Below are 62,556 nucleotides of genomic sequence, written 5' to 3' on the forward strand. Positions count from 1 at the left end.
AGTTTGTCACAAGATATCAGGAGCCTGTAATAGGTGTGGCAAAGTGGGCCACATGGTTAAAGACTATCCCTCTGCTCCACAAGCTAGTAGTAAAGCTACACTAAGCGTAGCGGCATCAACTGTTACACCAAAGCCGAACCCCAAAGCTACCGGGAAAGAGCCTATGAGGCAGGGCCGAGTGTTCGCCCTAGTACCGGGAGACATCCAGAATACCAAGACCGTTGTGTCAGGTAATCTCTCTATTTGTACTCAGAATGCTTATGTACTGATTGATTCGGGGTCTACGCATTCTTATGTGTTGCATGCTTTTTCACGTAAATTGAATAGACCCTTAGAACCTATGAACTATTTGTTAGCTGTATCCTCACCCGTTGGGGGATCTATGACCTGTGCATACATGTACCTTGCTTGTGAAATTAGTGTTGGAGATGCACATCTGTTTATCGATTTATTGCCATTGAACATTGATCATTTTGATGTAATATTGGGGATGGACTGGTTAACGAAATATCATGCCACCATAGACTGTGTAACGAAACAAGTAGTTTTCCGTCCACCTGGTCTACCTGAATTTGTGTTTAATGGGGTTGGAGTAGTACCTCCCCCGTATCTGATTTCATTTGTGAAAGCTGTAAAACTGATTAGAAAGGGCTGTAAGGGATATCTGTGTTCTGTATTGACTGTGTCTACTGCTGATAATGCTAATGCGAACTGTATTCCTATAGTCAGAGAATTTCCAGACGTTTTTCCAGATAATCTTCCAGGAGATTTGACTGATAGGGAGATTGAATTTACTGTTGATGTGGTTCCTGGAACACAGCCAGTATCTAAAGCTCCTTACCGAATGGCTCCAACTGAACTGAAAGAATTGAAGGTGCAATTACAAGAACTGTTAGACAAAAAGTTCATCAGACCTAGTACCGCACCGTGGGGTGCACCTGTTTTGTTTGTAAAGAAGAAAGATGGCTCACCGAGACTGTGCATTGACTATCGTGAACTGAATAAGGTAACTGTAAAGAATAAATACCCATTACCGCGTATTGATGACCTGTTTGATCAGTTACAGGGTGCTAAAGTATTTTCGAAGATTTATCTCAGATCCGGATACCATCAATTGAAAGTTAAATCAGATGACATTGATAAAACTGCTTTTAGAACGAGGTATGGACATTACGAATTTTTAGTTATGCCTTTCGGAGTCACGAACGCACCAGCTGCATTTATGGACCTTATGAATAGAATTTTTAAACCATACCTTGACAATTTTATTGTTGTATTTATTGATGACATATTGATTTACTCCAAGAGTATAGAAGAACATGAACATCATCTGAGACTTGCCCTACAAACCTTAAGAGAACAGAAATTGTATGCTAAACTGTCTAAATGTGAATTTTGGCTTGACCATGTTATGTTTTTGGGGCATGTTGTTAGCAAAGATGGAATTTCTGTTGATCCGCAGAAAATCGAAGCTGTAGTGAACTGGCCTAGACCAACCAACGTGACTGAAGTCCGAAGCTTTTTGGGATTGGCTGGATATTACAGAAGATTTGTTAGGGACTTCTCCAAAATTGCCCTACCATTGACTCAACTGACTCAGAAAGGAATATCATTTGACTAGACTGACCAAAGGGAATCTGCTTTCCAAGAATTGAAAACTCGATTAGTGACTGCACCGATTCTTACCCTACCTTCAGGTACGGATGGTTATACTGTATTTAGTGATGCTTCTCATAAGGGTTTGGGATGTGTTTTAATGCAAAATGGGAAAGTAATTGCCTATGCTTCCCGACAACTGAGACCGCACGAAAAGAACTACCCGACCCATGATCTGGAACTTGCTGCAGTAGTATTTGCACTAAAAATCTGGCGTCACTATCTGTACGGGGTGACATGTGAAGTATACACCGACCACAAGAGTTTGAAATATTTCTTCACACAGAAAGAGCTGAACATGAGACAGCGGAGATGGCTAGAACTGACAAAAGACTATGACCTGTAGATATTGTATCATCCCGGAAAAGCCAATACTGTTGCCGATGCATTGAGCCGGAAATCGATTGGAAACTTAGCATGTTTGCTTACAGGACAGAAAGAGTTGCTTAGTGACCTTGAAACATCTGAAATTGAAATTGTTTTGCGAGAACAAGGTGGAACCTTAGCTGCTATTTCTGCTCAACCGGCACTGATTGAAGAGATCAAAGAGAAATAGTAACTAGATGACTTCTTGAAAAAGATCATCGAAGAAGGAGAATCTAAACCGAGACCGGGATTCAAATTTGAGAATAATGTACTGAAATTTCAAGAAAGACTGTGTGTACCGAATGATACTGAACTTAAGAGAAGGGTTCTGCAAGAGGGCCACAACTCAAGATTTTCTATCCATCCGGGGAATATGAAAATGTACCAAGACCTGAAACTGAATTTCTGGTGGCCGGGAATGAAGAAAGAAATTGTTGATTTTGTATCGAAATGTCTTCATTGTCAACAAGTGAAAGTCGAACATCAACGACCCGCAGGTTTATTGCAACCCTTACCAATACCGGAGTGGAAATGGGAACATATTACCATGGATTTTATCGTTGGACTACCTCGCTCCAGTAAAGGTATGGACTCAATTTGAGTTATTGTTGATAGACTGACTAAATCTGCTCACTTCTTACCTGTTAAGACAATTTATAATGCGGACAAACTGGCTATACTCTACATTGACGAAATTGTTAGACTGCATGGAGTACCTGTGTCCATTGTTTCTGACAGGGATTCGAAGTTTACATCAAGGTTTTGGCAAAGCCTACAGACTGCACTGGGTACTGAATTGAAATTGAGTAGTGCCTATCATCCTCAGACAGATGGCCAGTCAGAAAGGACCATCCAGACTCTAGAGGATTTACTGAGAATGTGTATCCTTGATTTTCAGGGAAACTGGGAAAGCCATTTGCCATTAGCTGAATTTGCTTACAACAACAGCTATCACTCGAGTATTGGCATGGCGCCTTTTGAGGCATTGTATGGCAGAAAATGTAGATCTCCGATTTGCTGGGCAGAAGTTGGAGACGGGCCTTTACTTGGGCCCGAGATTGTATATGAAATGACTGAGAAAGTGAAACTGATACAACAGAGACTGAAAACTGCGCAGAGCAGACAGAAGAGTTATGCTGATGTCAGAAGACGAGACAGAGAGTATGACGTGGGTGATCACGTATTTGTGAAAGTGACACCAATGAAAGGCCAGACTCGTTTTGGAGTCAAGGGCAAATTAGCACCGAGATACGTCGGGCCATATGAGATTATTGAGAAAATCAATTCGGTGGCGTATCAAGTTGCGCTTCCTCCTGAAATGGAGCATATGCATAACGTCTTCCACATTTCTATGTTGAGAGACTACCTTCGGGATCCTTTCCATGTGATAGAGCCTACTCGTGTAGTGCTGAGTGATGACTACACTTACGAGGAACGACCTATACAGATTGTAAACAGACGGATCAAGAAACTGAGAAACAAAGAAATCCCGCTGGTAAAAGTTGACTGGCAGAACCATGGTGGTATGTATGCCACTTGGGAAAGGGAAGATGACATGGCTAAAAGATATCCTGAACTGTTTCCACTGAATCCTGTTTTCTTCCAGAACGAAGGTAACTCGAGTTTAGAGGACTAAACTCTTTATAAGGAGGGGAGACTGTAATAACCCTCACCACTGCTTACCGATAAACACTGATTACCGTTAAACTGAACTGATTATGACTGATAATTGAACCGATTAAAGTACTGAACTGACTGACTGAAAACTGGAACTGAATTGACTGAGTGTGTATGTTAATTTGTATTCTATCTGTTTGATTGACTATTTGATCTGTTCATGTTTTATGTTTAAACTGTTAATTGAAGGCCTTATCGACGGCCGAACTGGGAATTGATTAATGTTTTATGACCCTCTTAATTAATGTGATTTTATGGCATATTTATCTGAAAACTGATTAGGTATGATTAAAATAGTTTAAAATAAGCTAATTAAAGAGTTAGGCTTAATTGCCATATTGCCATCCTAGTGGGTCACTTACTTAATGCTTTGAGGGCTCATTCTTATGCATTACAAACATTTGCTCAGCCATTTCTCTTGAGTGTATAGCTGACCATGAGAGGGAGAGAGTGAGAGAATTTGGATTTCATCTTGAATTGCTTGGAACTTGGAGAATTGCTTGCTAATTGAAGTGTAGATTGCTAATTTGAGCTCCTAGATCTTGAATACAACACTAAGGTAGGAAACTCATCTTCTTATTGATGTCATTGAGCTAGTTCTTGCATGATTCATGCTTCATTGTAGAACTAAGTCATGTTTCGGTTCATTGTTGTTGAATTGAAGTTCAATCTTTGCATGCATGTGAGTATTGTTGGATTTTGAGTTGAGTTCATGGCAAATTGTTGCTTGCATGTGTATATATTGAAATTTTGAGGTTGTAGTTCATAATTCCTCACATGCATGTCCATGTTTTGAGAGTAGTCCATGGAATCATCTTGTTATAAAAAGAATTGGCTCCTTAGAGCATCAAATTGAAGCTTTAAATTGGTTTGAATTCATGCATGTTTGCATGTTCATATTGTTCTTGAAATTGGTTTGAAATTGGGTTTCAATTAAATACCCTTGGGCTTTGATTTCTCAAATTTGAACTTTGAATCATGTTATTCCATGTGTTTACAAGTGTTTTTCCAGAAATTAGCCCAAGAGGATCGGTTTTGAGTTGTTAACAATCTGGTTTTGGCTTGGAGGTGCAATCTGGAATTTCCAGATTTCGCACTTCTGCTCGAGCGGGGGAAGTTCCGCTCGAGCGTGGAATCCGAGCATCCAGTATCTTGCACTGTTCTACAGTCCGCTCGAGCGGAGGATTGGACGCTCGAGCGGAGTCATGTGTCTCAAGCTCGAGCGGGCGTCGAGCGTCCGTCCAGCGGAGATTTCACCCATCCAGTACTTTTACAGTACGCTCGAGCGAGGGATTTGACGCTCGAGCGTGTACCTTTGTTGCATGTCCGCTCGAGCGGGGAAACCTGAGCCCGAGCGGGACTCTGTTTTTTTGAAATCCTGAAACTGTTTTCTGATCACATTTTTGCATCCTCATCCCATCCTAGGCATTCTTAGGCCTAGTTTAAGGCATCTTATTGAGGATATAGATGTAGAACACACCGAGGAAAATTAGGGATTAAGGTATTATCTTTCCCAGCTGTGTAGCTTAGTGTGTTTAATCTGTTAACTGTGTAGGGTTGGCGACTGGGGAGGCACGCTCTAGCATACTGTAGCCCAAACTCTGTGAGTAACGATTGTGTAAAGATATGTTCAAAAATGATTATTTTCTGAACAACTGAACTGTACTGTTTCTGAATTGAATACTGTTAATTGAATGAATGTATGTCCTATATTCTGAACTGTATTGTGGCATCCTTAGCACCTACTGTTTACTGTTTACTGTTTACTGTTACAGTTACAGTTACAGAGATCTCTGTCGGTTCCCTTGTTGGAACCACTACTGTTTACTGATTGATGGCCATCACTACTGTTCGGTCTTTTAAGACCTACTGTTTACTGTACTGTTATGCTAATGGATGTACCACATATGACTGTACTGACTGAACGACTGAAGGACTGAAATACTGATTTAATGAACTGTTTTCATTACTGTAAGGACATTCATTCTTAACCCCTTTACGCATTATGTTATTCATTGGGCTTTAGCTCACTGTTTATATATATATATATATATGTAGGTGCTCAGCCACCAGATTGGAGCTAGGAGCGTGGGTTAGACTCCAGTTTGTCAAGCCAGCCTTTGTGCCTCACTGCGAGGTTCCGAGTTGCCATGCTATGGCTTTGGGGTGTCTTGTTTTTCCCCTGTCTGTCTCCATACTGTTTGGATTACTGTATAGACTGTCAGCTACTAACTGTACTGTTATCAAGGGATTGGGTCCCTGTACTGTGTGACTGTAAATTTTGTATAGACTGTACTGTTTGTATGTATGAATGCATGAAAAATCTTTTTGGCATACTGACTGTCACAGCTCAATGGACACTATTTACTTACTGTATTGGCTTCCGCCAGGCCCTGTACTCTGTTTTACTGTATTACTGTTCTGCAGGCCTTCGGTAATCTCGGATTACTGGCCGGTTACGGTGCTAAACCCATAGGGCCGGGTTTGGGTCGTGACACACCTCTAGCAAAGAGACATCTGTCTTGCACAAATTAAAGTGGCAAATTCCATTTTTTGTAACTATACTTTGACCTCCATACTTCATAATAATTATATTTTTACCCCAAACACATAAAATTATAAAATAAATTCTATATCTTTCTAAGTAGGATTAAATAATATTAATACCAAATTAAAAGTAATTAAACTTCTGAGTCGTTACATTTGCAATTAATTTTTTGTTTTTGAATAGTTAGCATAATGGTGCCGTGGCGATCAAGCACTACCAGCGGCAACGTCTGTGGCTGTTGTTGTAGTTTAGGTTATGATGTGTTTAGAGAAAATAGGTGAAAAGAATATGGAGTATATGAAGATGGAAAAAATTGAAGCCAAAGGGTATTATAGTAATTTTATCACAACAAAATTTGTTTCACTGTAACTACACAATTAGGGGTGCAAACTTGGCCCCGCCCGACCCATGTCCGGCCTTGCGGGCTCCTGTCAAAATTCAGGTAGGGCCGACCCACGGGCCAAAAAATTAAGCCCAGGTCCAAGGGTATTCGGGCCTAGGGTGGGCAGGCCTGGTGGGCCTAGGCCTGACCATTTTTTTTATTTTTTTAAATTTTTTCTACCAGAAGTCTATTACTTTCCACTAAAAAAGACATTAGGCTTTAGCACAGGCCAGGCTTTGAGTGAGTTTTAAGCAGGCCGATAGGCTGGGCCACAGGTCCGGCTCGGGCTTCAAAATGATGGCCCAAGCCCAGGCCGCAGGGCTCGGGCCCTTTTTTGATTCAAATATGAGATTAAAAAAAAAATTTAAAGTGTTTAAAAATATATTTTTTAATTTATTATCAAAAAAAATGTGTAAGAAATAAAGAGAATGAAAAGAAATTTTAAAATTTTTTTGTATGATTTTTAAAATTTTTAGCTACTTTTTAACTTGATAGTCTTAAAAATAATTTCCTCGTAAAACTCTCCTACGTTATTAATTTAAGGAAAAATATCATATCAGTGAAATTTTAATAAGAAATTTTATATATATTAATAATTAAAATTATAAAATTATTAATAAATATTTTTTTTTTCTGACACTCACTATAGTATAATTACCTCTTAATTTAATTTAAACCACTACAAAAGTAAAGCCATCTAGGGCTCTGGACTATTAATAATTACACTTGGGTTATGTTTTTGAATTCAGGTAGGAATTTAAAAACGAAAAAGAAAATGTAGTGAATTGTAAGTAAAATATAATTATATTGTAGGAAAATGAGATGTAATAGAGATGACTAACTGATAATTAAACATATAAATGAAAGAAAAAATTATCTTAAATATTTTAAAAGAGTGTCACATATGTCATTGGGTTTGAAAATTAAATCTAACTTTTTGAGTTAAAATCACACTACTTTATATTTTATTCAATAACCCAAATATTGTTTTACAGAGCCAATATTCTCTAAATTCTAGAATAATTCTGAGCGATATCTTCAATCATTGTTAGAGAATTTTCTTGAGTTGCTTGTACAAAAACTCTGGTATGTTCAAAGCATGCTTCATGGTGTATAAAAGATCAAGAAAGTTGAAGTTTCCGCAAGTCATGTGAGTTTGGTAAATCTAAATCGGGCCGGTATTGAAATTTAGGGGTTTAAGGCGAATTTCGAAAATGAAGCCCCTCTTATATTAAAAAAAAAGAGTTCACGGATAAAACGATAAGTTAAGACAACTTTTTTTATTTGTTTGTAACTACAAAAAAATTTACTTGCACATATAATCATTAAAATTATAAAGAAAAATTTACTTTCATATATTAAGATCGGAAGCAATCATTACAAATACTTAAAAAATATAAAAATCTGGTCTTGTTACTTTATAGTTTAGCAATATACAATTTACAATTGAACCACGATTAGTTCAATTGGGCCTATAGTATTTGAGTTTTTTCTTTTTTAATATTTAAAACACAATTATATTTGGGAGCCCCTTTTTTCTATCCAAATTTGGGAGCCCAAGGCGAAGGCCTCTCTTGCTTGCCCTCAGGGCCGGCCCTGATCTAAATGAACGATCGCAAGTCTTCTTATCTATGTCTTGTACATTCATAGGGTGTATTTGATTGGGGGATAAGGCGGACTATTTACTATTTAGATTGTAACTCATTGGAAGTGGATAATCCGGCGTTTGTTTTTGTTTTTAGTCCACCAAACATGGAATCTGGCCGGACTCCATATCCCTCATATGAGGGATTATTGCATCCTAAGGGAGGTGAGATTATTTCCACGGGATAATTTACTGTTGGGATTAGGTGGTGAAATGACCATTTTGACCCTCTACTATTTAATTATGTATTATATTTAGTAAAATTCAATAAAATTTAAATGTCTCAATTTAAAAATAAAATAATTTTATTTAACTTTTTATTGATGTTTTATTTATTTAATTTTTTAAATAATTTTTTATAGATATTTTATTGATGTTTTATTTTAAAATTTTGTTTATATTTTATTTAATTTCTTTTTAAATTTTAATAGATGTTTTATTTAATTTCATTATTTAATTATTATTATTTTTTAAAATAAATTTATTTTTAATTAAAAAATAGCATATATTTTTATTGATATTTTATTTATTTAATTTTTAAAAAATAAATTTATTTAATTGTGTAAAAAATAAAATAAAATAAATTTTTATTTAATCTAGCTAAAAGTAATTAAAATATTAAAAATATGTTTAATATTGCTATTACTTAGTAAATAATTGAAAAATGATAAAATAGTCTTTTGCTCATTTATCCTATCTAGTTCGTCTAACAAAACATTGGATTCACTAAAAATAGTCATTTCCAGACATCTAATCCTATGAGAAAACAAACATGGGATACATATCTAATCCACCAAAATAGTTCGGAGGATTCACAGTCTCAAAATCTAAATCTGATGAATTCTAATCCTACTATCCAGTCTGTTCAATCAAACACACCATAATTGATTTGATTTTGGTGTTTGAGACTAGTTTAATCCTTTCATGGGCTTTCCATGTTAAAAATACTGTCATATTGCCTGGATTGCTTTATGATGCGTTAATTTCAACAAAGGTTAAATTAGCCAAGCAGTTAATTTAATGAAAAATTTTAATTGCTCTATGCAACCCCCTTAGGCAGCGGTCCAACACCAACCAAAAAGAAAAGACTTGGGTCTTTGTATATTAATATTTTTCGATATGAATTAGAGATTTTGTTTTGATAATTACTAATCTATATATCTATATTATTATTTATACTATTAGAGCAGCCATTGAGGCCCACAATGGGTCACAAATCTTACTTCGACGTTTTAAATTATTGATTTTGTGTTTAATTTTTGTATTTATTATTTATAAAAAAAAATTAAATTAGTTTAATAATTCTAACATATTAAATTTATCATATTCAAATAATTGAATAGCACCCGTTGTGAGTCCCACCGATCCTCACAGCACCCTTTAGCAATCCAAACCCTACATATAAATATACGCACCTAAATTTTTTAGGTCAGCCATATAATGATGGGAAACAACTTGTCAATGGAGTCAGCAAAAAAATTATTGAAATGTAATAAATATAATAAATATTAATAATTAAAATTATAAAAAATTTCATTAATAATAATTTTTGAAGATTACTACTGATTGGTAATTTTTCCTATAATGATCTCGCGCTAATATAAAAAGGTAATTTTTTCTATAATGATCTCACCCTATGGTTTGGTTTGAGAAGTGTGTTAGTTTTTTAAGTTTTTGACTATTTTAGTTTGGGCTAAAAAACTTAGTTTGGAAAGAATTTTTTGGCTTTTTCAATTTTTTAACTTTTTTTGTGAAAGAATAGTGTAATGACTATAAATTAGATGTGATATTTTATTTTTTGTGACTAAAATAGCCTATTTTATCTTTTGTAACTAAAATAACCAAAAAAACCTAGTTTAGATCTGGGCTGAAGAGAACTCAAAGTTGGTTATTCCGGCCAACTCTAAGCGAAGTGTTTGGTTTTTCCAGCCAAACGTCCTGCAGCCTGAATCCTTGTCCTCGGCTTAGGAGAAGTGTTGGTTTTTCCAGCCAACCTCTTCAGCCTAGATCCTAATCCTAGTTGAAAAGAGCTCAAAGTTGGTTATTCCGGCCAACTCTGATTTTATTTAGAAAGAGTTGGTCAATCCTGCCAACCCACTTTGCCCCTAATTGGGCAAAAATTTTTACTTGGTTAGTCCTTCTTGTCAACCGTGCTAACTTTTGTCGAAGGTGTTCTGTTTGGAAAGAATTTTTACTTGGTTAGTTTTTTAAGTTTTTGACTTTTTTTGACTATTTTAGTTTGGGCTAAAAAACTTAGTTTGGAAAGAATTTTTTGGCTTTTTCAATTTTTTAACTTTTTTTGTGAAAGAATAGTGTAATGACTATAGATTAGATGTGATATTTTATTTTTTGTGACTAAAATAGCCTATTTTATCTTTTGTAACTAAAATAACCAAAAAAACCTAGTTTAGCTCTTCCCAAACGGTGTATCTCCATGAAACTCTTTAAATGAGTCTTGTTATTTATTATAATTAATATTATTATATTTGAGTCACTCTAAAGGATTAGTTATTATAATAGTTATTTTAAAAAAATTCTTAAAGGCTAATTACATTTGAAGAGTCCTATGAGTCTCTTTAAACGGTTTGTGTGTATAAATAGATATAATAAATAGTAGCAAAAAATACATTGATAAAAAAAGAATTAGGCAAAATAAATAATTACCACTTTTTTTAATTTTTTAATTTTTAAAATTTAACTAATAAAAAATGAAGAGTATAATTGGAGTGACTCATACTTTTACACATAAAACTGATGGGTAACTCACATTCACTCTAAATATAATTCCACAATACATCAATTTAATTACACATTGCCGCCTTGTCTGGTTTGTTTTTGAAAGAGTAATTTTAGAGAAAAAATTTCAAAATTTTGTTTGGTTTGGTGATTTTGAAAAAAAATTACCAAAATTATTTTGTCTTTCTTACACATCAATCAATCACTTTTTCTCTTTCCTCTATCATTCTCAATCACTTTTTCTCTCACAAACATCTACTCAACTACAATAAAATATCAAATCATCTCAAACTCTCATACTCCAAAATTATTTCCAAAATCTACAACCAACCAAACCAAAAAAATTTCTAAACTCTCTCTCTAAATTTTTTTTTGAAAATTTATCTCCCAAAACCAAACCAAACACAATTTTTTTGCTAATTTTCTTCAACCCAAATTTTGGTTAGTAGAGTTTTTGCTATAAAAAGTGACCGCTTTCCTCCTTTTCAGCACAACTTCGAGTATAATTTAAAGTGTCTTAAAAGAATCACCAAAAGCAAATCTTCAATCGAGCTCCCCTGTATTCTTATTAGTCATCCGGGTCATGGCCCAACAACAAATTCCTCAACAGCAACAGACTCCACGAGAAAGGTTGATGGCAACTGCCGAAGCAGGAAAAATCGATGGCTTGTACGAGTGCATAAAAGACGATCCACATGTTTTGGATGGTATAGATAAGATCCCTTTTGTTGATACTCCTTTACACATAGCTGCCTCAGCTGGGCATGCCCATTTCGCTTTAGAAATTATGAGATTAAACCCATCATTCAGTAAGAAGCTGAACCCAGAAGGGCTAAGCCCTTTGGATCTAGCTTTGCGAAAAAGGGAAGTTCTCTGAAGAAATTTGGAGGACTTGGATTTGCCAAATAGGGAAGAGCTAAGCAAGTTGCGAAAGAAGTTCAGTCAGATTATAAGACAGCTCATAAATTTTGACAAGGAGCTCATAAGAGTCAAAGGAAGGGAGAGCTTCACTCCTTTGCACTACGTAGCTGAAAAAGGCGACATTAATCTTTTGGCTGAATTTCTATTGGCTTGTGCAGAATCAATAATGGACCGGACTATTCGAGCTGAGACTACCCTGCACATTGCTGTGAAAAATTCCAAGCTAGAAGCTTGTAAAGTGCTGTTGGGATGGCTTCGCAGGTCCCTAAATCTACAATTGTTAAACTCGGAAGATGAGAAAGGCAACACTGTACAGCATATAGCAGTGTCCAATTCAGAAATTGAGGTATGCTATCCATCCATCCATCTATTTTTGGTTTTCATTATATGAAAATGTCTCTCTCTCTCTCTCTCTCTCTCTCTCTCTCTCTCTCTCCGTTTCTTCCTAGTTACTTTCTATTTACACCTAGGGCTGTACAAAATATTATCCAATCCACTAAAATTGTATTGCTCTGCATTAATTTGCACCGCTCTATCCGTTAATCGTGACTTAAACTTTAAAAGTTATAATCCGCCTTCTGAATCGTTCCACTCTGTTATAGTTAATCACTACAGGAAAATGAGGATTTAACGGCGTTTAATTAACGACGTTTAATTAAACGTCACTTTTTTTATAATTAACGGCGTTTTTTAAACGTCGCCTTTGTTATTAGGCAAAACGGTACCGTTTTAAAAATAGAAGACCTTTAAAAAACGCCTCCAAAACCCTGTCTCTCTTTACACACTCTTCCCTGTCTCTCTTCACACCCTCTTCTATCTCTCTAAACTTTTATTTTGAAAACCCTATTTTGAGCACTGCCGTCTCCTTCTCACTCACTCAAATCTCTCACTCACTCCTTGCTCTCTCTCTCTCTCTCTCTCACACACACACAAATATCTCTCGATTCTTCAGTTCAGTTCAGTGATTCTTCTTCTTCAATTCTGGTGATTCATCTCGGGATTGCGATTTCGAAGTTCCACTACTAGAAAAAACACTTTCCGTGACGAACATGTTTGGTCGTGAAAAGTACCAAATTTGGTCGCTAAAACCTTTTCGCGACCAAAATATGTTGGTCGCGAGTTGGTCGCTAAAGCCTCGTCACAGATAGTTTTCTGCGACCAAAAAAGCCTTTGGTCGCTAAAAGTGACCATTCGCGACCAACTTTTTTGGTCGCGAAAAGTCCAATTCATATTAGCCAAAAGTAAACTTTTAGCGACCAAAGATAAGTTGGTCGCCAAAAGTCAGCGCCTTGACCCAAAAAAAAAAAAAAATCTTTTGTGCTCCCTGGGACTTGAACTCCTGACCAAGGAGTCATCATGCACCCAATCCACTCTGCCACTTTGCCAATAACATACTTCTTGTTCATATTTGACAAAAAAAAATATATAATCCATAAAAATTGGGTTATATATTATTTTATAAAACTTTTAATGCCTAAATAGAAAAATAGCATGTAATTACTGTAATATCATTTTTTTTAAAATTTATCCCGCCATAACTTTCCGCGACTAACTTTTTTTTTTTTGGTCGCCAAAGGGTAATCTTCCGCGACAAAAAAAGCCTCTGGTCGCCAATAGTAGACTTTTCGCGACCAACTTTTTTTTTTGGTCGCCAAAAGGTGATCTTCCGCGACCAAAAAAGCCTTTGGTCGCCAATAGCATACTTTCTGCGACCAACTTTTTTTTTCGGTCGCCAAAGGGTAATCTTCCGCGACCAAAAAAGCCTTTGGTCGCCAATAGTATACTTTCCGCGACCAACTTTTTTTTTGGTCGCCAAAGGGTATACTTTCCGTGACCAACTTTTTTTTTGGTCGCCAAAAGGTGATCTTCCGCGACCAAAAAAGCCTTTGGTCGCCAATAGTATACTTTCCGCGACCAACTTTTTTTTTTGGTCGCCAAAAGGTGATTTTCTGCGACCAAAAAATTGTGGTCGCCAAAAGTTAAATTTTAGTCGCAGAAAGTGGACTATTTGCGACCAAAAAAAATAGGTGGTCGCCAAAAGTGTTTTTTCTTGTAGTGTTCGATTTTGAGCATAGATCCGTGATTCATCTCCGTGGATTTGGAACTCGTCTTCTTCGATCAGAGGTTAGTTGCTCTCTCTTTCTCTCACTCAAATCTCTCTCGATTCTTCTTCAGTTCAGTTCTTCGATTCTTCTTCCATTGATGAATAACATTTGTTATGGTGAAGGAAAAAATGTAGGTGAAACATTAATTTATTGGTTCAAACATTAAAATATGCCCAATCTGGTCCTCCTCCTCCTCCTCGTCGTGTTCAAACGAACGACCTCCTAAAAAGAGGATCCTCCGGCAACGTCCGTTTTCCGCTGGGAACTTCATTCGATGGTACGCACTCTCTTCCCTAAATCTTGGAGCATATTTTACAGCATCACCATTTCAGTTGCTACCTAAGAGAGAACGGGTTTTCAAAGTCATAAAATTTATTTTTCTCTTCAAGGTCAATTAATGCTCAAGAAGATGTTTAAGAGAAATAAAATGCACAAATTACAGTAATGATGCCTTTAATGTACTCCAATTTTACAATAATGATGCCTGGAATGTACTCCAATTTTAATACCTTTGTTGTGGTAATTTTTGAATATATATGAAATCTCATTGTTTTAGTTGTAGAATTGATATACTGCTAAGAAGCTGATCTATTAACAGGATAGGCATTAGTTGTGATCTGAGTTCTTATGATTTATTGTGTGTAATCTGTTGAAATTCCACTTGTTGATAGTTAGTTACTTCTTGCTGCAGATTAAACTCTTCACAGATTCAGAAACTTTTCGGTTAATGGGTAAGGTTAAACTTAAACTGCTTATTGGTTGAGTACAATATGCTACTATTTATCTGACAGATAAATGTTATTCTTTACTGGAATACACTGAGAAGCTTATTTCGTTGGCTTATGTTGGCAAATTTTCTAGGTAAAGAACATGCACTTGTCGTATCGAATCACAAAAGCGACATTGATTGGCTTGTTGGATGGCTTTTGGCTCAGGTGCTTGTCTGACATGCAGTTTTCTTTTATGCATGTGCATTCACAAGCAGAGACATGTATATGAATGCTTGTCTAACATGCAGTTTTCTTTTATACATGTGCATTCACAAGCACAGACATGCATATGCACATTAGTTATGTTGGTAGACATATAAAGGCATACTCATGTTTGCAGATTAAACATATTTCTTTCGGCAAATGACAGTTTAAAATTTGCTATATTGTCTTATTTGGAATGCTTTTATTGTAATCTTTGCTTTATACTACGTTTCCACTTACAAAAAAAAAAAAAAGAAATTATGATTTTCACTGATTATTTGTCAAAATTCCTTATAACAGCGATCAGGTTGCCTTGGTAGTGCATTAACTGTAATGAAGAAATCATCAAAATTCCTTCCGATAAGAATCTGAACTTGACATGTTCTCTAAATGTGGTTGAGGTGAAGCATTTTAAGTTAATTAGTTAAATTCAGATCGTGCCAGTTCAGTTCTTGATGGAGTGGCCTTCTATCTCGAAAGTTCAATGCATGTTAATTCGTGAATTTGGTGAATTCGGTGAAGGTTTATTGTGATCTGTATTTAAAATACATGAAATTATAACAAGTTTGGATCATTGCTCTATTGTCTCCTCTCCTCTATTTATGATTTATTACTGTTTACATGTCATGTCCCTTACTCATTATCATTTGCCTTGTCTTTTGAACACCTCAATACCTTCAAAGATATATTCGGAAGGATAAAACTATATCCAGCATATGCAGGTCATAGGTTGGTCTATGTGGTTTTCTGAGTATCTATTTCTTGAAAGAAGCTGGGCTAAGGATGAAAGAACTTTAAAGGTATGGGTGTACTAAATACATTTCTGAACAAATGCTATGTGTTTGTAGGTTTGTGATGCTCGCTTTCAAGGGGCCTTAATTGATCTCATTCAAATCTTGTGGGATTGAATCTGCAGTCAGGTCTTTAGCAGTTACAGGATTTTCCTCTGCCGTTTTGGTTGGCACTTTTTGTAGAAGGAACTCGCTTTACACAGGCAAAGCTTGAAGCAGCTCAGGAGTATGCAGCTTCAGCAGGGTTGCCTGTTCCTAGAAATGTTTTGATTCCTCCTACCAAGTTTGCACATGTGGTAGCACTTGAATTTGGTTTTGAAACTTGTCGGTTTGTGTTGTGGTTTCTAAGTTAATTTTGAAATTGTTTCGTGATGCGAGATAAAATTAGTGATTTTCATAGACTGTATTGAGTAACGTTTATTAAATTTGGTGTTAGGTATGAATTTGAACGCCCATTGGCCCCCATGGACACTTTACTTTGATCATGTAAATTTCTAGTTTTATGTTTACAAACTCTCTCTCTCTCTCTCTCTCTCTACACTTGCCCTCTTGTAGGCACTGTTTTTGCTTATGGACAAACTAACAGTGGAAAAACACATACAATGCGAGGCTCAACTTCTGAACCGGGAGTCATACCTCATGCCGTACGTGATTTGTTCGATAGTATAAAAGAGGTAGTTGTTATTGTTCAAGTTTTTCATATTTAATAACTTTTCTTTTTCATTTTTCTCATCATGTCATTTCTACATGTCCTTTGTCTTTGTGCATTACTAGGTGTTACACGAGATACTATTGTTTGGTCAATTGGGGAAATCTTTCAAATGAGAATAGATCTCAATATCTAATAGAGTGAAATAGATAAGAAGTCTTCAGTACAGCCCATGGCATTATGTGCTGCATCAGTTAAAAAATTTAGTTAATTTGGTATTGATTGAGGACACCAGTGATCTTGGTACTCTTTGTTTGATCAGCATATTGTAATCATTTGTGCTGTAACCACTGTTAACTTTTACCATGTTCTGTTCTGGTTCTGATATCGTGTCTTCTTTCAAAGCACCACTTTTCTCTTAAAGTTGTTGATTTGGTTTCTCTTCTATAATCTTAATGCTTTAGGATATGGATCGAGAGTTTCTTTTAAGAATGTCCTATATGGAGATATATAATGAGGAAATAAATGATTTGCTAGCTCCTGAGCGCCGAAAACTGCAGATTCATGAAAGTCTTGAGGTACTTATTACTTCCCTCTGGGACCTACTTAACTGATATTGATATCGTTCTGATAAATAATGACTGACTGTCCATTTATTCTGATTTCCTTCATGCATGAAGCGGGGAATATTTGTTGCTGGGTTAAAAGAAGAAACCGTTGCCTCTCCTGAGCAAATCCTTGAACTTATGGAGTTCGGTAAATGTGGGTTTTTTTGAACATTTCTATCCCTTAAATTTCTTCTTTTTAAAGTAGTCTTCAAGGGCACTTCCACCTGTCCTGACACAAACACCCCCCCACCCCCCCCCCACACACACACACGCGCAAAGAGTGCCTATGGCACACTTCTATCCCTTATATATATACATACAATTTAATTTGTCTATTTATGAATTATATGATGTATAAAATATGTGTGTGATTTCAATTATATGGTTTCATCCTGTGTAATTTCAATTAGAGAATGTAACTTGAATTTTGAAACCATTGCAGGGTAAGCTGTATTTGCTGCTGCTGGGCACAACGGCTCTCAGTCTGGTCAGTAAGCCATTTTAATTGTGTTGCAAGTGATGCCATTTTAGTTCATAGTTCCCATTCATAATTCTTTTTTTGATATATATATATATATATATATATATATTCATTTTTTATGTGAATGACTAGTTGGCGCCACATGGTAATAGTTAGAATTTGATCAATAGCATTCTCTTGGATGCCAATGATAATTTTGGGAGCAGTTTAGCTCATTTACATCTGATTCTTCTCTTTCTTTTATCTGAGACTGCAAATGCAACCGCGCCAGGTTTAGCTCATTCACATCTGATTCTTTGCTCGGGAAAATATTTCGTTTTATGTGTTTTCTTGAATTACATGAATCAAATAAATTGTATTCTGGCATAAGCTGGCGGCATGTACCTTCTCCGCTTATTGGTGGGTATTGTAGTTTTCCTTGATAATAGGCAATGCCTTTTTGCTAGTGAAAATTTATGGGTTGATTTTAGCTTCAAAATATGAAAACAAATTATGAAAATTATAAGAAACAAGTCAATCTTTTTTTCTTTTTGGGAATAAATATTGCTTTTAGTCTTTTGAATATATAATTATAAGCTACCTGGGCAGGCTATTGGGGCATTAATTGGGTGCGGATTCTGAGAAATTACCTGCTATCTATGTTTATTGTGATATATGACTTGAGCAACTTGTTATCTATGTTTATTGTGAATTTGAGTTTTTAGAATTCAGTCTGAATCTGTGAACAAAAAAACAAAAAAATTATTGGTGATAGTTTTCCCTTCCTAGTACTGCATATCTTTAGTTAGGATTATTTTATTTTATTTTATTTTATTTTTTAGGACTGGAATAATTTTATATATCTAGCTCACTTATGTGGGAAGGAGAGCCATTAAGTGGTAGGGGCAGGTGAACTCGCAACAGGTGAGATTACACCCTGATCTTATTTGTTGTTAAATGGTGTACAAAATATTTTATTAAGTTGCAGGATTCAAGAAGTGGAAACTCATCCTTTTTTTTTTTTTGTTTTTTTTTTTTTGAAATCTATGTTCTAAAAATTCTCACATTATGTGGAAGCATATGAGAGCATCTTTCTTTTGAACATAGAGTTGTTACGAGTTAAGTCTAATTTACAGAGAGTTCATTTGAACGTAGAGTTGATATTCCTAATGAACTTTCCTTTTAGACTTAATATTGTTTTTTCAGCATTATTTAGATTTATATTTAATCAACTAAAATGTGTAATTTTGTGGATATGTAATAGAAGTATGATCTATGGCATAATTTGCAATTTGCTATTGCTGTGACTTGTGAATTCTGTACAAACCCCTCTCTCCCCAATACCTGCTATTAATGAGTATCTAAATTGTTACATTATCAGGATAATTTCAGTTCCTCAATTCCAATGGATGGAAAAACAGAGCTTCAGATTTTATCTTTCCAAGCTCCCAAGATCAGACTCCTATGTAGTTTGTGTGTTGAAGGGAATGAAACAATGCAGGTGTTGTACTCTGGCACAATTCACTTCATCTACCTTAACACTAGCTTTTGTTATATGCCATAACCCTAATTCTTTTATGCTAAACATTGAACATAATAATTTTATAGATCATTGGACATGTTTTGGATATGATATATGACCTCTCAGTTTTATTTTACTTCTTGGGCAGGTATCCTAAAGCTTCCCCAATCATATTATTAGACATTCTTGTTATCATCCTCGTCATCACCTTCATCATCTAGTGAAGTGAACAGATAAAAGCTAATGTTTACTTTATCTTACCTTCTTAACGAAACTGGATGATGAAGGTGATGATGGGAAGCAGCATGGAGAGCGATTCAGAATGACAATGAAGGATGGATGGGGGCTTTCCTTTGGATTCTTATTTCTCTTCTTTTTTCTTTTTTCTGTTTTTCCTTTGATCTGATTGGGGAGTTGGGTGTTTTGGTTCACTTTCTTCTTATTTTTTGTGTTAAATGGGGGAGTGGTGAGAGAAAGAGAGAGAGAAGAGAGTAATATTATTTTGTGGCTTTGTATACAAAGTAGTAATTAATTTTTTTGTTGAGAATTGTGAATACAATTTTTGGGGGTAATATTAAAATATCATTTGTGGATATGTTATTTTGTGGATAATGGTGATTGGTGAATGGGAAAGTGAATTAATAATGCATTTGTTATTTGAATGTAAGTTATTATTTCATATTAGTGTTATTTAGTTTTATTATATGTATTTTTTTATTTCAAAAAAAAAAAAAGAGAAATCACGGTGTTTTTTAAAAAACGCCACTTTAAACCTTAAATATTTAACGGTTAGATTTTTTTAAAAAGATATGACGGCGTTTAAAAAATGTCGCTAAATATCATAATGACGTCATGGTACTGTCAAGTAAGACATTTGGCGGCGTTTTTAAAAACGCCGCCTATACTAATATAACGACGTTTTTAAAACGTCATAAAGTTATAGCGACGGCCGCGTCCTCGGCGCTTGGTGCTAAGCGTCGCAAAAATAATTAGCGGCGTTTTTGACACTTATAGCGGCGTTTTTTAAACGCCGCTAAAAGCTGAATTTCCTGCAGTGAATACATACTCCCTCCGTCCCAAAATAATGGTCCCTTTTGGGGAATCCAACTTTTTTTGGTAGTACAATTATTGTACTTTTAAAAAGTTGGTTTTCCAAAATTACCCTTTGATAGTACACTTTTTTGAGAATATCAATGTCATAATTGTACTTTTTATATTATTTATGAATTTAAAAGAAGGGCAAAATGGGAAATTTATATTATTTTTGTACTTGATTTTTGAAGAGGGACTAATATTTTGGGACAATGAAAAATGGAATAAGGGACTAATATTATGGGACGGAGGGAGTATATATTTTCTAACCTTCAAAGAAATATCAAAATAAAAATGAGTGTGATGGAGGTTTAAGATGTGAAATTTGTTACAAATTAGTAGTTATATATATGAAATATATTATATAAAATTAGTTTGTGTTATATATTAGGCAAATGTTTGATAATTTGTTAGAATATTCTTCAATTTCGTCCAAAATCGTGATTTGCCAATCCACTAATTCGCCAATCCACTATTCGGTTTGTAATTTACTCTTAAATTGCCCGAACTACATTGCGCACACCCTTATTTGCACGTATAAATTTTTTTAGAGTATTGCTATTTAGGCCAAAAAATTATACCAATTTTCTAGATTCACCGATAAGATGATTAGTTGATAATTAAATATTTTTTAATTATCAATCAATTATTTTCTTGAAGTATTATTAGGTCTAAAAGGTAGACCTGTATATTATTTTTCAATTTTTTATGACACCGATTTTATGCATTATAACATTGGCACACTATTCAAAAAATAATAATAAATAAAAAAAAGAAGAAAAAAGAAAAAAGTTTGTGCATACGTATTGAGAGGGTAATTTGTAAACAAATTGGGCCGAGCTAGGAAGAGTATTCTTTGGGAGCTGGGCTGCGTAATGGGTCGAGATAAGGGCCGGAGTATGGACGACGGGTAGCTCGGTCCCTTTTTATCTGAGTACCAAACTAGCAAGGGCGTTGACCGAGCTACCTAAATACTAGGCCCAAGGGTTGGCCGAGGTGTTTGGTAAGCCAGATGGCCGAGCTAGGTATAGCTTGGTCGATGCTTTTATTCCATTACTTAGTTGAGCACAGAGCTGAGGTAAAGATGACAACCGAAGTAAAGAAAGTTCTGTAGCAAATCAAGGTAACATCAATGGCGAGGGCCGAGTTGTGTATAGCTCGGCAGGGTGGCATTTGATAGATCGGTTTTCGATCACACGATTCGAATGGCAGGGGACCGAGATAAGGCAGTTCGGTTAGGAATGTATAACTGAGGTAAAAATGTTCAGCCATCTCACTTGGCTTGCAGTGATGTGACTCCTAGTAGGACTCTGCTAAGGAGAGTTAGAGTCCTACTGGGATTGTGTAAACCATCTCACTTGGTTGGTAATGAGTAGGAGTATGACTCCTAAGAGGACTCTGCTAAGGAGAGTACAGTCCTACTAGGATTGTGCAAACCATCTCACTTGGTTGGTAGTGAGTAGGGTGTGTGATTCCTAGAAGGACTCTTATAAGGAGAGTTGAAAATCCTACTAGGATTGTGCCAAGTAAAGTCTATAAAAGCTCATGACCAAACCTATGTACAGGTATCCCAATTCTTACTCTAGAATACACAGAGCTTATTGTCTATTGTCTAGTTGCTGACTTAGGCATCGGAGGGGTTTCCGGAACACACCCGCCGGTTAGCTCACGAAATAATTCTTCTCGTATGATCCTGTTGATCAAGTTTGCACTCCTCCAAACAACGTTGCTTTGCCACCTGAAAACATAAACGTAAGCTAACCGGCGGGTGTGTGCCGGAAACCCCTCAGATGCCTAAGTCAGCAACTAGACAATAGACAATAAGCTTTGTGTATTTTAGAGTAAGAATTGGGATACCTGTACATAGGTCTGGTCATGAGCTTTTATAGACTTTACTTGGCACAATCCTAGTAAGATTTCCAACTCTCCTTATAAGAGTCCTTCTAGGAATCACACACCCTACTCACTACCAACCAAGTGAGATGGTTTGCGCAATCCTAGTAGGACTGTACTCTCCTTAGCAGAGTCCTCCTAGGAGTCATACTCCTACTCACTACCAACCAAGTGAGATGGTTTACACAATCCCAGTAGGACTCTAACTCTCCTTAGCAGAGTCCTACTAGGAGTTTCATCACTGCAAGCCAAGTGAGATGGCTAAACCCTATTACCTCGGTTATACATTCCTAACTGAACTGCCTTATCTCGGTCCCTTGCCATTCGGACCGTGTGATCGAAAGCCGATCTATCGAATGCCACCCTGCCGAGCTATACACAGCTCGACCCTCGCCATTGATGTTACCTCGGTTTGCTACAGAACTTTCTTTACTTCAGCTGTCATCTTTACCTCGGCTCTGTGCTCAACTAAGTAATGAAATAGAAGCATCGACTGAGCCATACCTAGCTCGACTATCTGTCTTACCAAACACCTCAGCCAACCCTTGGGCCTAGTATTTAGGTAGCTCGGTCAATGCCCTTGCCCAGTTTGGTACTCAGATAAAAACGGACTGAGCTACCCGTAGTCCATACTCCGGCCCTTATCTTGGCCCATTACGCGACCCAGCTCCCAAAGAAGACTCTTCCTAACTCGGCCCAATTTGTTTGCAAATTACCCTCTCAATTACCCCTTAATTCCATCTGCGTAGCATGATTGGGATAATTTTTCCTCCATCCGAGCTAAGAACGCCCCCACTCTGCTGAGCTAAAAAGTTTGTTCAGCCCCCAATAAGCCTTGTCAGTTGCTTAACATGTCCTTCCACTAATCTTGTACGACGTCATTCCCAGAATACATGGCGTGCCCCCAAAATCCTCGTTCTCCTGTTACCACCGTCATGCCGAAAATTTGAATAGCCTTACTTCTTTTTTTTCAACGTATATATCCTTCGAGTTTGCAATCGTATGGCAAGTTGTTCTTTCTGTGTCTCGACAAGCAGACTAACTCGGTTTATACTAACCTTGCCAACCTGCTTTGGCCGAGATGTTATCTCGGTCTAGGAAAAATTTTGTTGGTCAAACCTGCCAACCTGCTTTGGCTGAGGTAACCATCATCTCGGCCAAAGAGTTCAAAAATTTGTTGATCAAACCTGCCAACCTGCTTTGGTCGAGGTAACCATCATCCTGGTCAAAGAGTTCAAAAGTTTATTGGTCAAACCTGTCACCCTGCTTTGGCCGAGGTAACCATCATCCCGGCCAAAGAGTTCCAAAAATTTTGTTGGTCATACCTGCCAACCTGCTTTGGCCGAGGTAACCATCATCCCGACCAAAGAGTTCAAAAAATTTTGTTGGTCATACTTGCCAACCTACTTTGGCCGAGGTAACCATTATCCCGGCCAAAGAGTTCAAAAATTTGTTGGTCAAACCTGCCAACTTCCTGCAGCCTAGATCCTCATCTCGGTTTAGGAGAGCTAAATGTTGGTTATTCCTGCCAACCTTCTTCAGCGCGGATCCTTATCTCAGCTTGAAGAAGAGCTAAATGCTTGGCCATTCCTGCCAAACTTCTTGATTGCCCCCCAATAGGGCAAAGACTTGTTGGTCAAACCTGCCAACTTCTTGCAGCCTAGATCCTTATCCCAGCTTAAGCGAAGTGTTGGTTTTTCCAGCCAACCTCTTCAGCCCATATCCTAATTCTAGCTGAAGAGAGCTCAAAGTTGGTTATTCCGGCCAACTCTGAGCGAAGTGTTTGGTTTTTCCAGCCAAACGTCCTGCAGCCTGGATCCTTATCCTCGGCTTAGGAGAAGTGTTGGTTTTTCCAGCCAACCTCTTCAGCCTAGATCCTAATCCTAGCTGAAGAGAACTCAAAGTTGGTTATTCCGGCCAACTCTAAGCGAAGTGTTTGGTTTTTCCAGCCAAACGTCCTGTAGCCTGAATCCTTGTCCTCGGCTTAGGAGAAGTGTTGGTTTTTCCAGCCAACCTCTTCAGCCCAGATCCTAATCCTAGTTGAAAAGAGCTCAAAGTTGGTTATTCCGGCCAACTCTGATTTTATTTAGAAAGAGTTGGTCAATCCTGCCAACCCACTTTGCCCCTAATTGGGCAAAAATTTTTACTTGGTTAGTCCTTCTTGTCAACCGTGCTAACTTTTGTCGAAGGTGTTCTGTTCGACATCGCTGTTTGTGCCGAACTCCGCCTTGGTGTTCGTTCTGAATCTGGTCACAAATGCCTCCGCTAGTTGCCACGAAGCTATGCTACCTTCTGGTAACCTCTCAAACCACGTTAAACCCAGGTCACCAAGGCTGAGGGTAATGGTGCGTTCTCTATTGTCGGAACGAACGGTGAGCTCTGCAACCTTGCTAACGGTTTGTCTGCTGGTTCATAGGCAAGGCATGGCTCTGGAATTCCAACTTCGACAGTCCCATGTGTTCTAGGAACCAATCGGTGTAGTGCAGAGACTCTACGGGGGGTTGCGAGCCTAAGTGTCTTTTCTCCTTCGAGCCCTTTCAGTTTTCATTCTCTCAGGCCTAGAGTAGCGTGTCCTGGAAGTCTTTGATTGTGTATCACTCGACCTGAGGCTTTTACTTTCAGTTTGTGATAGTGTGACTTATCTGTCACGATCTTTTGAGTGACAAGAGTGTGTGTTGCCTTTTATCTGGTGCTTCGTCGTCTCTATGTCAGCCGCCATTCTTCTTATTACTTCGTCTTGCTCCCTTACGCGATCTTCAAGAACTTGTGGATCCATTTTCCGCCTCTGTCTATCAGGGCTTTGAGAGCGATGTGGACTTGTGCCCTGTCTTTCTCTTGCTTCTCTCCGCGGATTCCTTCGCTGGGGATCTAATTCTGCCATGGGTGGGATAGAAGGTAAACCTTCGCGCCTCCCACCCCTTTCCGGTGTTTGCCCATCAATAGCAGATTGCGACAAGTGTTCATTGTGCGCCATTGCTTTCAACTAGAGAGGAAAACTTGATCAAGAGGTTTTTCTCTTTATGAAATTCCCACAAACGGCGCAAATTGTACGAGCACGAAATAATTCTCCTCGTATGATCCTGTTGATCAAGTTTGCACTCCTCCAAACAACGTTGCTTTGCCACTTGAAAACACAAGCGTGAGCTAACCGGCGGGTGTGTGTCGAAAACCCCTCTGATGCCTAAGTCAGCAACTAGACAATAGACAATAAGCTCTGTGTATTCTACAGTAATAATTGGGATACCTGTACATAGGTCTGGTCATGAGCTTTTATAGACTTTACTTCGCACAATCCTAGTAGGATTTCCAACTCTCCTTATAAGAGTCCTTCTAGGAATCACACACCCTACTCACTACCAACCAAGTGAGATGGTTTGCACAATCCTAGTAGGACTGTACTCTCCTTAGTAGAGTCCTGTAGGAGTCATACTCCTACTCACTACCAACCAAGTGAGATGGTTTACACAATCCAGTAGGACTCTAACTCTCCTTAGCAGAGTCCTACTAGGAGTCTCATCACTACAAGCCAAGTGAGATGGCTGAACCCTTTTACCTCGGTTATACATTCCTAACCGAACTGCCTTATCTCGGTCCCTTGCCGTTCGGACCGTGTGATCGAAAGCCGATCTATCGAATGCCATCCTACTGAACTATGCACAGCTCGACCCTCGCCATTGATGTTACCTCGGTTTGCTACAGAACTTTCTTTACTTTGGCTGTTATCTTTACCTCGACTCTGTGCTCAACTAAGTAATGGAATAGAAGCATTGACCAAACTATACCTAGCTCGACCATCTGTCTTACCAAACACCTCGGCCAACCCTTGGGCCTAGTATTTAGGTAGCTCGGTCAACGCCCTTGCCCAGTTTGGTACCCAGATAAAAAGGGACCGAGATACCCATCGTCCATACTCCGGCCCTTATCTCGGCCCATTACGCGACCCAGCTCCCAAAGAAGACTCTTCCTAGCTTGGCCCAATTTGTTTACAAATCACCCTCTCCCCAGTCGGGCAAAGACTTGTTAGAAAGAGTTGGCCAGCATTTAGCTCTTCTTCAGCCGAGATAAGGATCCGCACTGAAGAAGGTTGGCATGAATAACCAACATTTAGCTCTCCTAAGTCAAGATAAGGATCTAGGCTGCAGGAAGTTGGCTGGAATAACCAACACTTCACTCAAAGTTGGCAGGAATAACCAACTTTGAGCTCTCTTCAGCCAAGATCAAGATCTAGGCTGGAGAGGGTTGGCTGGAAAAACCAATATTTTGTTCTTTTCAGCCGAGATCAGGATCTAGGCTGGAGAGGGTTGGCTGGAAAAATCAACATTTTGTTCTTTTTAGCCGAGATCAAGATCTAAGCTGAAGAGGGTTGGCAGGAATAACCAACATTTTGTTCTCTTCAGCCGAGATCAGGATCTAGGCTGGTGAGGGTTGGCCGGAATAACCAACACTTCGTTCTCTTCAGCCGAGATCAGGATCTAGGCTGAAGAAGGTTGGCAGGTTTGACCAACAAATTTTTGAACTCTTTGGCTGGGATGATGGTTACCTCGGCCAAAAGCAAGGGTTGTTCAAAATTTTGGAGGTATATGATGGTGGTGACAGGAGAACGAGGATAATGGGGGCACGCCATGTATCCTGGGAATGATGTCGTACCAGATTAGTGGAAAGACATGTTGAGCAATTGACAAGGCTTATTGGGGCCGAACAAGCTGTGAAACCGAACAAGCTGTGAAACCGAACAAACTTTTTAGCTTAGCGGAATGGGGAGTTCTTAGCTCGGCTGGAGGAAAAATAATCCCAATCATGCTACGCAGATGGAATTAAGGGGCAATCGAGAGGGTAATTTGTAAACCAATTGGGCCGAGCTAGGAAGAGTCTTCTTTGGGAGTTGGACCGCGTAATAGGCCAATATAAGGGCTGGTATAGCTCGGTCTTAGGCTAAGAAGACATCTCATATTTCCGATTTGGGCTGAACTATGGGCCGAGGTATCAGTAGAAGGAGGACTGAGCTAAAGGATAGCTCTGCAGGGCGTCATCTCAAAGTCAAGACTGACAGTGATGCTTAAAGTATCACAGAGCCGAAGTAACTTAGTTGACTGCAATGTTAGCCAAGGTAAAGGTATCAGCCTAGGTAAAGGGGTCAGCCGAAATAAGTGAGCCTGGTGGTTAGCCGAGTTATTGGTGAGAAAGGATGTCGGGCTTGGTATAGCTCAGCCGGTCTTGGTATAGCATGGCCAGGCGCCATCTACATCATTACCTAAGTGTGTGACCGAGGTAACTTAGTTCGGTGTGGTTGCAGCAGCTTATATAAAAGAGGTAACCATCTCACTTGGTTGGCAGTGAGTAGGAGTGTGACTCCTAGGGGGACTCTGCTAAGGAGAGTAGAGTCCTACTAGAATTGTGCAAAATCATCTCATTTGGTTGGTAATGAGTAGGGTGTGTGATTCATAGGAGGACTCTCATAGGGAGAGTTGGAATCCTACTAGGATTGTGCCAAAGTAAAGTCTATAAAAGCTCATGATCAGACCTTTGTACAGGTATCCCAATTCTTACTCTAGAATACACAGAACTTATTGTCTATTGTCTAATTGCTGACTTAGGCATCGAAGGGATTTCCGGCACACACCCGCTGGCTAGCTCACAGTTGTATTTTCAAGAAGTAAAGCGACGACGTTTGGAGGAGCGCAAACTTGATCAATAGATCATACGAGAAGAATTATTTCGTACTTATACATGTATAAAGAGAAATTTATGTTGTGTAATTAGAAGCTCTCCCAAACTCTTTTTTGTATCTTTTAAAAAATGCTTTGTATAAATAGATTCTTGTTTCCATGATTTTTATTTTAAGTTTACCTTTTTAAAACAATATCAACCTTTTGGCATGACAAAAAAAATTGAAAATAGAGAATCAATGGCCTTAGCGTACAGAGCATTCGGTTTGGCCAATGGACCCACTTCAGACGTCACTTCGTTGATCCATTCTACTTAATTTTTAGGTTTTAATGTATGGATTCTCAATATATAAAATCAAATCAATTCGTTATTAATATCTATAAAAGTTTTGTCTTTGTTTTAAAGAAAAATAATCAATTTATCTTTAAAATCATATTTACCATTATTTTTATGAAATCAAATATATAATTATGATTATCAGATTAATTTTTTTAATAAATAATCTATATATTAAATATTTTAAAAAATAAATAATGGTACTGTTTGGAGAGCAGTTGGGCTTATTAGGCCCATTTTGAAGCTGACCTCATTGATCCAAAACTTTAACTTTTTAGTACTAGTTTAGTAGAATAACTATGCAAAAAAATCAAGATGATTGGATAATAATAACTATATGTTTCAATCACATATATTTCAAAAAAATGAATGGCAAATATAATTTTAAAAATAGTCATCTATATTATGAAATATAAATATAATTCAAATATAAAACTATTGATATTTGACTATCTTAATTTTTTGCATTAATATAATCTATTTAACAAATCTTAAAAATTGAACAATTCAAATTATGAAGGTGTGCCACAAAATGGACCCAAGCCCAAACTATTCTATCATTTTAAATGGCCAACTTGAAAAAGTCCTAACCCAATAAGTAATGGGGAACTGACTGAAAAGTCTTATTAGGAAGATGGGTGCACCGATAAGTTTTGACTTTTTGATGCATCAAAAAAATTTGTTCATTTTTAATTATTACCACAAAATCATATTTTTTATTTTTCTAGCGCCGTTTTTATAAATAGTTTCACTAATTGTTAGTTTAGCGACATTTTAAAAAATTTAGTATAGATTAAAAAAAAAAAGTTACTAATTGTCATTTTTTAGTGACAAATTTAAAAAATTATCATAGAAAAATGGCAGTAATTGCCAATTTTTAGCGACAGATTCAAAAAATCGTCAAAAAAATTCCTTTTTAGCGACGATTCTGATAGAACTAACTTTCAACGATGAATTGATAGGACTTAATGGCAATTGATAGGACATAATGGGAACTAAGGCATCATTTGGCAAGTGACTTTTTTAGCCACAAAGTCACTAAAAGAATTAAAAAGCCAACAACTCATACTAAAAAGTCAAAGATTCTTTTTTTTCTCTATTTTTTGCACATCTTTTCGTAAAAAGTCAAAAAATAATCCTAAACATACTAGTTTTTTATATATAATATTTTAGCCAAAAAGTCAAAAAATTATTAAAAAAGCATGTTCCCAAATGAGGCCTAAGTACAACTTTTAGAATTTTTTGATCTATACAAACACTTGTAGTATTTAACGATGCACATGAGTTGTGAGTAATTAGGGTTTAGTGTTTGGGCTTAGTAGGTTTATTTTAGAACCAATTTCGGTGATCTAAACCTTTCACGTTTTAAGATTCGGTAAGTAGAATATAAATGCAAAATATTAAAATGATTAGATATTAGTAATTATATGTATGGTTGGGCTTCCCTCCAGTCCGTGATCGGACTGGAGCGTACTGTTGGACCCGTGGGAGCCCACTACGGGCTTCATTTCGATAATCTGAACCGTTTAATATGTAAAACTCGTTGAGTACTATATGCTTGTAAATATCACGTTGATCAATTATCGATAGTTATCTCATCGGATCAGATCTCTATCAACCGTTTATTTTTTTACCGTTTCTTTTTTTTTTATACAAAACTGATTTAATCACATAGCTATCGATATTCAATCAATGTGAATTTTTTACAAGCATATATGTGGGTAAATGGTTTGGAAATACTCTTCGGGATCTTGGGGAACGCTCGTGATCCTCTTCTAGTCACCTGAAAAAGAATAAACACTCCGGTCGGGGGTGCCGGAATTAGCACTCCGATGGGCAAGTTAGTATCTACACTCGAGGAGGCTTGTATTCTAAGCTAAGCGTAGTAATTCTCACATACCTCTTTAGGACTGAAGATCTTGTATTTATAGTATTTTGTTGGGGCCCTGGGGCTTGGTCCATTCCTAGTCTTTGCCATGTACTTCTACACGGCCTTTGTTTCACTGGCAGGAATGTCGGCTCTTTTATTCGGTCCTAAAATTGGGTAGGGTCAATGTCGAATAGAAGTTATGTTCTAGACCAAATTGGTCCGCTCCTGTTGATCCAAAATTATTCGGCTCCCACAATTGCCCCCCAAACACCCCACTAGCACCAGTTAGTCGGCGTGTTTGGCTTCTAGTCTGGAGGTTAGAAATCCGGCGGTTATTCCTCTTCCCGATGCATGTCAGAACGCGTACATGCTTCTTGGTCATTATAACGCTTTCCCGCCCCTTCGTACGCTGCCTCCATTTAATGCGATTCGAATTTGTCTCTTCGAATGTATGCTCTGAATACTCGAAGATATCTGGCTCGTCTTCCAGTGGGACTCCTGCATTTCGCGGCTTCTGCAAACCCTTGTTTCTCGATCTTTCCTTCGCCTCCTGTAAGTTTTCTTCTCCTACATTTTTTGATCCCCCCTCCTTATCTGCTTTTAGTTTTCCGTAATCCTTGAGTCGGCAAGAATGGCGAAACATTTGAAGGAGCTCCTTTCTGCGGATCGAATCTTCGACTTTCGACGCCACTTCTTCATCCCTAACGACGTTCATCTGTCACTTGTAGCAGATAGCACTACTGATATGGTGAGGGAAGACGAGAACACAATCGTCTTTCCTCTCCTATCAATTGCTGAGGGCGGCGTCCGTTTTCCTCTTCACCCACTTTTGAGGGCCGTTCTTCGGTACTGGGGTCTTATTTCTTCCCAGCCCAATGTGAGCTTCTTCCGCATCATAATGGGCATTGTAGAGATAAATCGGTGTCTTAAAGTTAATTTAGGTATTCCCTCCATTCGGCACTGTTATGTCCTAGCCAAGTCTACTGGCCGTCTGGGACGCTACTTCCTTAGAGCCAAGGACATTGACCACCACTTAGTGACCATGCTTGCTAGCTCTGGCAAGCATGTCGATGACGTGATGGTCGTTGTCCGCGGTAATTGGGAATTCGGCGAAGGGGAAGATCGCTTAGATCCTGTACCGAGGCAAAAAGGCGAACCAGGTGGCCGACCGAATCACTGTTTCTATTACTTACATATGCATGTATTCGGCACTTTAGCTCACCTAATTGTTTTGTCTACGTAGGCAGCGACTTGAAGAGAGTGTTGACTTCTGACGATGAAGTTGTGCTCGCAGAAATTAAAACCGCGCTACAGTTCGTCGGCCATCCAGACCTTCAAAAACAAGGGAGGGCAGCCCACATTCTCCTAGGGTACGAGCCAACCTACACGACGTTCTCGGCGATAGATAATATTCCCATCGCGCGAAACGTAACTAACTGACGGCCCTCATCATCTCCAGCTTCAAAAACTTGAGGCAGATTGGCCTCGAATCGTCTGATTCTGAGCACGTGGAAGGACAAGTTGCCGAACCTATCGCCGAGGACCCGAAGGAGTTGGCCGCAGAAGTTGACGAAGCCATCAATTCGGCCTTTGAGGAAGCCAGGTTGAACTCTCCTGATCCTCCGCCTATATCAGGCCGAGGGGACGCCGAAGATATCTTTACGAACTTGGGAGATCTTCCTGGCGACTTCTCTGAGGATATGGCCGGGGATAATCTTTCGCAGATGGCACGAAAAAGGAACGCCGAACGCATGGCCGCCTGACAAAAGGCCGTAGCCATCCGTTCCGGACTTGTCCTGACTGAATCTATTGCTCCCATTGTCGTACAAGAAACGGATGACGTTGTCGTGGCCGAGACGGAAAAGGAGGTCGAGTGCCCGAGTACGAAAATTCGGCCGATTTCAGAGAATCGGGGCGAAAAACGAGGTGCTGAGGGTGAGGACGGCTTCGAAGGGGGCTCCTTGGAAAAACGACCACGCTTGGAGGAGTCGGCTGTGGTTGCTCCTTTTGTTATTGAGCCAAAGATAAAAATATATGTCGATCTCCTCTGAAGCGTCGGCTCTTAAAAATACAGCTGTGGCACTAAGCTTGGCTGCCTCGGTCTCCTTGCCGGCTGACGAGGCGACGTTTCGTGCCGAGCCGGATTTGGCGACAATAGCATTAGCTGCCCAGTCGGCTTTTCTGGTACATGACTGAATCTTTGGTTTGGTTTGCATTTGATGTTTGTTGGTATATGACGATCCTTTGTTTTGCAGATGGTTGGAAGGATCACAGAATTGGGCCGCCGCCAGCATGATGCTGTTGAAAGGATTGGCCGTTTACAATCTGAAGTCGAGGGTCAAAGGAGCAGGGCGGAGTTCGAGGCAATGAGAGCCGTGATGGAAAGCGCGCGAGCCGAGGCTGAGAAAGAAAGGGCTAAAATTGCTGATCAACTCAGGGCTGACGCCGAGGAGAGGGCAAATGCGAGCGAGGAGTCGTTCAAGTTAGCCAAGGAGGCTCTTGCCAAGCTAGAGGCTGAGTTTGGAGAGTTGAAGCTGGCTAAAGAGAAAGCCGACTCTGAGTCCTCGGCGGCGTTTGAGGCTGGGAGGAGCTCTGCCTTTAAGGACTATGTAGAAGAAGTCCCCAAATTCGAGAATCGGGGGTTCAAACACGGCTAGCTCACAGCCTTTGCTGCCGCTGGAGTTACATTGGCCACGCCAATTCCCTACGAGTAAGTGGACGAAGAGCCGCTTGAGTCTGACCCTGAGACTTGATTTGGGAGACATTCTAGTTTTGTTAGATTTTTTTTTTTTTATTTTTTTATTTTTATTTCAATGTCTGTTTTTGTTTAGTAGATTTTCATCAGTGTGGGATTTTCATATGTAAAATGTCTGCTTATAGGGCCCAATTTATGAATAAAAATTTCATATGCTTCCAAGATATTTCTCGTATTGTTTGTTGTATGAGTAGACAATTAGGAGAATCAGTGGTTAGGACAAAATTCCAAGACTATGTGAGACGGCAGACTTACAAACCGACTGAGCTTAGTGATCTGATTAAAACAATGAATCTGCCTTTGCCCCAGCGGGTTCGCGATCGTAGAACGCCGAATAACATGTCCATAAGAACCTTGTGTTGAGGCATCGATTCAGGGAACGGCTGGGGCACTTAAGCCAACTAGATCGATGAATCTGCCCTTGCCCCAGCGGGTTCGCGATCGTAGAACGCCGAATAACACGTCCATAAGAACCTTGTGTTGAGGCATCGATATGGGAAACGGCTGGGGCACTTAAGCCGAGTAGATTGATGAATCTGCCCTTGCCCCAGTGGGTTCGCGATCGTAGAACGCCAAATAGATACGATTGGGGCATATGATTCGTTCGGCGTCGGGTAGTTGGCACTTCAACATTGAGGGAATTGCCTTGGAGGTGCTGCCCCCGTAGGGAATAAATGGGCGTATACTTCGTGAACGAGGGTCCTATTTATGTGCTCATTCAGCATCTCAGTCCAGCTGCTTGAGGAAGATTGAATAAGCGCAAATGTCAAATAAACTTTTCTTTAACAACAGGGGTGAAGCGAAGACTCTAGCTGAGCTGAGAGGAGCTATGAGTCGAAGCGGTGAACCTTCACGCACGGAAAGTAGGACTTCGAGGGATCGGGAGAGGCGCCAATCTCCTCGTTGTCGGAGTAGGTCGCCTAGGAGGGACAAACAGCCACAGCTTAAGTCTCCTCAACTTGGTTCCGGCAGGCAACCTAACGTGACTCCTCGCCCATTAAGTTTTGCAGTCTTCGTGGGTAATAGACCAATGACAGAGGCGGACTCGATCATTCGAGATCCGAATGTGGCAGTCGAGTTTGCTCGATAGATTTTCCCGCCCGAAGTTCAGTAGTGGATGGTAGGTCGACAGGATTTCGAAGTGTTTCGTGAGGGTGTTCACGGGGCGGTGAGGGGACTGTACACGGCTTATGAGATCGGCATGCGTCTTCGCGCCGCTCGCCGTGACATAGAACAGAGAGATGAACGCATTTGGAAGTTAGAAGCTCGCGCTGAGAAGGTCGAGCGTGAGCTAAGGAAAATCAAGTCTAGCGAGCCCCAATCAACCAGCCACCCCAATCCGGTTGTTGAAGAGAGGGTTACTCAGAGGCTGATTAGCGATGCGATCGCCGATCGTAATACGACTAGCATGTTCGCGATCAAGACTGCAAGGGGTACGACCTATGAAAAAGGCTTCCATGACGGCCGAAAGATCAGAATTCAGAAGACCAAGGAGAAACTCACCAAAAAAGTTTGTCGATGTGAAAATCGTGGATTTAGGCACGGTTGGATCAAGGCGCTTCGGAAAGCTGTGAGTCTCTAATCGGGAGGGTTAGATTCAGCGTTTCCGTTGTGTCAACAGAATGATTTTCCCTTCTCTGCATTCGAAATTGAGAAGAGCGATGACGAAGAAGCCGCCGAACCCAAGAAATCCTTGTAATGCTTACGTAGACTGAAAGTGAAATTATGTATTTATTCGTCGAATTTAATAAAATGCTTAGTTCTCAATCTGTAGCGTATTTGTTATTTATATTAGTACTCATTTTATTCAAACTTTGCTTCGTTGAAAATTTTATTCGGCATACGCGTATTTTCTGCGGAGGCCATTTCGGCCTGAAGGCGTCATGCGTTGATGGGGCTCCGAATCCGGAGGCTTTTTCGGCCCAAAAACGTCATGCGCCGATGGGGCTCCGACTCCGAAGACAATCGGCCCATCTATAATTTATGTTTATATAATTAGGCCATTTTAATAAGGCAGAAATTAGTGCATGAAGTGGCTGTGGCACGTATCGATCGGCATGGGGCCAAGATGCTCGGCCGGTTAGATTAATAAATCTGCCCTTGCCCCAGCCAGTACATGGATTTCAAGGCATTCGCCCATAATTGCCATTTATATAATTTAGGCCGTTTTAACAAGGCAGAAATTAGTGCATGGAGTGGCTGCGGCAAATGTCGCTCGGCGTTCGTCGTTTGGAGTTCAGTGTTGCCTCGAGGCCACTGCAAAGATTTTAGAAACAAAATGCCTCGGATTTGTCGCTCCAGTGACTTCGTTTTCTGTGCACAGACTCGTTTTAGAATGATTTTGTTGCGTGGGGTTACGTAAGTGTGATCGTCGAATGAAGCTTTTCTTCAGTAGGGAAGAAGGTCGGACTCTGGCTGAGTCTGATATTGCGACGAATCGCAGCGGGGAAAACACTCGCACGGAAGGCAGGGTGCTCAAGAAACATCATCCTTTAAGTCGCCAAAGCAAATCACCTCGAACGGAGAAACATCGATGGCGAAGTTGTCCGCAACTGCGGCCAAGAAATGGGACCGACGTAGCTCCGCGGCCGTTGAGTATTACTGTTTTCGTGGTGAATTCCTTTCTTGTCTTGGATCTTGGCCTTGACATTGTCTATGGTGCCAAAGGTTTCCGCCTCAAGGGCGATTATCTCATTGGGGTGAATCGTGGACTCGAGCGCGGTCAGATCAAAGCATTTTCAAGTTGAGGGGGCCCTCTGATCAGCGGGCATTGACTTGGCACTGCCGCTTGTACAGCGTGATGTCGTATGAGAATAGATGTTGTAATGCTTCGAATGCGGATGGCGTTTTTTGTAATTACCGTTTAATTGAATAAAATGTTTTATTCCAAAAGTTTATCTCGTTCTGAACTTTTGTATGTTTAATTTGAGCATCTTACTTTGAATGCTGGCACGTTTTGTCTTGTTCATGCGATTGTACTGGTTTCAGGCTACATATCTCTGCTTAGATGTGTAAATGTTTTCATTTTAGAAGGGCGCTCCGAATCGGGAGGCTTTATCGGCCCAAAGACGTCATGCGCCGATGGGGCTCCGAATCCGGAGGCTTTATCGGCCCAAGGACGTCATGCGCCAATGGGGCTCCGAATCCGGAGACTTGATTTGTCCAATTGTGACATCCATGAAGGGCGCTCCGAATCTGGAGGCTTTTTCGGCCCAAAGACGTCACGCGCCGATGGGGCTCCGAATCCGGAGACTTAATTTGGCCGATCGTGATATCCACGAAGGGCGTTCCGAATTCGGAGGCTTTATCGGCCCAAGGAAGCCATGCGCCGATGGGGTTTCGAATCCGGAGATTTGATTTGGCCAATCGTGACATCCACGAAGGGGCGGTCCGAATCTGGAGGCTTTTTTGGCCTAAAGACGTCATGCGCCGATGGGGCTCCAAATTCGGAGACTTAATTTGGCCAATCGTGATATCCACGAAGGGCGCTCCGAATCCGGAGGCTTATCGGTCCAAGAACGCCATGCACCAATGGAGCTTCGAATCCAGAGACTTAATTTGGCCAATCGTGATATCCACGAAGGGCGCTCCGAATCCGGAGGCTTTATCGGTCCAAGGACGTCATGCGCCGATGGGGCTCCGAATCCAGAGACTTAATTCGGCCAATCGTGACATCCATGAAGGGCGTTCCTAATCCGGAGGCTTTTTCGGCCCAAAGACGTCATGCGCCGATGGGGCTCCGAATCCGGAGACTTAATTTGGCCAATCGTGATATTCACGAAGGGCGCTTCGAATCCGGAGGCTTTATCGGCCCAAGGACGTCATGCGCCGATGGGGCTCCGAATCCGGAGAATTAATTTGGCCAATCGTGATATCCACAAAGGGCGCTCCGAATCCGGAGGCTTTTGAACTAGATTACAGAGTCAGTAAACAGGCGTCTTTGCATTACAGAAGTGGAAAGTGTACATGGTGAGCCGCTCAGAACCAATATCATTCCCATAAGTCAGGTTTTATGATAGAACTTGTGCCTAATTCTCCATCAACCAGCCTTCTATCGTCCAAAAATACCTTCAGGGGAAACTTCATCGGCGTGCAGCGGCGCAGCTGGATGCGTTGATCAGACGTCTTGAGAAGCTGCTACCGGTATCGCCTACAAATTTCGTGGCTTCTTATCACGAAGCCGTCCGACTTCATTGAGACTCTTGATTTGACGCTTCAATGGAGTTGACCTGCGTCTCCGTTGGTGTCTTTCCAGAAAGGAGATAGCATGCTTGTGCGGATTGTCGGGAACCCCGGATTTGCTCAATGCCGTGTTCGGTCGGGAAGCGTAGCAGCTGATGATAGGTGCTTGGTACGGCCTGAATAGTATGAAACCAAGTCCGTCCCATAATGAGGTTATACGGCGAAGGGAGCTTGAGGACTAGGAATTCCACTTCCACCGTTTGGGAGCCCTCCCGAACGGGTAACGTGATTTTTCCCAACGGATACTCCGGATTCGTGTTGAAGCCGAACAACGGATGAAGAGCCGAAGACAGGTCTGATTCGTTGAAGCCGAGTTTGATGAAGGTCTCGTAATACATGACCTCCGAAGTGCTCCCCTGGTCAATGAGGACGCGTTCAACGGTAAACTGGTTCACGTGTAGTTCAATAACCAATGGATCAATATGAGGGAGTGTTATGCCAATAAGATCGGAATCGCTGAAGATAATGCTCGGCGTTTGGTGGGGCTATTTCGTTTGTGCGCGTTGCTCCTGGGGGGATGAATGGATTGCATGCACGGTATGTGGCGTTGGAAGATTGTATATCATATGTATCACGCCGAGGGGGGGTGACTCCTGCCGAAGGGCGACAGTTTTGATTGTACTTTTTTTGACGTGTTGCTGGAGCCGACCATCTTGTACCAATTCCTTAAGGTGGTCTTTCAAGGCATAGCAGCTGTTCGTATCATGACCGTGATCTTTGTGATATTCACAACGTTTGTCTCGCCTTCTCGTGTTAGGAGGTCCCGCCATCTTGGACGACCATTTGAAGAATGGAAGATGTTGGATCTTGGGCATAATTGAGTTGATTGGCTTTGACAGCTCGGTATGTTTCTTGTCGGCGCGCTTTGTGCGCCTGCTATCGACCTACAGTTGCTCATTGGCTTGGTGTGGGCATCGATCGTTGGATCAGCGAGAATCCCGTCTCTTGTCTCATTTAGCCCGCTGTCGTGATTCAGGGCTTTGAGGTGATGCGGAACTTATTGGTTGAGCGATTTCGGGAGGGGCCGTTTTGTTGACCACATGTCCGGCTTTAACCCGCAAGGCGTCGTCTTCCACTTTGCAGTATTCCTCTACTTTCTTCATCAACCCCCAGACTGTTTTAGGGGGTCTTCTAGTCAAGGAACTGCGGAGGGCACTATTTGGGTGTAGTCCCATTTTGAAGGCAGTGATGGCTACGGAGTCGTTGCAAGCGTCATCGAAAAGGTTAAAGCATTCCCAATATCGCGCCAAATAAGCTCTTAGCGTTTCTCTTGGCAGGATTTGCATTGCCCAGAGGGAGTCGGCTTGCTTTGGCTGGACTTCGTTGGTAATGAATCTGGCCCTGAAGGATTTCTGTAGTTGGTGGAAGGTTTTGATTGAAGCCGACTCCAATTTATAATACCACCGGACCACCAACGGTCCCAAACTGCTGGGAAATATTCAGCACATGAGGGCCTCGTCGTCTGCATGCAATGTCATGGCCTGCTTGTAGTGGTGGATGTGGTCGGTGGGGTCTGATTTGCCGTCGTACAGGGTGAACGACGGTGCTTTAAATTTCTTTGGTAGCGGAACCTTTGCGATCCGTCGTACGATGGGGTCGTGTTGGTCTTCGTCTGAACTTTTCCTTCTTCGCTTCTGCATTGTACATGGACTTTCTTCGGAAGAACTGGTGGTTTCATGTCGTTCCTTCTTCCTGGACTCCGGAGATAATGAGTCGGAGTCGCTATCAGTGTCTTGTCGTGCTCGAGGTTGTCGACCACCTGCCTTCGGAGATCGTTCCGGATTTAGGCGCGCAGCTTGTTTGGACTTCGCCATTTCCAAGGCCAAATCTTCACGAAGACGTTCGTTCTCAGTGATCATGTTCTCCAGCCTCTGTTTATTTTGCTTTTCTTGTTCCATGATCACCTGCATTGTCTCGTGCTCCGAAGTTGAGGGTGAGGCGAAATTCAAGGCACGTCGTGCGGCGATAGTTTCTGGTCCAAGCAAGTTTGTTAGAATAGTTTCATCGTGAGGTATAGGGTCAACAGTGACTGTCGAAGGATCTTCCGTTACGCTCGCCATGGATGTGCTTGAGTATTCCCACAGATGGCGCCAATTGTAGGTAAATGGTTTGGAAATACTCTTTGGGATCCTGGGGAATGCTCATGATCCTCTTCTGGTCACCTGAAAAAGAATAAACACTCCGGTCAGGAGTGCCGGAATTAGCACTCTGACAGACAAGTTAGTATCTACACTCGAGGAGGCTTGTATTCTAAGCTAAGCATAGTAATTCTCACATACCTCTTTAGGACTGAAGATCTTGTATTTATAGTATTCTCTTGGGGCCCTAGGCCTGGTCCACTTCTAGTCTTTGCCATGTACTTCTACACGGCCCTTGTTTCATTGGCAGGAATGCCGACTCTTTTATTCGGCCCCAAAATTGGATAGGGTTAATGCCGAATATAAATTATGTTCTGGACCGAATTGGTCCGCTCCTGTTGATCCAAAATTATTCGGCTCCCACAATATAGTATTCGACAATTTCTACACATTGAACGGTTCATATTATCAAAACGAGATTTTTGATGAGCCCCCACAGACCCAATAATACCCTCCAATCCGTGATCAGACTTGAGAGAAGCCAGCCCCTTATATGTAGTAGACCACACAAACCAACTGGACTGGATGGTCCAGTCCACTGCCTGTGCTCTTTTTGTAATAACACAGTGTCTATAATTTTTTTCACTGAGATATGTAACAAAAATAATTTTTTTTTCCAATAATAATAAAATTATTGATTTATGCACGCCTGTCTTATGCAGATTGTGAAGTTATTAGTTTTAGAATCATACATGAACATGAATAAAAAGAATTTGGAAGAAGGCTTAACGGCCCTTGGCATTGCTGCAAAACTAAAACGTGAACGACCTAGTGGGGCCACAACAGAAATTGAGGCTATTTTACGCGGTGCTGGAGCTTTTCAAAGTTCATCCTCTCCTACCCATTATAGTCGTGCTGGTTTTTTGAAGTCGCCGGGGAGAAGGATCGAAAAAATAATTAAAGGTAGTATTGTTCTAGAAATTTTCTCAAAACCAAACTTTTTCTCAACGAGTACCTACCATGCTATACTTAGCCCCCCAGGCGGAGTAAGAGGACTTGGAGGTGGCGACAACAATAATCAGCTAACTACCGACACCAATGGTACTCTTATATATGCCACCATCATCTCTACTGCCGGCCTTCCTACTAATATCAGTCTTTTTAATGCCACCATATTCACCCCCAGTGCCACCAACACAACCTACAATCCTGCCAACCAAGTGCTATACCATGCTTTTAAAAAAGATTTTACATATGGACAATTCTTCACCCTATTTTATTTCCTCAACACAGTACGCTTTTTTTTCTCAATCGTAACAATTGTCGCTGTCCTCCCACTGAATCGTTATAATATCCTGTGGTACGGCTCCCTATCCTTTCTGATTATGAGCTATGGGTTCTCATTTTTTGTCATATCACCATCGCATTCCAATACTAACTATTTTCTGATTGCATCATATATATTTGGTATTTATTTTGGTATACTGGTGATTTATCCTATCACCATCGGGGTATTAGGGATTCGGGATTATATGTTAGGCTCAGACCTTCTTGGGGAACGCGTTGAGATGCTAAAGCTTTGTTTAAAGGGTCGACCCCAAAAATCAGATTAGCCACAGCCAAACATAATGCATTTTATGTGGTGGTGCATGTCAGCCCTGTAATTGCCGGTTTCGAATTGCAATCTCTCTTGTGAACTTGCTTGGTGTATCTTTATTATTTAGCCTAAAGAACAAGATACTTTTGGTAGGTTTGGTATGTTTGTTTTGCCTTTCGATGGCCTCTCTCAGCTTCATTTTCTTATATGTTTTGGTTTTAATTTGAACCAACGTTTTGCAGCTTTCTGTGTGAGAGGGAGTATAAGCCTTTTGTCTAGTTTAGCTCTCTCTACTCTGCTGCATTTCGTATGGCTTTGGCTTTTTCTTATTGATGTTTCTCTTTGTACTCTCTTGCTTTACTTCAATAAAGCTTTAAGTTCTGTTCTTAAAAAAAACAAAGCTTTCAGTTGCTTCTATTTTTGGGCAAATTACACTGTTTAGTTCGTATATTTTGATTCTTTTGTCATTTTAATTTTTATATTTTTAATTAATTTGTTTTTATCATGAATTATGATTTTGTTTCAATTTTGGTCTAATTAATTATAATTAATAATATTTTTGGGGATAAATTACAAACACACCCCTTGAACTTTGTTTAAAATACAAATTATCCTTCGTGATTTTGAAAATTACATCTCGTCCCCTTAAAGTTTCGAAATTCATAACAAATGGCTCATTTTAATAATAAATCATCAAATTAATTAACAATTTTTAATAATATCATAAATTTATTTTAATTAATAATTAAGGTAATTTTATTACTGTACATGAAAGCAGTTAGAAATTTTATTTTTTCAATTAATTATGTTAAATTAACAATTCTATCAAAGGAGTATTTGTAATTTTCCAAATTATAGGGGATAATCTATATTTTAAACAAATTTCAGGAGGTATGTTTGTAATTTACCGCTTTTTTTATATATAGAAAATGCATACACAAACGACATGTGTTAAGTTTTTATAAACAAAATTATATTTATTCAATTCAGTGAGTTAATTTTAACCAACTTAGTAACCATTTTCTTTTAAAAAAACCCTAATTGACATTATCAATAAAACTAAATTAGAACAAAATATAAAATAAAAAATTACAATAGAACTAATTGAAATTGAATGGATTAAAATAACGCAAGAGATAAAATTTAGGGAATATCAATATAATTTACCCCATATTTTTTTGAATTCATAAAAAAACGACAATAATAAAATAATTATTAACTTTTTTTTATCAAAAAATTATTATTAACTCAAAATTGAAAAATAACACAAAAGGATTAATGAGAAAGTGCCAATGCCAACCGGATTATATCCAACTAAAGTTAACACAAACAAAAGGCAAATCATTTGCCAAAAAAAGACTGGGCTTCTCTTCATCCCTTAATCGGATTAAAGAGGTATTGTTCGGCCCATTGGGTCTATTTTAGAATTCCATTTCGATAATTCAAATCGTTTATATTTTAAGATTCGTCAAGTATATCGTCTTTGCAAAAAATCAAGTTGATCGAATAGCAGAAACCAAATGTTTAGATCAATTTTGTATGAAAAAAAATAAACGGTTTATAAACAGTGAGAAAATAAATGTTTATACAAAATTAATCTGAACACGTGGTTGTCATTATCTGATCAACTTGATTTTTTTGCAAAGATAACGTACTTGATAAATCCTAAAATATGAACGGTTCGGATTATTAGACCTAAAAGTGGACCCAATAGACCGAATAATACCTATCTAGTTCGATTAAGGATTGAAGAGAAACCCAGTAGTCCAAAAAGAACATAACCCTAAGGATCAAGTGAAAAAGTTGATAAGAAGGAAACAAAAATCCACTCATGCGCAACTACATTCATTTGCAAAAAAAAAAAAAAAAAAAAAAATAGTTTAACATCTCTCTCCAACTTTTAGTAATGAGAGATGTCCACAATATTTATTTTTGTAGTCTAAGGTCTCTCACCCACACTCATGTATCATACCATCTCTCTCATTCTCTCATCTCTCTCTTTCTCTCCCCTGTCGTAGCCTCTTCGTCCGCTTCCCACACCAACGCTTCCTCCACCACCATGACTCTCTCTCTGAATTGATAACAATAACAAAATTGAACCAAACAACAATGGCTTCTTCAATCTCATGATTTTCCTCTCTGAATTTGATTTGCTTATCAAAATCTCAAATCTCTTCTTCTTTTTCTTTAAGCTTGCCACTTGGGTCTCTTCATCTTCAAAGCCATGGTAGCTCTGTCAATCGTAACCCTAGTTTCGCAATTGTACTGAACAATAACAAGTTCCAAATAAGAAGAAACATAGTTAGATCAGTTGTCGAAGAAACCCTAATTCCAGAAGAGACAGAGCAGCTCGTCTCTGCTTTCACCATGTTCTTTTAGGTATTCAATTCTTTGTCTTTTTTTGAGTTTATTCTAGAAACTTCCATAGCTCCATTGCAGCTGCGTTTTCTCATGACTTTAATGGCTTGAATTGATATTAGTGGCATTTTCTGAGAACAATTGATGATTTTGTATTTAGTGAATTGGAAGGGTTATACTGAATTTCTAACTTTAAATTTTATTTTTGATTTTTTGGCATGTGTAGTGGTTGCTATTTTTTAAACTGTAATTAGATTTTATATTTTAAGTTATTTGTTGAACTTAGCATGGTGTTTTCCTGTAAAAATTGTAGAAAAAAATGGTCAAAATACAGAGAAAATTTGTGAGTAAATCAAACAAAATTAGTCAAAATACAGAAAAATTTGTGAACAAATCAGAGAAATTTCAAACCAAATAATTTGAAAATATAGGGAAAATTTGAAAACACAGAGAAATTTCGCAAACCAAAGAAATTTCAACCTAGAGAAGTTTCTCTTCTTCAAAATTTCTCTGTAAAAATTTGAGGGGCCCCAACTATTATGAAAATATTTCATTATCTTTTATGCTATAAAGTTTTAATATTAGAAACCTTAAAAAAAATTTCTCAAAAAACAAAAAAACCACTATCGATGACCAAGAAGTTTCTGAAGTTGATATGGCTAATTCCGAGCTGAAATGGACAGTAGTTGAGGGCTCTATAAGCCCCAATGGTTTGCCTGGTGGCAACTGTGGAGGTGGTGGCGAAATTGGAAAACCACAGGTAATTTATTAAGTTTTATTTGGTAAAAAGATTTTGAGAGAAATTTGGAAAGAAAAAAGAAAAAGAAAAGTATATGAATCATAAGTAAAACGTAATCATATCTTATTCAAATTTCATCTATATTTTCTTTCTTTTTATTTCTTTTTTTTAATTTATCCCCAAATTTATAAATTAAACACGGCCATAATGTATTGATTATCCTATCCTAAGTGTTTTTCATACTTTTTTTTTTCCCCAGAGATTATTGCTAATTAAATTGTAGCTTGATTCCAATGCCCTGTCTCTTATATTCTTGGTATCATTTTAATCAGAGAAAATAAAACAGTGTGTTTGGTTTTAGTTTTTTAAATTTAGTTTCTTTAAAATTGAGTTTTTTTGGTTTTTCTATTTTTTGTGTTTTTAGTGAATATTCTCTTATATTGTGGGTTTTTTTTTTTAGATATTTTTTTTTGTATTTTGAAATTTATTTAAATTGAAATTTCTCTTCTTCAAAATTTCTCTGTAAAAAGTTAAGAGACCCCAACTACTATGAAAATATTTCATATCCTTTATGTTATAAAATCTTAATATGAGGGATTTTTTAAATTTTTTTTTAAAAAAAAAACCACCAACGAGGACCAGGAAGTTTTTGAAGCTGATGTCGCTAATTCCAAGCTAAAATCGGCAGTAGTTGAGGGCTCTACGAGCCCTAATGGTTTGCCTGGTGGCAGCCGTGAAGGTAGTGGCGAAATTGAAAAACCCCAAGTTATCTATTAGGTTTTATTCGGTTTAAAGATTTTGAGAGGAATTTGAAAAGAAAAAAAAAAAATTAAATTGCTATGTGAATCATAGGTAAAATGTAATTATATCTTATTCAAATTTTACCTATATTTTCTTTTCTTTTTTTATTTTTATTTATTTCCAAATTTATTAAACTAAACACAACCATAATGTATTGATCATCTTATCGTGAGTGTCACAAACTCTTTTTCATATATTTTTTTAAATTTTTATTTTTTCGTGTGAGCTTAGCTTCCGCAAGGCCAACCCAATGTTTCAATTCGCTTTTCAGAGACGATTATCACTAATTGATGAATTGTAACTCGATTTTCCAATGATTCCAATGCCCTGTCTCTTTTTTTTGATCAGCAAAGAAAGCTTTATTGATGAAAAAACATACAAAGTATGGGAACAAACATCAATAAAGAGGAGGGTGCAAAAGGCATCACAGTGAAACACGAAGATCCCAACTAGGTTGGCACCTCAATGCACACCAAATCATCTACCAGCACCAACTCCAAGCTCTAAGTTGGTGAGAAACCAAACATACAGAGCAAACAAAACCAAAACTAAAACCACAAGAAAACACAAGAAACTGCTACCTAAACACAACCTACTGAAAGTGCTAGCTAAACACCACCTTCTGACTAGAGCCTAAACTTGTGATACCAAACTTCACCTAGATTCTCCTAATCTTTACAACAGCCACCATACAAACTTGAGCAGTAGCTGAAGCATGTAGATAGGCAGGGGGCTTGCACCAGCTTATTCAACAATGCTAGACCAGAGCTTCACCAACAAACAGATGCTTCTGCTACTCAGATGCAGAATAGCAAACACTAGCAGCTGTAAACTGCCTCAGACAGACTAGCAGATGCATAGCAGAAACACACTACAGACTAGCAAAATGTCCTATCTCTTATATTCCTGGTATCATTTTAATCGGGGAAAATAATATTGCGGGTTTTTTTTTAAATAAAAAATTGTTTGGTTATTGAGTTTTTTATTTTTTATTTTTATTTTTACTGATTTTTTAAAATAATTTATGAATTTTTTTTTACTTTTTAATTACACCTAATCTAGATATATTTAAAAATATAATATTTTTGAATTTTTTAAAATACAAAAAATATTATAAAAAATAAAAATTCAATATATTTTCGTATTTGTTATATTCAATGAATTTTAAAAAATTGTTTAAATTTTACACTTTTTAAATATATCAAGATTAAGTGGATCTAAAAAAGTTAAACTATCAATAGGTCCTAATAATTAAACTTAATTCATAGAATAATGTTATATGTGCCAATTGGGGTACTAACTAGTGTATCAATTGATGATGTGTCATAATTTAAGAGGTTTTTAGAATTTGTAATGTGATTAATGAGTGGAGTCAATAATAATGTCATAACTAGTATTGGTACATTAGTTAATATACTAATTGATGCATGTCGTAGTACCGTAATTCATATTAAGTCATATTGAAAGCTAGTCATAATAAAAGCGTCGCTAAAATAATTTTTTGTGACGATTTTTTGTATATGTTGTTAAAAATTGACAATTAGTGAATATTTAATTTTTTTTTGTGGTCACGATTGTTATAAATTGTCGTTAAAATTTGTAATTAATGACATTTTGCTATGATTAATTTTTCAAATTGTTGTTGAAAACTGAAAATTAGTGACATTTTTTTTTTTGGTGACAATTTTTTTGAACTATCATTAAAACTTCAAATTAATGATTTTTTGTGACAATTTTCAAATTGTCATTAAACATTAACAATTGGTTACTTTTTTAATAATGTTTGTTGTAAAATGTCATTAATTATTACAGGACCTGCTGAACAATATCTATTAGGACCTAAACATAAGTCTCTAATCTAAAAATTAAAAAAAATAATTAAAATGTTTTTAAAAATGACACTCGGACAATAAATTCAATTTTAAATTTTGTTTACGTAAGGGTGCATACTTAAAAATACTTTATCCACAAGAATAAACTCCTGTAAAATAATCAAACTGCTACAAAATGATCAAATTACCCATCTATATATATATACTAACCAAACTCTACATTTCTCATATCAAACTCTCTCTCTATATATATATTTACAATTACCTTGAGACTCCAACAAAATGTTTTCGGAAAATCCTTTCAATTACATGGACTTACAATTGATAGAAGTTTACACTTCACCCTAGAAACGGTTGCCATAACTTACAACGACTCTTTAAACAATACTGTGACTTCTAAGTTCAAAATAGCTCGAGCCAGCAACAAAACATTACCTTTTCAACATAGTTCTTCAAATAGTAACAAAAACATACATTTCTTTAAAGAACAATAAAAAGAAGCCTTATTTAAGTAAAGACCACAGATGAAAAACTCCATGGATGAGGCCAATGCGGTTGGTATTAAAAGTAGACGACCAACAACATTGGAAATGATCATATTGATATAATTGTAATGTTAGCTGGATATATACATATGAATGTTGTTGTTTTATTTATAAACTGGTACTGAAAGTTCAATAATTTGTTCATGTTACCTTTATTGAAATCGGAAATTTTTCATTTTTTGTCCAATTTTACAATAATTTGATGTGCAAATTTTTCATAAAAAAGTAGCTAACATTATTTCTCTTTTTATTTGGTATAGATGGATGAACTCGTGCATGAAGTTGAATTGTACAGGACTAGCTGGCACTTGATACATTTTTTGAAGAATTAAATATTTTTTGAATAGATGTTTTGGTGGAAAATATTTGGGTAGAATAGTAGTTATATTTTTGGATGGATGTATATGGAAAATATTTGGGTGGACTACTACTACTAGTTATATTTTTTTGATAGATGTGCATGGATAAAAATTTAAAACATAATAACAAGTACTTGTTATGTTTTAAATTTTTATGCTACATGGATGTGACTTGGATGACATTCTTAAATTAAGAGTGGATTTTTAATTGGAGGAATATGTAGTTTGGAATTACTTGTCGATGAAAACTTATAATAGTTACTGACTTTCATTAAACAGGTTTAAGATTGGATGATTTATGTATTTTGTCGAATGTTCATGATTCAGTTGATTTGAATGATGCTTACAAATTACATATTATATTGAATGGATTGGATGAATTATTATGAATTATAGATTTATTTTGTTGGATGTTGGTGACCAAATTTTGGTTTTGTTTTTCCTGTTTTGGCGACCAAGTGATTAGTTGGGAAATATAAGTAATATTTTTGCCAACTAAATAAGGTAGGTGAGAGGGTACATTTGGCGACTAAATATTTAGTCGTTAAAATCATTAATTCTGGAAACCAAAGGATTTTGTCCAGGGATGGACACAGGATCCTAATGTCGGGGGGCGAGTGTATATGCAATCAAAAAATTTGTAATGAGCATGTGATATACAATATCAATTTCTACAAAATATCACAAAAATATATAATTAGATGTTTCCATTCATCGTATATAATTACAACATCGGCCACATCCTCATTATAAGATGTCAAGAGCTTTATCAATTTAATATCATTCCCTCGATTATTAGAATCATGACTTTCATCATTACCTCTAAATGCACAAGCTTGAAATGTAAGCCATTTGACAACATCTATCGTAGTCTTCAACCGCAAACGGTTTTTTGTCACTTGTTGAGATTTGTTTCTCAACTATATATCTTCTCAATGTGTTGCGATTGATTTGTTAAATCATGACAAGATTTAACAGCAATTCTGTGCAATGAATTAGGACCCTTTCCCATATAAGTTAAGAAAGCACAATTCTTCCCACTTTTGACTTTCTTCCATGAAGAAAATCCATCAAAAATGAAAGCACTAGAAGTAGTGCGTCCATTCGGTTTTGTAAAAAGATAGCAAGGAAGACAAAAGGCACAATGTTTGGTTGGAGAATATTTTAGCCAATCTAGAAATAACTTGTACCAAGAAGCTAGAAAATGACGCTCATTCTTCTCTTCAAAAGGTTGGTTGTCAGGTTGGTATGGTCTAAATTTGATGTAAGCTCGTCGAATCTCATCACGTTGAGATATCAAATAATCCCAAAATTGTGGTTGTAATCCTGGATCCCTTACCAAAGGAGATGTATCAACTTCTTTGGATTCTATTTTAGGCACTTTACAAAGACGTTGTTCAGGAATTGAAGCTTCAACATTATCAATGGAAGGTTTTGTAGTTGTATTAACTTCTATATCTTGAGAGCCTCTTTTCTTAAAGAAAGAATCAATTTTTTTGTTCACCATAATTCACCTAACATTCAACTCAATTTGATTTAAGAACCTAAAAATTATTAAATAGTTTTTGTTACTCACTAGGTAAGAAGCACACTAACAAGATAATCTAATCTAACAAAGGACATGTCATTTTCAATGGTGTACGGGAAAGAAATAATCCTCCTCGTATAATCCTGTTGACTAAGTCCACGCTCCTCCGTACGACGTCGCTTTGTTACCTGAAAACACAAACGTGGGCTAGCCGGCGGGTGTGTGCCGGAAACCTCTCTGATGCCTAAGTCAGCAAACTTGACAAATAGACAAAGCTTAATGTATTCAGAAAGCAAAATTGTGTGTTGTGTTACCTCCTCCAAGGTGATGTTTGTGAGCTTTTATAGGTTTCAAGTGGCACAATCCCAATAGGACTTTTATTCCTCCATGCAGAGTCCTCCTAGGATTCATACTCCTATAGGATAATGCTTATCCTTTAACACCCCCCCCACTGCTTAAACCAAGTGGGATGGTTTTCACCATGGCCGAACTCCCATACGACCGAGATAAACCTGGCTATGCTGAGCCACAGAGTAGGCCGAACTATCCTTAGTTCGGTTCTTCCGTTTACTCTTTCCTATCTCGGCTTTCCATGTAGAACTCATGGTATGGTTTAGACCGAACCAACGATTCGCGACCGGTATAACTCCAAGACCGGTATAACTTCAAGTTGCTTCCAGACCGAAGTAGCTTTACAATTCCTGAGCCGAAGTAACTTCATCTCTTTTGGCCGGAGTAACTTTATCTCTCTTGGGCCGGAGTAACTTCTCGGCCCTTTTTACCCAGTCCTTCGTACTTTGGGCCATAAAGTCCATCTCATAGCTCGACCCAATTTTCACCAAAAATTACCCTCTCAAATGGGAAAACAATAAAAAAAAAATTAACATAACAAGCAACAGGTCAATAGAAATGTAATAGAAAAGTATAAATTGTTGACTGAGAATTACACAAATGGTTCCATTACTAGCATGACCAAGTTCATAGTCCAATCTTTTTTCCCCAAATAATAAACCCTAACTCTGAGAGAGAGAGAGAGAGTGTGTGTGTGTGTGTACCGAAGTACTGCCGAAGGAATCACAATCTTGAACACTGGAAGACTCACGACGCATGAGAGAGATATTGTGTTTTGGGTCACTGGTTCTATTGATTTGGGTTCACTAGTTGTGAAATAAAAGAGAGAAGAGAAGCTTCTTTGTTTTGAATATATGATGACTGCTCTAAGTAGGCTATTGCTACCTACATATGACTAAGACTTGTATCTTCTTGAGAAATCACTTTTTTTAATTTTTTTTTTTAATTTAGTTATAAGCAAACAACTAAAACATTTGCGCCCTAATCAAACAAAAAAGATTTTAACATATTAACAAATAAATTCTCAATTATTTTAACATTACTAAATTTAAAATAAATAAATTATTATTATTATTATTTTTCATATTTATCAAAAAAATAAATAAATTTTTAAATTTTAAAGTACAAAATTTAAGGGGTGATGGGTTCTTAAATTTTTTCAAAAACTTTGGGGTGGGGAACATATAATTTTTAAATATTTGTAATTTTATTACTATATCTAGGGGGTTTTTTCAAAACTTTGGGGCGGCGGTCGCCCCTTCCAGCCCCCCCTCGGTCCATCCCTGATTTTGTCGCTAATCAGTTAATTGCCGACTAAAGTTTTAGGTGCGCAAAATTTTTTTTTGGTGACTAACATGTTTGGTCGTGGAATGTGACACTTGGTGACCAAACTTTTTGGTCGTGAAATGTAACAATTGGGGACCAAACGTTTTGGTCGCCGAATGTGACAATTGGCGACCAAACTTGTTAGTCGTGGAATGTGACAATTGGCGACCAAACTTTTTGATCGTGGAATCTGACAATTGTCGATCAAACTTTTTGGTTGTGGAGTCTAACAATTGCCGACCAAACTGTTTTGTTGTTGAATGTCCCAATTGCCGACCAAACTTGTTGGTCGTTTAATGTGACAATTGTCGACTAACATGTTTGGTCTTCGAATGTGATAATTGGCGACTAACATGTTTGGTCGGAAAAATATGACTTTTTGCGACTAAAATCTTTTAGCTACTAAATGGATTAGTTACAGTAATTACATATTCAGCGACCAAAAAATTAGTCGGCAAATAGAACTTTTTCCCAACCAAAAAAGTATTTAGTCGCTAATTACTTTTTGCGACCCTCAATTGGTAACCAAAGTGGCGACCAAAAAAATTAATCGTGGATAACTTTTACAGACTAAAAATAAATTTCTACCAATTAAATTTTTAATTGACAAAAGTACAAATTCCAGTGGTGACCCACCAAGTACTCATCCGACTATATGAAGCTATCAACATGGTTTAGCCTTTAAGACAACAATAAAATGTTCGACCATCGTACTTTTTTGTGCGACGAACACTCGCGTCTTGCCAGCACCACAAACACATTGGAGTCCGTATTATCCTCACTTCGTCATTCATGAAATTGTAATTATTGTAAGTGAATAAATGAAATAGACAATATGTTATTAGTAAAGTCTCGTTTGAAAAGTTAGCTATTTTAATTTTTGACTATTTTAATAAGTTAAAATTTTTATATTTAAAAAGATTGTTGAATTTTTTTTAGTTGGATGTGATATTTGTGAGAAAAAAAGTGAAATGATTATGAGTTTGATGTGACATTTTGTCTTATTAACTATTTTAACATTTTTATCTTATCTTTTTTCTTTTATTTTTTTTTAAATAGATTTGAGCCAAAAAAAGCCAAGCTGATCTTCATTTCACAATAACTTTCTAGTAACATCACTTTGCTTGGTTCCTCTTTTCCAAAAATACTTTTCAAAAAATTCTACTTTCTTATTTTTCGTATTTTTTTGTTTTTACCAAATTTTTGTAATATTTTAAGAAATTTTTTATTTTTAGACATACTTAACATAAATATATCTAAAAAGTAAAAAAATTGTGAAAAACATCTTTTACAAATTCATTAATTATCAAAAATATAAAAAAATACGAGAATTCAGTATATTTTTTTATATTTTTTATATTTATTAATTTTTTAAAAAATTATTTCACAAATTTTTTATTTTACTGTGTGGGTGAAAATCTGACCACACTGCCTGCTTAGTGATCAACTGGAGAGCACAGGCAGAATAGATGACTTCAGTAACCTGTAACAGAAAGAAAAGGCTCCGGCGGTGGTTCTTCCACCCGGGGGCACTCCGACGATCAAGTCAGTATATCTCTCAAAGATAATCAAGTGCTAAACTCAATACTCAAAACATAAATTGCATACCTTAGACCCACGGGGGTGCCTCTCTTTTATAATATATTCAATCCAAGTCCTACTAGAAGTATGACTTCTATGAACTCCAATTTAGTGTTTTACTTTGGACTTTTTAAGAGATAAAGATAAACTCCCTAAGAGCTTTATCCTTATCTTGGTTAAGTCCCCTCTTCGTCTTAGGACTCTTGTCCCTTATCCGCTTATCTCGGATTCCGATATCTTCGGAGATAACCCCGGCAACTCCGAGATCATCTCGGCTTAACTACCACGACACGTGTCACCTCGGCTGACACGTCGGCGTCACCATGCCACGTGTTGGTATTCAGGAAATATATCCCCACAACTGCCCCTAGGTTCTATTACCTCGGCATTCTGAGGTGATGGAACCTATACCGATATTTCGACATTTCTTTTCTGAGTAATGGCTCAAAAACTGTTTAGCCGAGATAATGCACTTCCAGCCGATGTGTTCTCTTCAGAGAACAAGGTTTCGAACGTACTCTCCCACGCGCATGAGCTGTCATGCACTTCTAACCGTTCCCTTCAAATGCTTTATTTTTATTGGTCCGTTCCTGCGACGCGCCTTAAGGCTGTTCTTTCATCCGTCTGTGCCGTCTGACGTATACGGTGCTCCAGGCATAATAAATGCCCTATTTTTGCCGCCGTTTCAAGTTTTTGACAAAACTTTTCTTTGCCTCTTTCTTTCTTCACTTTTTCATTCTGATTTCTTGCTCTTTCTCTCTCCGAAAGCTCTTTTTTCTTCGAATCTGCCATTGCTTCAATCTCTCTTCTAAAAACTGTCTTTAGTCTTCCATTCTTGCGAAGCTTTCTTTGCTGTCACAACCGATATCTGGTCTCGGCGAATATTGCCCCGACTTCATTTGTTCTGGTAAGATTCTGTTCCCTTCTCTCTTAGTTCTCTTTATGTGCTTTCGTCTGCCTATTGCCATTATTGCTTTTGTTCAAAGCCTTGGATTTGTCTGTATCTTGAATCGTGGCTACATCTTGAACACTTGCACTATTTCACCACTTTTCTTGCCACTGTTCTTGATTTTTTCATTTATGTATTTCTTTCGTTCCTAAGAACCATACCTCTGTTCTTTGATTCTGAAGCGTCATCGTTTTCTGTTTTTCGTATCTGTCCCAGATCTGTGCCTTCGATTTTGATCTTTATAGTTCTTAGGCTTGGGATTTGTGTGTAGAACCTTCAAGTTTTTAGGGAAAATTGAAACAAGCCTTATCAGTCCTTTCCTAGACCTTTGTCGAGGTTTTTGCAATCCTTCTAAAACGTCCATCTCCTGAAACACATTCCTCTTTGTTTAGGCCGACGTAATGGGTATGTGGAGGCACAGGGTAAATACCCCAACAAAACTCGAATACTTTCGGCAGGAGTTTTCCATCCCATCCGATGTTCACCTCAGACTAGCTGGGGATGACGATTCCATTATGCCCACAGATCATACAATGCCCTTTCCTATAGTAGCTTTCACTGAATGTGGACTTCGGCTTCCACTTAATCCCCTGTTTCGTGAAGTTCTTTATTTCTACAAGCTGAACCCCATGCAACTTACCATCAACTCCTATAGGGTGATTAACGGTATTATAGCTTTAGCTAGGCAGGAGAACCTTAGAATCACCCTGGCCGACCTTCAGTACTGTTATACAATATGCCCCCTCAACCTGAAGGAAAGGGGCTTTGTTTATTACCTTAAGCCGAGGTCCACCGAGTTCAAAATTGTAGCCGACCTCCCAGACTCCAACAAGGGGGCTGGGGATGACTTTGTTATCGCTTCGGGAAATTGGGAATTTGGCCCAGACGAAGATGTCCATCTCTACCCTCTTCCTCGATCAGTTAAAGAGGGCAAGGGTAAGAGCCCAGTGCCAACACTTATTTGTTTTTATTTAAGTTTTTAAAATTTTGTCTGTTTCTAAAGTCTGTTTGTTTGTCCTGCAGATCTTCATCAACCACCAAAAAACTTCCGTCAATCCTTTTTCCCTGGAAAAGACTTGAAGAGGCTTCTTGGTCTTCCAATCCATAAGCGCAAGGCTCCCCTGTTGCTGAACTTCATTCCGACATACAAATCTACTTTACCCGACGTCCCAAAAAGGAAGAAAAAGAGTCTTTCTCCACCTACTGCCACAACTGTAACCGCGTCTTCATCCCGAACAGATCAAGGATCCACCTCTGACCCAGCCGATCTTCCATCCACTTCGGTCCCCTACTTAATACCAATTCCAGAACGTAAACGTCGACGAAGACTTGTAAAGACTGCCGAAATGGTTCGTCCAAGGCCTGTCGTTCAAGATCTTCTTGCCGACCTTCCAACCGACGCCGATGCTGTACCAACAGATGCAATGCCCCGACCAAAGCCGAAGAGAATTAAAAAGGCTCAGCCCAAAGCCAAGGCTACTGATGCCGAGGCTGAGGATGCTTTGCCTATCTCTCAATTGGCTGAGAGTAAAAACACAGCCTCTGCTTCCACAAAAAGATCTGCTGAGACCCAACCCTTGGGGTCCACACAGTCAAAGAGTCCAAGGTCTGCTTCAGCTACCACTTCTGGGTCCAAGAAATCCGACATCCCCTGGGCCCCACAAATAACTTTGGAGGATAGGCCTATCATGTCAAGTGAAAGTGCCGATGATATTAATGTTGGTGTTGCCCTTAGCACCGCTCTTCTTCTTCCAAAGGATCTGGAGCGAAATGCTGGGCTTAGCGAATATGAGAACTATGCGCTAATGCTCCAGCACTCCGTTCAAGTAAGTATTCCTGTTTCGAACTCGTAACTTTTCCTTCGGTTTTACTTTTAGAGGATTCTCTAATATTTCTGCTTTCTTTCAGGCCATCCAGTACGCTCATTCATTTTCAATGCAGTCTTTTGAAAATCGGCAAAGATTGGTTGATATGAAGAAGGAGGCGTCGTCCCTGAAGAGGGAGATTAAATCTCTTGAATCAAAGATGAAAAAACTGGAGGATCAGGCCGAGGCTGCTACTAAGGCCCAACAGATGGCCGAAGAGAAAACGGAGTCTGCTGAGGCTATCCGAAAAGTAGCCGAAGCTGAGAAGAAAGAGGCCGAAGTAAAAAAGGCCCAAGCTGAGAAAGAGCTCCAGCAGGCTTTGGCCACCAAGGAGGCCGAAGTTAAAGAGGCTGATGAAAAGGCCTATGCCCAGGGTATGGCCGACGTCGCAGAGGATTATAAACTTCAAGTCAGGCAGGCATGTAACAAGGGATTTTCCCTAGGTTGGATGTCCCTGATAAAAAAACTTGATCTCCCTGCTGACTCGCCCTTTCGTAATGCCGATGCCATTCCTTTACCATTTCCTCCTCCAAGTCAGGTTGAAGACGAGTCAGAGCTTGAGGCTGATGCCAAGGATGAGGATGACGAGAAGAATGATGATGAGGCCTTGGTGAGAAGACCCAAGGATGCTGCTGAAACTAAGTCCCCTCCTCTTGCTGAGCAAGTGATGGATTTAACCTTGGATGAGGAGAGTGATGAGGTTGGGGAGGCACCCAAGGAAATTGCCATCGGGCAACTATCATCCGACCTTCTTTTGGTTGAAAGAAATCTGGACAATACGCTGGCTGAGATTGATGCTGAGATAGAAGCAGAAAAGGTTGCCGAGGAGGTTCCACCAGAATCGTCCGAGGTCCCAGTCCCTGCAGCTGCTAATACTGAAGAGTCTTGATTTAAAATGTCTTTTTGTACTTTTTCCTTCTTTTTCTGCACTTTGCATTTTGTACTCTCTTTTAACTTCTGGACAATGCAAGACCCCTTCCTATGGCCGACGTAGCTTTTTTCAATATGTAACTGCAACTGTTCTTTCTATGGATGTTTTTAATCTTGTGATGTTCTGTTGATTGCTTCTGTATAGTTCTATACTTAGAAATTTTTGCATGCTTTTTCATTTTGCTTCCTTTGTGTAATCTTCTCGGGGTTACATACCTCGGGTATAACTACAAAACTTTTACTTCGGCAAGATACTGACCTGCAAACTTTTCGTAAATTTTAACAAGTATAAAACATATACTACTTAATGTAATCTTTGCAAGCTTCTTCTCAAGTTTCAACAAGTAGTAAACAGTGATCTCGGTCTAACCTACTTGTAAATTGCTACAAATTTCAACAAGTAGTAAACAATATACTTAGCCTTTACTTCAACCTGTAAATTTCTGTATACCTCAGCGGGTGATCATATGTCGGCTTAACATAAACTTGTAAATTGCTACAAATTTCAACAAGTGTTAAGCATCTTCCTTAGGTTTAAGCAACCCATATATTGCTATGAGAACTTAAGTAATAACCTCGGCTTAACTTCAACTTGTAAATTGCTACAAATTTCAACAAGTGAATTAAGGAATAATCTCGGCTTAACTTCAACTTGTAAATTGCTACAAATTTCAACAAGTGAAGATAAGGAATCAGCTTAATTCCAACTTGTAAATTGCTACAAATTTCAACAAGTGAATTAAGGAATAATCTCAGCTTAACTTCAACTTGTAAATTGCTACAAATTTCAACAAGTGAAGATAAGGAATCAGCTTAATTCCAACTTGTAAATTGCTACAAATTTCAACAAGTGAATTAAGGAATAATCTCGGCTTAACTTCAACTTGTAAATTGCTACAAATTTCAACAAGTGAAGATAAGGAATCAGCTTAATTCCAACTTGTAAATTGCTACAAATTTCAACAAGTGAATTAAGGAGTAATCTCGACTTTTTCTTTGCCCCCAATGTGAACCTGAGTTTGACTTGGGTTCACATTAATTATGTCTTCAATAAACATCAATGTATAACTTTATCAATCATATGTGTTGAAAGAATTCTGAAAAGACTTTATTGATGATATCGGCCAAAAAATGATGTATATCTAATGATAGAAAAATTTCAAATTACAAGTATTCCAAGGTCTGGGCAATGCTTTGCCCTCATTGTCCTCAAGCCGATAAGCTCCATTGCCTAATACTGAAGTAATTCTGTAGGGTCCTTCCCAGTTTGGGCCAAGCTTGCCTTCCCTGGGATCCTTCTTGTTCCCGACGACTTTTCTCAGGACTAGGTCGCCGACTTGAAAATCTCTTGGATTGACCTTCTTGTTGTAAGCTCTGGCAAGCTGTTGCTGGTATACTGCAAGCTGAATTGCAGCTTTCTCTCTTCGTTCTTCCAACAAATCCAGATCTCAGGCTAAGAGTACGTCATTAGTGCCATTCTCTACTCCCTGGGTTCTGATCCCTGGGATGCCGATCTCTAATGGGATGACTGCTTCTGTGCCATAAGCCATGGCAAAGGGGGATTCTCCTGTTGATCTTCTCAGCGTAGTCCGATATGCCCAAAGTACGTTGGGCAACTCGTCTACCCACTTTCCTTTTGCTGCCTGTAGTCTCTTCTTTATTCCATCCAGAATTACTTTGTTGGATGCCTCTGCTTGCCCATTGCTTTGAGGAAAACTTGGTGTTGAGAAATAATTCTTGATTTTGAATTTTGCACAAAAGTTCTTGATGAGTTTGCTGTCAAACTGTGTTCCGTTGTCGGCAATTATTGCTCTTGGAATCCCAAATCTGGTGATAATGTTTCTCCATATAAAATTCTTGACGTCTACATCTCGGATTTTGGCAAGAGGTTCTGCCTCTATCCATTTTGTAAAGTAGTCTGTTGCTACCAGCAAATATTTTCTCTGCCCAGTTGCCTGGGGAAGTTGTCCAACCAGATCCATGCCCCATTGGGCAAACGGCCAAGGGCTGGATATTGGGTTCAGGTCAGCAGCTGGCTGATGTATCAAAGGTGCAAACCTTTGGCATTGTTCACACTTCTTCACATAGGCTTCGGCATCCTTTTGCATGTAGGGCCACTAATATCCCTGGGTAATGGCCCTGTGGGCTAATGATCTGCCCCCAGCATGGCTTCCACAAATTCCTTCATGAATTTCGTAAAGAAAATCTTCAACCTGCAAAGGGTGTACGCACCTTAAAAGCGGCCCTGTGAAGGACCTCCTGTAGAGATGGTCTTCTGCTGTTAGACTGAATCTGGCCGACTTCAGTCTGATTTTATGTGCTTCCTTATGGTTTTCTGGCAGCTTCCCCTCTTTTAGGAATGCAATGATTGTATCCATCCAGCTTGGTCCCAAGTCTACGCACATTGCTTCTTGTTCGGTGCTCTGTTTATCTATGCTCGGGGCCGACATGTAGTCGATCATAATTGTCCTTGTTTTTCCAGTTTGAATTGAACTGGCCAGGTTAGCCAACGCGTCGGCGTGGGTGTTGTCATCTCGGCTAACTTGGAGTAATCTGCAGTTCTGAAATAGGGCTGCCAATCTGATGACTTCCTTTGCATATGCCGACATTCTTTCGTCCCTGGCTGTAAATTCTCTTGTTGACTGGTTAACAATGAGTTGTGAATCACAAAAAACAATTACCTCATCTGCTTCTGCTGCTGCTGCCAACTTTAGCCCTGCAATTAATGCTTCATATTCTGCCTCATTGTTTGAGGCTTTGAACCCCAAACGGATAGACTGTTCTACTATTTCTCCATCTGGAGATATTAGTAGTACTCCTGCCCCTGATCCCTGGCGGTTTGAACTTCCATCGACGAATAGTCTGAATGAATCGCCGATGTAGATGCTGCAGGGTCTGAGCTTCTCCTTCTCTTACTTTTTTGTTTTTGGCTGGGATTCTTTTTGCTTGTTGGGACAATGCTCATCTTGGCTCGACAGAGCCCGACGTGCGATGGTTTCAGGTGTGAGTTCCGCGACGAAGTCGGCCAAGACTTGACCCTTTATTGCTGTTCTCGGCTTGAACTCTAGGTCAAACTGGCCCAGGGTTACTGCCCATCTTGCTATCCTTCCTGTTAAGTCTCCTTGTTGCAACAAGGATTTCAGTGGGTGCTCTGTTAGGACCACAATCTTGTGTGCCTGAAAGTAATGGTGCAACTTCTTTGAAGCCATTACTAAGGCCAGCATTAATTTTTCCAGTGGTAGGTATCTTGTTTCTGCGTTGGCCAAAGTTTTACTCACATAGTAAACAGCCTTTTGCTCCCCGTTTTCCTCTTGGATTAGCACTGCACTGATTGCGTGTTCTGAGACTGCTAAGTACAAAAAAAGTTCCTCCCCCTGGTACTGGGTTGGAAAGAACCGGAGTTGTGGTCAAGTACTTTTTTAGGTCGGTTAAGGCGGCTTCACATTCTTCTGTCCATAGGAAGTCTGTGGCTTTTTTCACCAGGTTGAAGAAGGGTCTGCACTTATCTGAGCTTCTACTTATGAATCTGTTTAGGGCTGTGGCCCTCCCAGTAAGCATTTGAACTTGCTTTGCTGATGTCGGGCTTTGTAGCTCCAGGATGGCCTTGATTTGGTCTGGGCTGGCCTCAATGCCCTTTCTTGTTACCAGATACCCCAAAAATTTACCTGATCCAACTCCAAAGGCGCACTTCGAGGCGTTGAGTCAGAGCCGATATCTTTTGAGTATGTCGAAGACCTCTTTTAGGTCGGCAAGATGACCCTTTGATTCCTTGGTTTTTATGACCATGTCGTTGATGTAGACTTCTACTGTTTTGCCAATCAGGTGCTTAAACATCTTTGTCACTAACCTCTGATAGGTTGCTCCTGCGTTTTTTAACCCAAAAGGCATTACCTTGTAACAGTATAGGCCTTTAGGGGTGATGAACGCGGTTTTCTCCTCGTCTGGAGGGTACATGGCAATCTGATGGTACCCTCTGTATGCATCTAGAAAACTCATCCTTTCATGTCCTGAAGTAGCATCTACCAGTTGGTCGATCTTGGGCAGAGGAAAGCTGTCTTTGGGGCAGGCTTTGTTGAGGCTGGTAAAGTCTACACAAACCCTCCATTTGCCATTCTTCTTTTTTACTACTACTGTGTTGGACAGCCATGTTGGGTACTGAACTTCTCGGATGGCCCTGACCTCCAGGAGTCTGTCTATCTCTTCTTCTACTGCTTCGACGTGCATCAACGTCGGTCTTCTGGCTCGTTGAATCACAGGCTTTGCCGATCTGTCGACATTCAGTCTGTGGCAAGTGACCTCGGGGTCAATGCCAGGCATTTCGTAAGGTGTCCAGGCGAACACCTCTATGTTTGCCCTTAAAAAATCTTCCAGTTCTCTTTCTTCTTCTCTAGCTAAGCCTGAGCCGAGAAGAAAGAAGCGCTCTTCGTCGTCCTCTTGGACGAAAACTTTTTTTAGTGCCTCTTCGCTCTTTTCGGCTGGTTCCTTCCCGACGTCTTCTAGGACCTCCATGTCCTCATCTTCAACTTATGCTTTCCTTGGCTCCCGTATACTACAGGTGGATTTCATTGCTGTCATGGAGCAATTTTTTGCTTGCAGTTGATCTCCTCTGACTTCTTCAATCCCATGCTCTGTTGGGAACCGTAGTAGTTGATGCAACGTTGAGGGAACTGCCCCCATTGCATGCAACCACGGCCTTCCCAAGATGATGTTGTATGGTGAGGGCGTGTCAATTACCAGAAATTCCGTCTTGATCTTCTTAGTGCCCGCTTGTACTTCCAAGCTTGTTGCGCCCAGTGGCCAGGTCGGCGTTCCATTAAAGCCGACCATCGGGCCGCTGGATTGTTCTTAAAGCCGACATCTGACATACATGATGTCACAAGAGCTGCCTTGATCTATTAGGATGCGTTTCACTTGGCACTCCCCAACCTGGAGGGATACTACCAAGGCATCATTATGCGGATGTTGGACCAATTCCAGGTCGGCTTCAGTAAAGGCTATCATCGGCCCTTGGCATTCTTCTGGCCGATGTCTCTTCTCCCCGACTTGGTAGATATGCTGTAAATGTCTTACCCTCTGGGTCTCTCCTCTGACTTCGTTTTCGTTGACCCTTGAGTGGATCACATTAACCACCCTCGGTCCTCCTGCTTGTGGTAGCTGTGCTGGGGGAGGTGGCGCTGCTGGTGCTTGAGGCAACCTTGCCTGTTCTTCCCTTGTCCTGGCTTCATCGACCAGGTCCCTCAGAAGGCCTTGTCTCACCAGGTCCTTCAAGTGTGCTTTCAAGGCTCTACAACCTTGGGTTGGGTGCCCTTCTTCATTGTGGTAGGCACATCGTCTACCAACGTTCCTTCCCATGAATTCCCCTGGTGCTCTTGCCGGAGCCCTGAAATAAGGTTGGTTTCGAATTTGATCTAGGACTTTATGGATTGGGATTCGGAATACCGTCGTTACCGCCTGTTTACTTCTCAACTCTGTTTCTTGTTTGGTCGGCCCATTGTTGCCTCGGCTTCGCTTCGGCGAGCCGTTTCCCTTTTCTTGCTTTACCTCTTTGTTTCCCGATGTATCTTCTTCGGCTCTAGCGTACTTCTCAATTCTTGCCATGAGTTCTTCCATGCTTTTTGGCAATGTTTTTGCCAAAGACTTCCGTAGTGGGCAGTCATCTTTCAGGCCGTTCTTGAAAGACACGACCGCTACTTCTTGGTTGCATTCGGGTATTCGGTTGAACACCTCGTAGTACCTCTTCGCATAGGCCCTAAGGCCTTCTTCCTTGGTGATTCTTAGAGCCATCAAAGCATCAACCCTCAGGGGTTGCAACTTGTTAGTCACGAACCTGGCCACAAACATCTCGGCCAGGCCTTCCCATGTCTTTACGCTTCCCTTTGGTAATTTATGGAACCAATCAGATGCAATTTCCCCAAAGGATGAGGGGAATACTTTGCAGAGCAACGGCTCGTTCCCGCTATATAACGCCATTGAATTCAGGTATAGTCCAAAATGAAAGTTTGGATCTGACTTACCATCATAAATTTGAAACCTCGGCATACTGAATCTCTTTGGTGGTTCGAATTTGTCCAGTTCCACCGAGAAGGCTGTCTTCGGTTTTACTGGGGAGTTTACCTCGGCGTCAACATTCTGCTGCCTCCTTCTGAGGTAGTCCCTCAGGTCTTCTTTGCTCCTCCCTGGAGCTCGGTTGTCTATGGATTTTAGTCTTTTTAGTACACTGCTTTCGGCCTCGTGGTGGGCCCGTTTGGATCTTTCTCCATGGGTTGTGTCGAAGCAGAGTGCTTGCTTTTGAACATGCCGATGTTCTTTGGGTTCTGGATTTTTCATGTGGTGCGTCCTTCGGGACTCTTCTTGCCTCGGCTCTTCTCGTCCGACTTCCCTGGAAGGCCGGTGAGAATGCCTTCCGCTCCTGGTATGCTGAGGGACCTCGGGGATTGTTTTTCTTCCGCCCTTCTGGGTATTGGTTGTTGGCATCGGCGTATCTTGCAGCGGGTATGGTGGCTGCATAACATTATTCTGCATCATGAAGTTGACGACTGACTGAAGGTCTACCAACTTGTTCGCCAATTCTTTTACTTCCTCATCCCTCCGTAGGCACCTGTCCTGGAGGTTATCTTCATTGTAGTACTTTCCTTGGTCTGTCCTTTTTGACGTGTCGCCCTCCTGGATGACGTCTTTTTCTCTGTGACCCTGGTCACGGGTTTCTGTATTGTGGTTGTCTCCTTCAATGTCAAGGTCAATTTGTCTGCCACTCCCAGCGGGAGCGTCATCCCCAATTTTTTCCTGCTGTCCGTTACTGGCCATCTATTCTTCCTTCGTTCC

The 62,556-nt window shown here is 39.2% G+C and overlaps 1 protein-coding gene across 14 annotated transcripts; it reads left to right on the forward strand.

Moving 5' to 3' along the window:
• The first annotated feature begins 11,335 nt into the window (after positions 1-11,335).
• On the forward strand, positions 11,336-40,970 carry LOC114322903 (uncharacterized). 14 transcript variants are annotated; one of them, XM_082903265.1, is made up of 12 exons: positions 11,336-11,717; positions 12,090-12,277; positions 14,728-14,767; positions 14,898-14,971; positions 15,724-15,810; positions 15,931-16,475; positions 16,915-17,028; positions 17,131-17,212; positions 17,501-17,545; positions 18,361-18,442; positions 18,900-19,019; positions 19,189-19,633. In XM_082903265.1, exons 1-6 carry the CDS (start codon positions 11,594-11,596, stop codon positions 15,982-15,984), a joined length of 567 nt encoding a protein of 188 aa, XP_082759391.1. In that variant the 5' UTR covers positions 11,336-11,593; the 3' UTR covers positions 15,985-16,475; positions 16,915-17,028; positions 17,131-17,212; positions 17,501-17,545; positions 18,361-18,442; positions 18,900-19,019; positions 19,189-19,633. The 14 variants fall into 14 exon arrangements, with proteins under 14 accessions (XP_082759391.1, XP_082759393.1, XP_082759389.1 ...); XM_082903267.1 differs by having other exon boundaries at positions 19,328-19,633; XM_082903263.1 differs by lacking the exon at positions 18,361-18,442.
• Positions 40,971-62,556: the final 21,586 nt, after the last annotated feature.

Source organism: Camellia sinensis, chromosome 13 (genome assembly GCF_055761805.1).
Source record: "Camellia sinensis isolate YWXY chromosome 13, ASM5576180v1, whole genome shotgun sequence".
Classification (NCBI taxonomy): domain Eukaryota; kingdom Viridiplantae; phylum Streptophyta; class Magnoliopsida; order Ericales; family Theaceae; genus Camellia; species Camellia sinensis.

What these genes read in the sequence shown, in the direction of transcription:
- LOC114322903 (XM_028270370.2), top strand. Translation starts at nt 11,594, where the DNA reads ATGGCCCAACAACAAATTCCTCAACAGCAACAGACTCCACGAGAAAGG. An exon ending in CGATCCACATGTTTTGGATG is followed by an intron (nt 11,718 to 12,089) that starts GTATAGATAAGA and finishes TGGCTTGTGCAG; the next exon opens with AATCAATAATGGACCGGACT. An exon ending in TGTCCAATTCAGAAATTGAG is followed by an intron (nt 12,278 to 39,695) that starts GTATGCTATCCA and finishes TGTCTTATGCAG; the next exon opens with ATTGTGAAGTTATTAGTTTT.